Consider the following 72,089-nt stretch of genomic DNA (forward strand, 5'->3'; position numbering starts at 1 on the left):
AGAGCCAGCGAGGTGCTCTGTCTCACATGGACCAGGATTCTGTTCCACAGCACAGGGAATCTCTGGGTGATGAATCTGTCCCTCCAGCACGTCCTATTTATATCCGTGTTGAGGTTTAAGTCTCTTGCTCTTGTGGCTCTGGTGGATTTGGATTTTTTGAGGTGGAGCATGTCCATTAATTCCGGGTTGGACATGGCCTTGTATGTCAGGCACAGGTCACCTCTGAGCAGATGGTATGCGACTGAATAGAGCTGGAGTTTCTTCAGTCGGGCAGCATATGGCATATTCTTGAGCCCCTTTATCCTTTTGGTGAGGAACTTTTGGGGTCTTTCCAATTGCTGCAGGTGTCGGGTAAGATACATTCCGAATGGGGCATTGTACTCAATCATTGGTCTGATAAGTGAAGAGTACAGGGGAACAATGACCTCCCTTGATCTGGATGTGAATCCCTTCATAATCAGGTGGGCAATGTAGAAGGTCCTCCTAACCACTTTGACAATGTGAGTGTCAAAAGAAAGGTTACTGTCAACTTGGGTCCCCAGGTCCCTGATAACCTCTTCTGTGCTTAATGGATTGCCACCTATGTGGTAACTTGGGGTTACCTTGTTTTTACCAAAGGGTATGACTATACATTTTTGGCGTTTAGCTTAAGGCCATGGCTCTGGCACCAGTTATCCATTTCTATGAGACCTCTCTGAAGGATATCTGTGTCTGATGGATTTTCAACTATGGCCCAGTTTGCAGTCATCTGCAAACTTTGTCAGCCACAATCCTCCTATATTTGCCTGCACTTCTGAAAAGTAGATGCCGAACAAGAGGGGGCCCAGGACTGAGCCCTGTGGGACACCGCTTGTGACCGGCTTGGAGTCTGACATGGCACCAGCAACTCTAACCCTGTGGGTTCTGTCCTTGAGCCAGTTTGCAACCCATCTTGTGACATATGGGTTTACATTTAAGCTGGTGAGCTTTTCTATGATACCCGAGTGGGGTATTGTGTTGAAAGCTTTTGCAAGGTCAAGGTAGGCTGTGTGAACTGCCTTACCCTCATCAATGGCCTTGGTGACTGTTTCAAAAAAGTCGACCAAGTTCAAGAGGCATGATCTGCCCTTGACAAAGCTGAATTGGGTAGGATCCAATGTCTGTAGGTCCCCTATGTCTTTATTTATGAGTTCCATTATGATCCTCTCAATAGCTTTGCAGACCAGGCTTGTTAAGCTTATGGGGCGGTAATTACCAGGGTCCATAGAAGCACCGCCTTTGTGGAGTGGGACCACAGTTGCCGTCGCCACTCTTTGGCACGTATCCTGTGGTAAGGCTAAGATTAAACAGCAGCCTTATGTGTGGGTTTAGTTCCTCATTGAGTTTGTGTAGCACACAGCCGGGGACACCATCCGGTCCCATTGATGCTGTGTTTTTAGCTTTAGAGAGAGCAGCTCTCACCTGGGCATTTGAGATGATTGGGAGGCTACACTCTGCTGGGATAGATATTTCTCCTTTTGGGGGGGGGGAGAGAAATTTTCACTGAACCTGTCTGCCAGTATGTTTGCAATGTCTGTGGGTTCAGTGATTTTTGTATCATTTTGGACTAATTCTGAGCATATCTGGGAGTTTCCACCCAGATTTCTAACATAGCTAAAGAAGGCCTTATGATTGTCTTTTGAGTCCTTGGCGATTTTTCTCTCAAAGTTGGCCTTGGATGATTTTATGAGTGATCGTAGTTTTTACTAGTATTGATCAGAGATGTCTTCCCTTTTAGGGATTTTGCTCTATCTTGTAGTAGCTTTCTCCTCTTGTTGTAAAGTTTGTTTATGGCTGGGGTCCACCAGATCGGGCTTGCCTTTGGTGGAAAGGGTCTTGATTTTATTTGGGATTGCTTGATCCATGCAATCCTGGAGGTGCTCGCAGAAAGCATTTGTAAGGGATTCAGCAGCATGGATTGTGGTTTCCAATGGCTCAGGGGCCTTGAAGGATACCACACCAGTCTTAAGAAGTGTGAAGTTGGCTTTTGAGAAGTTCTTCACTGTGGTCTTTTTTTGGGGGTGGGGCGGGATGTGGATTTCCAGTGAGATTAATTTATGGTCTGATCTCACCAATGAGGGATATACTTCCGGTGTGGAGCATTTTGTCCCCATGTTTGTGATGATCAGGTCTAGTATATTTTCACCTCTTGTGGGAATGGTGACAAGTTGTTCCATAGCATTTGAGTTTATGAACTCCAGGAACCTTTGGGCTAGGGTATTGGGGCTTGAGTAATCTTCCCAGTCTATGTTTGGGTAGTTGAAGTCACCCAATATGATGGTGTTTGGAGAGACATTTATACTCTCCAGTGTCTTCAGGAAGGCTGTGTGGGGTTCCTGAGTTTGAGAGGGTGGCCTGTAACATGCTACAAACTGTAGAGCAGTTTTGCCTATGGTTAATTGCACCTGAATGGTCTCTGATGCTTCATGAGTTGCCACCAGCCTGGAGGTGTGGGTATCCTTGATGAATATGGATACACCCCCTCCTTTTGTGGTACGGTCAGGGTTTTGGGGCCGGAACGCATGATATGAGGTAAAACCTGATAGTGCCGGGGTGCTCTCAGGAGCCTTGAACCAGGTTTCAGTCACAGCACAGACATCGATGTTCTTCATACTGGGGAGGGCTTCGAGGGCATGCATCTTGAGATTTAGACTTCTGGCATTGAGCAGCATTACCCTTAGTTTTTTTCCATTATTGTTTTCTAGGGCGGTGGGTTTAGAATTTGAGCCTTGTCTAAAAAAGGAAATATGGGGGTGGCAAGAGCCTTTGCCAATATCCGGAAACCCAGGGGTGACAGGTGCAAGCCATCCCTTGCGAAGCAGCGTGGCTTGTCAAGCATGTCATTCCAGGCAGACAGACATTGGATCCCCTTAGAATGACACCAGAAATTAAGCCAATTATTAAAACTGATAATTTTGTCTCTGTATTGTGGCATCATTCTTGGTGAAGGTAGGATACTGCTCAGGGTCAGGGTCATACCAGCCTGGGCTACATAATCTGAGCGCTCCTTTATTTCTCTTTTCATGTAGTCCATGGAGGCACGTCTCAGGTCATTCACACCGGTATGGACAATGACTGAGTCATACTTGTACTTGCTGTGGAGTGACCTGAGTGCTTGTGTTATGTGGCGGATTCTAGCGCCCGACAGGCAGCTTACTGTGACCCTCTCCTTGTTCAGTCTGGTGAGTGGGACGTCAGTGTGTCTGACTATGGAGTCACCTATGACAAGTGTGTCTGGCATTGTGTTTGGCCTTAAGGGCTGTGACTGATTTGCACACTGACTTTGTGATCTATGTGTTGCTTGTGTTATGTCATGAGGTGGCAGTTGTTTGGGTGTCTGCTTTGGAGGCCTCTGCTGTTTTGGTAGATTTTTGATCAGTGCCTCCGAGTATGTCTTTGTGTGTTTATGTGTTTGATTTGTAGTTGTGATAGTTCTATGTGAGACTGGGTTTATGGTGTGTGTGGTTACCTTCTCCTCCTGTCTGGTTTTGCCAGTCCTGAGTTGAGAGAGCTCAGCCTCCAGTTTGGCTATATAGTTGCATCTCTCGCATGTATTTGTGTTTTGTGGGAGGAGGAGAGGGTTGTCTGTGTACATGAGGCAATTGTAACATTGCCTCAATATTCCCAGATTCACAAGCTGAGCAGGGGAGGACGCTAGCAACTGACCCTTTGACATGCTAGAAGAAATGAAAAAGTTTGCTGTGTAACTGTCCATAGGTGATGATTAGTATGGGTGGACCACCTGTTTTCTCATTCTTTTCTTTGTAGAGGAGGTTATCCCGCTCCATGTTGTCCACTACATGTTTGGTATGTATGACCTGACCCATTTTGTAACCTCTGTCCCTGAATCTAATAACCAAATCATCTCTAAAGTGTTTGTAAGTATTATTATCAGACCAAATGTGTTTCATTCGCATAAATTGAGATATTCTTACAAATATGGGGTGGATGGAAACTGGTGGCATGGAGAAGCAAATTATTTTCAGGAAATTTCCGATATACTTCAGTAGTCAACGTATGATCAGATGCATGGGAAACCAAAACATCCCAAAAATTATTTTATTTTTGTCATAGTTGACAGTAAATTCAATTCCCTATTTGTTTTCATTTAAATATGTAATGAATTCCAAAAGGTATTCCGTATCCGATCTCCATTCCAACCAGCAATCATCCAAATATCCATTTCGTCTATGCATATGTTATGGGAGTTATCATAAATAATCTGTTCTTCAATGTATGCCATAAATAAATTTGCGTATATTGGTGCAAAAGATGCTCCCATAGCTGTACCCTTTATTTGTAAGAAGCATTTGTCCCGATAAAAAAAAGATGTTCTTTGTGAGACACTGATGAAGGCTTTGCACTGATTTAGCCGAAACCGGTTTGTCTTCAAAGAATACTTTTATTAAAGTATTATTTGGTGCCATTGTATGCTCGTCTCTTCATCTGTATACTGCAACATTATTGTTACTTTTTTGGAGCTTTTTTCAATGCGCCTACTGAAAAGTGGTTTCCAGCCCAGATGAACTTTTCTGTATGCAAATGTGAGCAAATAAATATTAGAAACATGAAGTCCTGAATATACTCCTAGGAAAAATTAATGGGAGGGCAATGACAATCTAACACACTTGAAATTACACAGTCCTGCTAAAGAAAAAAAAGATTGCTCTAGAAACTTCAAAATGAACTAAACTCTGGCTTCATCTGGAGTGCATGGAAGAACATATATGTTTCCAGAAATCTTAGTTGTTCAGGTAATCAAAAAAGTCCTTATAGTAGCTGAAAGGGGAAACCCCCTACCATGTGATAAAAAGAAACTTAGTCAAATGATTCCCACTACTAATGTAATGAAGGATGCATTTGTGGAGACAAAAAGGAAAAACACAGTAAGAAACTCACTAACAGGAGAAAGGTAACCTGAGCAGTTTCCTAGGTTTCCCTCTGCATTATATATTAAGAAGGACCTAAGAAAATATGCTAAAAGTAAAACAAGAAAACAAAATAGCTAAGTAGAGTCTACCCAAATTCTGAGTTGGAGAATAATTTACTATACCAGGTGAATGAAGACGATGTACCTGGTGGTTCTAAAACTTTTTATAACACTTTGATGAAATTGTCCTTATGTTATATTTTGAGAGGACATTTAGGGATAAACAAAACCAAAGAAATAATTTTACCTATATTTTTTAGCCTGATAATAATGAAAGACATTGAAAATTTCTGTCTAACATGTCCAGAACCTCAAAGAATAGCACTGCATCCTTGCTTCAGAATTTGTCAATAGCTATGCCAAATATTAACATCCATTTTGAGTTGCTAGCAATAGATCTTGTAGGTTTATTAGAAAATCTAGATGGCACTAGTTTGGCTTACATTATGAAGTTCCCTGAAGATGTACCACTGTAAAAATCCAATGCTAAGTTAGTAGCAAAATTACTAATGTCACTTGTTAAGATCCCCGAGAATATATTAATAGATTGAGAAAACGCATTTACCTCCAGAGAAATTCAGCAGCTTTGCCAGCGTTTAAAACAGTTAAGAACTTTACTGTAACAACCTCAAACTGATAGTTTAGTGTAGCAATTCTTTATAACTATGCTAATGAAAAGCCACAAAACATGATGTTAAAAACTGGAATCAGTTACTTCCTTACCTCCTTTTTTCCACAAGCTTCTACAAGATTCAACATCCATTTCAGATGCTGTGAGACATCTCTTAGATTTGCTGGATATAGCAAACCTAAACTGGGAGAAAGAGAAACCACCATTTAAAAGTATAACAACACATTTCACAAATTTGAAGACAAGTTAAAAATAGTTATACTAATATCAAAGAAACATACACAACGTACACAGGAAATGCAACAGAGGCATGTATAACCAGGATGCCAGACTTGGGCAGTTTCTCCCCTGCTGAAAATAAATTCCTAGTAAGATGACAAGGATATGTATACATAATGGAAAAAAATAAGCAAAGGGAAATGCAAGTTAAGACGATCTGTAAATAGGGGACCAAAGCAAATATATTATATAAATTAGTTAAAACCATGAAGGGAAGCTGAAGCTTCAGAAATCTGGCCCCTGGTGTCAGCTTGTTTATAGATAGCAGGAACAATACTCCACCACAGCAATTAAGGAAGAAATTACATCAAACGTGAAGCAAAATCCTTTTATTCCAGCAAAAATTCCAGACTAAGCGCTTTCACCAGTAAACTGGTATCATCAGAGTCTGCTGAAACAGTCTTCCATCCATACTTAAATAGCAACCAAACATTCCCAATCATTCAATTAATTAAACAATTAACCATTTAAACCTTTCCTATCTGATGTTAAAGGAAAAGAAACCTTTTGAAAATAAAAACAGCAATCTAAAAACCATTTGAAAATTATATACATAAAATAATTCTGTGATCTTACCCAATGAACATGTATAAAAATATAAATTTATATAACCAAATAATTCTTTGTTACAAGTACATAACTTATGTATTAAATACTTTATACAAAATTTATGTATAACTCGATAATATAATCCATTAAATTATTTGTGCAATATACATCTTAAATATACAATATAAAAATTAAATTATACATGTCAATTTGTTCAAAAAAATGTGTAAACAATAAACTATATTATGTAGTTAAAATCCTATTAATTATTTATATCAATTACAACGTTGTTCGAAACATTGATATGTCTGTAATAACAGAATGTTATATCTAAATGTAATAACTCAATTTCAATGTTAACACTTACGTAGGCCACAATAAAGGCATTTTGCATAAGAATAATCCATTCCTCTTTACAAAAGAACTACCATGTCAACAATAGACAATAATTCATATCTACTGTATATTCATCATATTATACTGGCTTTCCATTTAAGGTGAGGCTTTAAGGAAATATGGTCATTCAGACCAGGGAATCTGGTGGCATTTAATCTCATCTGCCACTCAGATTCCAATACCGCTACTCTATTATTAATGTCTCCAGGGGAAAGGGGCATTACCCTGTCAATGATAAAAAACAAGAATTTCGTGAAATTAATACACACCCTACTGTGCAAGTATAAAGCATTGTGTACATCCTTATTCTTTATACTTCTAGTGTGTTCACAAATTCTTTCTCGTAGCTTTCGTGTGGTCATGCCAATATAATAAGCATCGCATGACACACATGATGCTACATAAACGCAACTCCTGGTGTTACAATTGCACAAGCCTGGGCATGCCAATGTTCGTGCGAAACCCGCCACACATACATAACTCCCTTCAGCAATAAATCTGCAAGCATTACAATTCCCACATTTACTCATCCTAGATCTGTTGTAACCCTTTTTCTCTCTTTCCATAATATTTTTGATATTGCTCCCTCTACTAAAAACAATTTTTGGGAAACCACCCAACACTTGTCTAGTTTGTTCATTAATACAGTGGTTCCAATTAACCCTTACACTTTCACAGAACTCTTTGGCCATATCATTGAATTTTAACACAAATGTGAGGCTGTCTCCTTCACTATCCACCAATCCCTTGTTTACTTCCTGCATTGTTACCGATGTACCCCCACCATTTAATATAGGGGTATATGTCGTCCTTCTTTTCCTATATATTTCTTTCTTTGTTTTTAACAATAATTTCAAGGGATATCCCCTTTCAAGAAATAACCCAATCAAGGCATACATCTCTTTCTTAAACATGTCGTCATTACTAACCAACCTGGAAAGTCTCACCATTTGCCCTTTAATCACACCCTTTCTTTGGTGAAAGGGATGGCAACTGGTGAAATGTAGCATGGAATTGGAAAAACTAGGTTTTCTGTAGATGTTACTTACTAATTTACCTTCGTACTTGAAGATACAAACATCCAAGTAATTTATTGATGTCACATGCCAAGTGTGTGTAAATCTGAAAAACTCAGTCACTTGGTTAATGTGAGCCATAAATTCAATAACTTCTTCTTCTGTACCCTTCCAAAGAATTAGGATGTCATCCAAGAACCTGCTGTATAACACAATGTGTTTGTTAAATACTGATGATAGGATAAACCTCCTTTCCCATGCCAATAATACCAGGTTGGCAAAAGCGGGGGCACAACGGGCCCCCATTGCCACACCTTTAGTCTGTTGATAGGTTTCCCCTTCAAACATCAAATAATTACTGGTCAAAATGAATCTCATACAATCCAAAACAATATTAAGCCTCCCTAAGTCAAAACTTTTACTATTCACCAAACTTTCTTGAAATAGTTCAATACCCTCATTATGAGGAATAGTTGAGAAGAGGTTGACTACGTCAATGGTTAAAAAACCATACGTCTCCACGTCAACTTCACTGACTGCTCTAATCCTCTCGAGACAGTGCCAGGAATCTTTAATGATATGTGGTGTTTCCACCACTACCTTCTTACATAGCTGATCTACAAGGGCTGCCATAGGTTCTGTCTTGGAACCCCTAGCTGACACAATGGGTCTAAATGCAAGCTGTTCAAGACCCTTGTGTGTCTTGGGGATTCCAAATAGAACAGGTATTTTAGGAAATTTGACACTCAAAAAGTCAAATTCATCCTCATTAATGACACCTTGATACATTGCATCAAGTAAGAATAAATCAATCTTACTATATGCCCTATTGATCTCGTGTCTTGATACTCTGGTGTATGTCTCTACATCACCTAACATTTTCATCATGATTCCATTATAGTCCATCTTACCCATGATGACCATTCCTCCCCCCTTATCCGGGCGCATACACCTATATTCATTGGTCTCCGTGAGGTCATTAATAACCTTCCTAATGGAAAAAAATAAGCAAAGGGAAATGCAAGTTAAGACGATCTGTAAATAGGGGACCAAAGCAAATATATTATATAAATTAGTTAAAACCATGAAGGGAAGCTGAAGCTTCAGAAATCTAGCCCCTGGTGTCAGCTTGTTTATAGATAGGCCTTACTCTGAAGTAAGTCACTTCCACTGAGAGTAAGTCTTTTGGAATTGGGGCAGACTTATACTCAAAGCAACTTTTTTGGAATTAGTCCCAAAATTTCCACCATCAGCTTGAAAACTATGAATCCTGCCTCTCCAGTGTTTCCTCTCAAATTATTCTATCAGAAAGCCTTCACATTCCCTCATGTAGCCTCATTGCTTCCTTGCTTGCTTACTTCTAGAACGAAAATATTTAACTGCTTTGCATCTCCTGTATGGTGGATTCTCCAGTTCTTATTATATGTGCACCTTTATCTGTACTCTGTCATCTAATGTGATGTCATTTGTGAAAAACTGCAGAACTGTACACAATTAGCATGATGCTGATATGTTGTCCTTTTATTAAAAAAGAAAGAAGCAAAAGGCAGTAGAATGATTATAGACCATAAAGTTCAGCCTCCATTATTAAGAAAATTATTCAAGAATTTTTCTATGAAGTTAAAGCAAAAGGCAGTTAGTATTAATCAGACAAATATAATATCAGAGCTATACCAAAGAGCTTGTTAAGCAATTAGATATTCTGTGGCAAACTGAGCTTAGCAAGAGAAAAGGATCACTTACCAATATTGCATTTTTTTGTAAAATTGATAACATTTCACAGATTTATAAAGAAATTGTATATGACAAACTTTGATTTACGATTAGTGTCATGGATCTGAACATATGGTATAAGAGGGAAAAGAAGTTTATTGGTTTTGTTGGCAAGCGACGATTGGGTTACTCATTTTTTTTTTTTTTTACAAGAGAGAACAAGGAAAATTCTTTAATGAATTGCTCAGAATCACATGGTAGACAGAAGGTATTAAGTGCTGTATGTAATATGCAGTTGTTTTCCATATATGACTCTGTAGACTTAGAGAAAGCATATGACAGGGTGCCTAGAGAGGAGATGTGGTATTGTATGAGGAAGTCAGGAGTGTCAGAGAAGTATGTAAGAGAGGGACAGGATATGTACAAGGGTAGTGTGACAGCAGTGAGGTCTGCAGTGGGAGTGACGGATGCTTTTGAGGTGGAGGTGGGGTTACATCAAGGATCAGCTCTGAGCCCTTTCTTATTTGCAATGGTGATGGACAGGTTGACAGACGAGATCAGACAGGAGTCGCCGTGAGCTATGATGTTTGCAGATGACATTGTGATCTGTAGTGAGAGTAGGGAACAGGTGGAGGAGACCCTAAAGAGATGGAGATATACTCTAGAGAGAAGAGGAATGAAGGTCAGCAGGACTAAGACAGAATATATGTGTGTGAATTTGAGGGAGGATAGAGGAATGGTGAGGATGCAAGGAGTATAGGTGGTGAAGGTGGGTGAGTTTAAATACTTAGGGTCAGTAGTTCAGAGTAACGGTGAGTGTGGAAGAGAGGTGAAGAAGAGAGTACAGGCAGGATGGAGTGGGTGGAGAAGAGTGTCAGGAGGGATTTGTGATAGACGAGTACCTGTAAGAGTGAAAGGGAAGGTCTACAAGAGGGTAGTGAGACCAGCTATGTTATATGGGTTGGAGACAGTGGCATTGAGAAAAAGGCAGGAGTTTGAGCTGGATGTGGCAGAGTTAAAGATGTTAAGATTTGCACTGGGTGTAACGAGGGTGGACAGAATTAGGAATAAGTATATTAGAGGGTCAGCCCAGGTTGGAAGGTTTGGAGACAAAGCCAGAGAGGCAAGATTATGTTGGTTTGGACATGTGCTGAGGAGGGATGCTGAGTATATTGGGAAAAAGATGCTAAGGATGAAGCTACCAGGCAACAGGAAAAGAAGAAGGCCTAAGATAAGGTTTATGGATGTGGTGAGAGAGGACATGCAAGTGGTTGATGTGATAGATGCAGAGGACAGGAAGAAATGGAAACAGGTGATCCACTGTGGCGACCCCTAATGGGAACAGCCGAATGAAGATGATGAATCCTGGACAATCCTGGTAGGGTCATTTCCATATCTGTAAGTTTCAAAAAGGTTTGGAGTAAGTGGAGAAAAGTGATGCTGATCTTATTACAGATGAATATTACTTATTTTTTGTAATGATCTGTACCTCACTGTGGATTTCAGTTGTATTTAAAGTTTGATTATGACCTGCTGGATATTGCTGATTTAAAATATTTAGAATTTAGAAGGACAAGTGAGAAAAGTTAAGTAATGTTTGATTTATAGAAACCGTTGCAGGGATATTTTTTTCATTAATAAGAGGTTTCTAATTACTCTGTAGGTGGCAGACATGCAACCTGAGCAGGCAAAGCAGATTGAGTATAACCTTTCAAGTTAAAAACACAATGATGTAATCCCTCAAGACAGGGAGGAGTTAGCCCATGTGTTGTTCACAGTAAACATCAGTTTGTGAGCTATAAATTAACTATGCAATCATACAGGGAGTACTGTGTTTGGTGTCCTATTAAGGCCTAAGTCGGAAGTACCAAACAGAATAACAGATTGATGCAGCAGTTGCAGATACAATGTTCTGCAGTAAATGAGTGACTTAAAATATAGCTGGTATTACAGTAATACTGCCATATTAGAGCATTTTTTTTATTTTCAAAGAGCCTTAAACAGGATCTAGTGAAAGTTCAAGTTACTTAAAATAAAATGCTCTCTCCAAATGATTTTTTCTTTTTGATTTTTTTATCCCACATCTTTGCTGACCATCTACCCTGTACACTCATTTGTTCCCCAGGGTGAAATTCCTAAAGCCAGTTCATTTCTTATGCGGTGGAGAGAACTATCAGGTGATGTGAATTTTGAATACACTACTGTGGATTGTGGACTGGCTGGATTTTGTCACATGGCAGTCATTTAAGGATTAGCCCCTGGGGTACAGAAAGGGCTTACTCTGTTGTAGAAACATTTATTCCAAAGGTAATCCCAAGCAGTTCAGAGACCACTCTCCTAATGTAGCTTAATATGGTCAGTGGTCTCTGTGGTGAAGCTGAATGCAAATGTGGCAGTCCAGGAGTATGGCTAGTGTTAACTAGCCATGTGCTGTTCCACAGAGATAGCAGTAGGACTAGAACAATTTGGCATAGAAATTGAGATTCACTCTACTGCGTTATTTTTCTCAAGTGGAGGAAAAGAAGCATATGCCATCTTTTCATGGTGTGTAACCATATGGACTGTTCATAACTTGTAGCACCATTACAGGCAGCCACCAATGAGCCATCCATTTGTGTGCCTTTATGTATCTACATACAGCTGTGTGGGTGTCTACATGTCTGGATGTGTATGAGTGTCTGTATATGTGCCTTTATGTTCTGGCAGGTGTCTCTGCAATTGTGATGTGTAGGCTGGTAGGAATAACATTAGAATGGTCATGTCCGCCATACAGTATTCAGAGACATAATTAACTGTGAATTATTTCTTTATTGGTTCAGCTTTCCTTTGTGATTTTTGATATTGTGTTAATTGGCAATCTTGCTTTGGTCAATTAGAAATGACAGTGATAAGCTTTCTGAATCCCATGGAGCATTTGTTTGTGAGTTTTGTAGCAAGAGAGCTTGTGTATTCATTAAGTTGCTAATTTTTGTTATATTTAATAAAGTTTTTTTCTGGTTCCTGAGATGGGTTTTTGATTTTAGGGAGAGTCAGATCAACCAGGAGCGGGAGCCTAAATCCACTTTGTGGGAGAACAGATTTTCTGTTAAACCCAAATCTCTTTTTTGTGCATGCATGTAGAGATAGGATGGGCAGTGTGCTAATGTCACATACATTCATGCCTTCAGTGTTTGAGTGACAGAATCCAAGACCCCTACCCACTTATGGGCAGCACTTCCCTGCCTTTTATGGTACTTACCAGAGATTCAGCCACAGACAATATGTCCAGATATGTATTCCTCCCCTCTCCTATATGAAAGGTGAACAGGCTAAACTATTGGTGCAAAAATTTTCATTTCCAACGTACTAGTTTTATATAAATTCTGTCTTGACTTCACTCATTGAAAATTCCAGAGCCATTTCTTACTGCACTGGACACTGCTCATAATGTTGAGGAAGTTTCTGATGGTATCCACTTGTCTGTTTTTAACTTAATCTGTTGAATAGGTAATCTGTTGAACTAGACTGCTTAATTAAACCTTTAGGTCACATGTTTACATCAACAGTGTGTGTTTGGGGTAGGCTGCTTCATCTATCTTTATATATCTTCCCATATTTTGTAATCTGAGCATTTTACCTTGAACGTGATGCTCTTTATCATCCTTGAACTATCCTGTATATTTCCAGCAATGCAGGGAGTATTTCTTTTGTCTAAAAAGGTCCTCAAACTACCTTGACATAATCTGTACCAGAAACCTTCTCATCCTTAAGTTTGAATGAGTGATGAAGATCTCCTTGCTGAGATGTGATATCAAAATTACTTATTTCCCTTTAGAACTTTTATTTTTTCTAAAAATATTTTCCATCCTGTCCTAATGTTTTGCAGATATATGCCTAGTGATCTGTACTTGGTGAATCAAATTAACTAACTAAAAATAAGCTTTACATTACTACCCTCAAACATCATAAAGCACTAAAACATTTCTGCGCACGAGCTCCACAGTCTCTTCTGAATGGTATTAGATGTGTTTCACAGTAATATAGTTTTCATTCTGCATCTGATAAGTCAGGGAAAACAGACTTTAGAGAAGTCGCAGAAAAGCAACAGGGTCTACTCCTAATGGCATGTTGGTGTAGAATAGGTAAACTTAATATAAAATCTGAAGAAGGGAAATGGTGGAAAATAAATGCTGCTGACAAAGTAGAAAAAACCCCCCAGAAATTTGAAATTAAATAAATTATAGGGCTGGGATGTTCAAGACAGCAACAAAATGACTGGCAGCATATGAAGATTGTGTTTCAAATTGGGTACATGTATGAATAGTGATTAAATAAGGTTATAATTAACTGGAATTGGTAGAATATAAAATTGAAGAGAACTGTAATTATTTTACAAAAAATAATATACAAGGAATACTTGCTCATTAAAAATCATTATAGATATGCCTGGTGGTGATTTTTGGTCTTTTATTCACTGTTCAGGATTATAAACATGTAACTAGCAGAAAACATATTTTATTAACAAAAGATGCAGGTTCCATATAGAAGGATCCGGAAATGCTTCATTTTTTTTGAGAATGCATATTCTATCCCAGTGTTCTACTGTTGACTCTAAATCAAGGGAATAGCATGTACTGTAGAGTAAAGAATGAAGAGGTATGCATAAAGATGGTCTTGTTACGCAGACCAGTTTTATTTATCTAGAGAGTATATAAAGCCATAACGTTAACAAAGCTGCTTAGATGCTTTTTATATTTTTATGAATATGGAAGAACAATGTAATAGCTTTATTGCATACTCCAGAGAAAACCTTTACCACTTTAGTGCATATTACTGCTTCTGTGCAGCTGACCAAGTTTGTATTAGCCAGTCATTAACTAGTATTCATTATTTTTGATCTCCCCCTTCCTGTCTCTCATTTTCTGTTATGCAGAGCACTGCATCAGCAGTTTGCCTTTTTCTTCATTTCCCCGAGCATACCATTTTAAAATGATTTTATTTCAATGAATAAAATAAAACCATACTACCACCTCTTACTAAAATAGACATATTTTGAAGATATCTTATTTGTAATTGCAATATACTGGTACAAATGACTTTGGGCATTGAAGTCTGGCATTAATCTTGACTTAATGTTACGAAGAATGGCAGTCAATATTTTATAAAGCCTTTCAGCACAAAACCAATAGTCACATTTGCTCTAAAGCAGAAACATGTTAACACTAGCCCTCCATCTGTGTTGAAGTAGTTGGATTTGTAATACACAGTACTGTGTATTATGACATAAGATAATCAACTTGCAGCCTTCGGCCAATGTAATATAATCAGGTACAGCTTGCGGTATTCATTCTGGTGCAGCAACAAGGGATTTTACAGTGGTAAAGATCTTGAATGCAAATCACATGGTCTGTTTTGAAATCTTATTTTTTTAGATTTCCTTATGCTGCAAATATGAAGAAAAAAACTATTTTATCTTTCATCTCAACTTGACAGAATGAGAAAGAAAATTTTAGGATTTCAAAACTAAATGAACGATAACATGTTTCCTAGCAGATTGTAAATTATTCTATGCATGTAAAAAAGGTTCTTGTTAAGGTTAGAACATATCTGTCAGTATGATATTGCAGCTTGCTATTGTCCATAACATGAGAATTATTTATACATAAATAAGAATCTTACTTTTTAAATGGAATAAACTGAATTTCTAGCTATACTGCATTCATTTGTTTGCTCCCTTTAATAAGTGAGATAGATTACTCTGGAGACAGTTTTTTTTTTTTTTTTAGGCCAAGGCCCAAACATAAACAATAAAGCAAAAAGACAAATGAGTGACTGAAATATCCAGCTATAATGCATTTATTTGTTAACTGTTTTAATAAGGGAGATAAGTCTGGAGACATTTTTCAGACCGAAGCCCAATCATTAAAAAATAAAGGCAAACAACATATCACAATATTTTCTCATCTTAGACATGGTAAATAAGCCCTAGGGAATATTACAAAGAGTGCTTAAGACCTATGGGAGGCATCTGCCAGGTAATTAATGCTGTCATTGTATAACCTGGAATATGATGTAGAAGTTATGTTAATTAGCTATGAATGACTGAGATGCTGCTGTTATTCCTTTGCCATCCATATCTTACTGGAGTATGCTAACAGTATAGCTTATTGGAGGTAGTTACTCTCCACAGAGCTCTAAATCCTATAACTGCACTGCAAAAGAGGGGTATGCATATCGTGTCTTTCTAATTAAAAAAGAAACATAATCATTCAGCTGAGAAGCAAGCTACAATAATTTTAATAGTGATTACTGTAAAAAAGTGTTACTAGGTAAACAATGAATTATAAAGCTGAACCACCCCATTCAGCATTATGTAGTTATGTCCTTATGTTCTACTCACTGTTTCATCATTTAAGCCTTCATTACCTTACTCTAGATATCTACTGAACATGAGTGTTACCGCTCTACTACACAAAGATTATGCAAAACACATTTTCCTGGAGTGACTAAAATAAGTAGCATCACCATTATATAATGAGCATGGCCTTGACACCTTAAACAGTAAAATGGAAACCGATAAAGGTCCACTTTATACTGCTGCTGTAATTCCGTGCACAGCTCCCTAATGGTTGTCGCTGTCAATGTCTGTGCACAGTATCAGCATCATATTAGTCATTGTGTCAGCTAGCAGTGGGAAGGGGCATTAGATATTGGTTCAACATTTTGCACTCCTACGTGTGCAGATTTTTAAAATGGTTAAATTTCATAAAACTTCTGACCACTTTTCACTTTCTAAACCACTAAGATTCAATCCCATTTGGCAATGCTGTCTTTCGAAGGACAGCAGTCTGCCCAAAGGAGGAAATTGCACGGTTGCATGTCGGTTAGCTAGGGCTAAATTATTCCCGGCTCCACCAAGTCTCCTCTTCAGTTTTTCCTGTCTAACTCTCAACGTAAGCACTTAAAAAGCATCCTACAGTTCAGCACTTGCTCAGACCTAATAACAAGCACTAATATACCCCGACACTTGATTGCCCAGCAGGGGAAGGCTCATTATTCACCCCTCACCAACCAAGCGACTAAGCAGCTCACCCTACTATTCAGGCATGACCAAAGGGCAATTTCAGGTATACTCTCCAGTCCAGCTGGTGAACCTGGGTATCACGAGGCAATGTTACAACTGCCTCATGTACACAGACAACCCTTTCCTCCTACCACAAAACATTAACATATGCGAGAGATGCAATTATATAGCTAAACTGGAGGCTAAGCGCTCTCCACCCAAGACTGGAACAGACAGTTATGAGGAGAAGATTAACACTTGCACCACACCTCCAGCCTCACATAGACATACTAAACCAGCACTGTCAAACAATACACATAAATACACTATCATACTTGGAGGCTCTAAATAAAAACCTGCAAAAGCATCAGAGACCTCCAAAGCAGACACCCAAGAAACCTGCACCTCCCGTCACTAACCAGACAACACACAAAACACAAAATCAGTGTGCCACACAATCACAGCCCTTAAGGCGAAATAACATACCTAACACACTATTAATAGGCGACTCTATAGTCAGGCACACTGACGTCCCACTCACTAGGCTGGACAAGGAGAAGGTTACTGTTAGCTGCCTGTTGGGAGACAGAATTCGCCACATAAAACAACCACTCAGGTCACTCCAGAACAAGTACAAATATGACTCTGTCATTGTTCATGTTGGTGTGAATGACCTGAGATGTACTTCCCTGGACTACATGAAAAGAGACATGGAAGAGCTCTCTGATCATGTAGCCCAGGCGGGTACGACCCTGACCCTGAGTAGCATCCTGCCCTCACCAAGAATGATGACGCAGTATAAAGAAAACATGATCAATTTCACCAATTGTCTAAGCTTCTGGTATCATTCAAACGGGATCCAGTGTCTGTCAGCCTGGGATGACATGCTCAACAGGCCTCGTTGCTTCACAAGAGACTGCTTGCACCTGTCACCCCTAGGCTTTTGAATACTGGCCAAGGCTCTTGCTGCCACCATAGTGCCTTTTTTAGGCAAGGCTCAAAAGTCAAACCCACCTCTGTAAACAGCACAAATAAAAAAAATTGGGATTATGCTACTCAACGCCAGGAGTCTCAAAATGCATGTGCTCGAATCCCTCCTCAGTATGGAGAATGTCGACATCTGTGCAGTAACTGAAACATGGTTCAAGGCTCCACAGAGCACCCCAGCACTACTGGGCTACAACTCATAAAACACATTTTGGCCACAAAACATGGACTGAAACACAAAAGGGGGGTGTATCCATATTCATCAAGGATACCTGCACCTCCAGGTTAGTGGCGCAGTATGATACCTCTAAGATCATCCATGTGCAACTAACATTGGGCAAATCAGCAGTGCAAATTGTGGCCTGCTACAGATCACCCTCCATGACCCAGGACCACCACTCCGCCTTTCTGGAGACACTGGAAAACATGAAGGTCCTACCGAACACCCTGATAATGGGCAATTTCAATTACCCTACTGTTAACTGGGAAAACTACTCAAGTACAAACTCCCAGGTCCAGCGCTTCGTGGAATTTATAGACTCAAATGCCCTGGATCAGTTGGTAAACTCCTACCAGAGGTGAAAACATATTGGACCTGGTCATCACCAACATGGGCGACAGATGTTCCGCACCTGAGGTCAACACGTCACTGGTTAGATCAGACCATAAACTCTGGATGTCCACACCACCCAACCACTCCCAACCAAGGAAAGCACAGTAAAAAACTTTTCTATAGCAAACTTCACCTTACTTAAGACAGAGATGGTACGTTTCACAGCCCCCACTGTAAAGGATAACAGTGTCCAAGATGCAGGAACCTTTACAAATGCACTCTATGAGCACCTACAAGGATGCATGGATCATGCCATCCCTAGCAAAACCAAGACACACTCCCCTAAGAGAAGGAAATCAGTCTGGTGGAACCCTGCCATAAACAGGCTATACAATAGAAGGAGGAAACTAGTTCATAAAAAAGCAAATCCTGAGAAGGAAAGACATCCCTGATCAGTATCAGTAAGAAACTAAGGTCCCTCATAAAATCATCCAAGGCAAACTTCGAAAGAAAAATAGCCAAAGATTTGAAAGATAACCACAAAACCTTCTTTAGCTATGTCAAGAATCTAAGTGGCAACTCACAGATATGCTCTGAGCTAATGCAAAATAGCACAAAATATACTGAACCTACTAATATTGCCAACATCTTGGCAGATAGATTCAGTGCAAGCTTCACCCCCCTCTCATCCCCAAAAGGGCCCACAACAATACCAGAAAAGTGTAGCGTCCCAGAAATCATGGATGCACATGTGAAAACAGCCCTTTCAAAAGCCAAAAGCACAGTGTCAATGGGGCCAGATGGTGTCCCAGGCTGCATCTTGCACAAACTACAGAACGAACTAACCCCCCACCTAAACACACTCTTCAACCTCAGCCTCTCTGCAGGCTACATGCCCATAGAATGGCACACAACAACGGTTATTCCGCTCCACAAAGGAGGGGCCACAACTGATCCTGGTAACTGTCGCCCCGTAAGCCTGACTAGCCTGGTCTGCAAGGCTGTGGAGCACATCATCATGGAACTCCTTAACAAAGACATTGGGAACCTCCAAACACTTGACCCGACCTGGTTCGGCTTTGGTAAGGGCAGATCATGCCTACTAAACATGGTTGAGTTCTTCGAGACAGTCACCAAGGCCATAGATGAGGGGAAGGTGGTTCACACAGCCTACCTTGACCTCGCCAAGGCTTTTGACACCATTCCCCACTCAGGAGTTATAGAAAAACTCACCATCCTGAACATAAACCCCTACATCACGAGAATGGTTGCCAACTGGCTTACAGACAACTCACACGGTAAGAATGGCGGGCTCCAGGTCCAACTCTAAATCAGTCACAAGTGGTGTCCCACAAGGCTCGGTCCTGGGACCCTTACTGTTTGGCATATACTTCTCAGGAATACAGGCAAACACAGGAGGACTGTGGCTAACCAAGTTCGCTGATGACTGCAAACTGGGAGCCATAATTGACTCTCTGGCTGACACAGACATTCTCCAAAACGGCCTTACTGAGATGGACACCTGGTGTCAAAGTCATGGTCTCAAGCTAAATGCCAAAAAAAATGCATAGTCATTCCGTTTGGGAAAAACAAAACACCCATGAATTACCACATAGGTGGCAGCCCCCTTAATACAGAGGAGGTAATAAGAGATCTGGGGACCCAGGTAGATAGTAATCTCTCCTTTGACAAGCATATTGCCATAGTAGTTAGGAAATCCTTCTATGTAGTCCATCTAATTACTAAAGGGTTCGCATCTACAAATAAAGAGGTTATAGTGCCCCTCTACTCATCAGACCCATCATAGAGTGCAATGCCCCATTTGGGATGTACCTCACAAGACACTTCCAACAGCTGGAAAGACCACAAAAGTACCTCACCAAGAGGATTACTGTCCTCAAACATGTATCCTATGCAGCCCAACTGGAAAAACTCTGGCTGTACTCAGTGGCATATTGCTTACTCAGAGGTGATCTTTGCCTGACTTACAAAGTCATGTCCAACTCAGAATTGATGGACATGCTCTACCTAAAGAAATCCAAGTCACTACGAGCCACTCGCTCTAGTGAGCTAAATCTCGCCACAACAATAAATAGAACATGCTGGAGGGATAGATTCCTGTCACAGAGACTCTCCATGCTTTGGAACAAAATTCCTAACTACATTAGGCAGATCCCCTCACTAACACTCTTCAAGAGAAACCTTGACGAGTGGATGGGTAACAGAAAATACACCCCTGGGATCGCTTCATTGGCTCTTCTTGACAGAGGCTCAGTGAATTAATAAATGGGGTGGCGAAAGCTGACACACTCTGGCTAGGCTTATAAATGCCTTCGGGTAAATAGCGTAGTACCTACCTATGAACTTAAATTAAGCATATCAGGCTGCCATCTTCAGATAGGTCGGGGCTGCATTGCTTTTCTTTGGCTCCTTAACAAAAGACGAATGCCTTCCCCCATGTGGAATATTTCTCTTAAAATTTCTAGTTTACCAGAAATGTGGATGGGATGTGTAGAAGTTAAGAAGAAATTAAATGGGTTCATAGCTTAGCAGTGCCTTTGTGGGACACTTTAAGACTAGCAAATTATCCCATTTGGTGCTTAAAATTAGGCTATCCTGTTGGAGTTTAGGTTCATTTAACCCTTAGAAGATTTCTACGTACATATTATAGAGTTTTGAGGCATTCTATTTAGGACATATTGTTTAGGCCTGGTATACTTTTTTGTACGATATTTCTGTGGGTGTTTCAGTTGCAGCATATGCCTGGGCAGATAAATGCCAGATGGGAATTTATACTCTATGATTGGCCTAATGAGGACAGTGTAGAGAGAGACAATGACACATGGATCTAGAAGCAATCCCCTCATTTATGAGCTGCATAATATACAAGGACATCTTTACCACAGTGTACACATGTTGGCAAAAGGTAGGTCACTATCCTCATAAGTTCCAAAGCTCCAAACTACTGGGTCAGCTCTTAGAAGTATGTTGTCAGAGAAGATGATGATGCAATTTTTTGCTGCTAGCATTTGTCCATGCGTTTTGCACTCGATACTTGTTTGGGACAAGCCTTCCTGTAGGATGACTGAGTCTTTTATGGGATGTAATCACTGCATTTAGCTTGCAGTCATCTGCAAATTTAGCTAGAGCCCTTTGGTTTGGGGTTTTATTTCTAAAAAGCAGATGCTGAACTGAACAAAACAGATCCCAGCACTGAACCTAGGGGGATTCTGCTGGTCGTTCTGTGAAAGTAGCTACCCTATTTTAATCTCCTGCATTGCATCTGTCAGCCAGTTGGCAATCCAGTGGGTAATGAAGGGAGTTATTTATAATTTAAGCGTTTTATGATGCTTGAATGAGGGACTGTGTTAGAAGCCTTGACCAGGTCAAGGTAAACGGTGTCTGCCATTCTACTTTCATCTCCTGCTTTGGTGATTTGTTTTTAAAATCTACCAAGTTGAGTAAGCGTTACTTGCCTTTGATAAATCCAAACTGAGATGGGTGCAGTGTTTGGAGGTTCCCCATGTTGTTGATTTAATTCCATAATATTTCATTCTTTGGTCTTGCATATGAGGTGCCCCCCACCACCACCTTATGCAGAGGAATCAAAGTCAATAGGAACAACGTTGCGTAGGACAAAACTCTCTCCACGAAAAACAAAAATCACAGTAAAAAATCAGGAGACACTACACATGTCCAGGAGTAATGGAAAACTAAAGATTTATTGTAAGCACTTTCACGTTGTCTCACGCAGTGCTTCTTCAGAGAATCTATCACGTACATTCACAAATTTCAATTAAGAAATTTCCAGTTGAGATAAAATCAAAACACGTCACAAATGGCATGACACAATGCTCAAATGCATCACTAAAACAGTACAGTTGAAAGAACTCTCTATTTATAATAGAAAACAAAAAAAAATTGATATTAAATATAAAAGCAGCTTCAGTGCTATTTATGCCTGTTTAATGGTACAGTATATTACATACTCTAACATCAAAGTCAATGCTTTCATATACTTTATTGTACACTCCATCCTAGCCCTGCAGGATTCCCAGCAGTTAATGTCAAGAAACATTTTTAATGAATTTCCTACATTTGGAATGAAAGGACACTAAACCTCAATGTGTTATCAGATAGCAAACATGTAAAGCTGCTGTCAAATCTTAATATAAACAAAATAAAGAAAATGCCTCTTGAAAAGGTGACCGCTGTAATTCTATAGTAGATCATACAAAAAATGCCATAACAGCAAGTTTCTCAATACCAGCATAGCTAGTCTCAGTGCATAGTGAAGTCATATGATGAAAGCATAGTCAGAAATACTGATAGAAACTACAGAAATTTAAAGCACCCTAATACAATCAAACATACTTAGTGTAAATTAGACATCCAACCAAAACATCTGAAATTCATCAGAAGCAGTAGAAATTAGAAGTGTATATTCCATACATAAAGCGAATAAACATGAAAGTTAGTGTATTCTATAAAACAAATACAAACAACATAATTAAATGCTGTTCAGTCAAGAGCTCTGTTTCATAACCAAGCAAATATATATATATATATATATATATATATATATATATATATATATATATATATATATATATATATATATATATATATATATATATATATATGTGTATACATACACACACACATTATTATTCTAGTCAATTTTGAGAAAATATGAAAAATATAAAAATGAAGCCACTAATCTCCAAGTTAACCTATGCTAAAATAACAAGTCTCAACATGACAGTGATGTCACTAGTTTAAAATGCACAGCACAAGGGTATATATTGGCATATAATTTGGAACATAGGACAAATTAATGAAAGCGTGGTGTGCCAGTCAAAACAGGTTTTAAACAGACACTTTTCATTTAGGCCATGCTATCTATATCAGCCTGTAGTCTGATAATCCATTTCTGTTCAGCTTGTTTAGTTCTATTCCTAATATTGGCTAGTATATTGTTCATATTCATTTCTAAAACTATAAATCTAAAAGAATCCAAAAAAATATCTCTTGTTTTCCCGCCTTACTAAGCTAGAATAGTCCAGTTTCAGAGCTTGCTGATCCCTGGGCTTTGTTTGCAGTTCCTGTTACTGAATCTTTACCTAATTTGGAACAGAGGAGGTTCCCTTGCTTACCAGTGGGAGTGGGAAGCATTGAGCTGCCTGTTGGTCCAGTTTTGTGAGGTTTCAGCCAGTAACTTGTAGTTTATTGGTCGTTTCGGCCAGTTCCTAGCTTCTTTCAGCCCCTGATATAAAACGCTAAACGCTTTTGGCTTGTACCTACTCAGAACAGATCCTCGTGGTCGCCAGCAGAGTAGTCCAAGCTTCAGACACCTAAGCAAGCGACTTTACCTGATTTAAGTATAATTTTGTGGCTTTCCACTTCTATTTATCTAGCAACTGTATTTCGCCTGCTTGCTGATACATTGTTACTGTTTTTCTGCATTTATTCTGTTTTTGCACTTGTTTCTCAATTTGTTACTTTTAAAATCTGTAACTGTTGCAAATTGTTTGTGTAGGCTGTGATAGCCGATTTATAGCATTTATAAGTGTTTACTGTATCTGTTTCTGCTTGTTTTCTGAAAAAAACATCTCTTGTTTTCCCGCCTTACTAAGCTAGAATAGTCCAGTTTCAGAGCTTGCTGATCCCTGGGCTTTGTTTGCAGTTCCTGTTACTGAATCTTTACCTAATTTGGAACAGAGGAAGTTCCCTTGCTTACCAGTGGGAGTGGGAAGCATTGAGCTGCCTGTTGGTCCAGTTTTGTGAGGTTTCAGCCAGCAACTTGTAGTTTATTGGTCGTTTGGGCCAGTTCCTAGCTTCTTTCAGCCCCCTGATATAAAAAACGCTAAAGGCGCGTTTTTTGGCTTGTACCTACTCAGCACAGATCCTCGTGGTGGCCAGCAGAGTAATCCAAGCTTCAGAGAGCTAAAAAAAGCAACTTTACCTGATTTAAGTATAATTTTTGTGGCTTTCCACTTCTATTTATCTAGCAACTGTATTTCGCCTGCTTCCTGATACATTGTTACTGTTTTTCTGCATTTATTCTGTTTTTGCACTTGTTTCTCAATTTGTTACTTTTAAAATCTGTAACTGTTGCAAATTGTTTGTGTAGGCTGTGATAGCCGATTTATAGCATTTATAAGTGTTTACTGTATCTGTTTCTGCTTGTTTTCTGAAAAAAAAAAAACCCAAAATATCTCTTGTTTTCCCGCCTTACTAAGCTAGAATAGTCCAGTTTCAGAGCTTGCTGATCCCTGGGCTTTGTTTGCAGTTCCTGTTACTGAATCTTTACCTAATTTGGAACAGAGGAGGTTCCCTTGCTTACCAGTGTGAGTGGGAAGCATTGAGCTGCCTGTTGGTCCAGTTTTGTGAGGTTTCAGCCAGTAACTTGTAGTTTATTGGTCGTTTTGGGCCAGTTCCTAGCTTCTTTCAGCCCCCTGATATAAAAATACTGTTGCACACTAGGGCAGCGTTAAGCAGATTTAAACTATTAGGGCTACCTAAATTACACTCTTCAAATTTTCCTTAAAACTACCTTTCTCGAACTATACTACTGATCTAATCAGCGTATCCTATAACTTAAAAGATCATCTCTACTTGACTCCAAGTAGACTATTCTCTATCTGTTAAACCTAGCACTTGCTCCTACAGTACTTATTACCTTGATACGGCACTCTTGTCATAGATAGTACCCCAAAAAGGCAACCCCCCCATTTCTCGGTCACCCACATCCCCGGAATCTTTTTTAAAGTTTTTTGTCTATCCTTCTAGCATGTCGAGGGATCAGTTGCTAGTGTCCTCTCCTGCTCAGCTGGTGAACCTGGGAATATTGAGGCAATGTTACAATTGCCTCATGTACACAGACAACCCTCTCCTCCTCCCACAAAACACAAATACATGCGAGAGATGCAACTATATGGCCAAACTGGAGGCTGAGCTCTCTCAACATTGGACTGGCAAGACCAGTCAGGAGGAGAAGGTTACCACACGCACTATAGACCCAGTCTCACATAGTACCATTACAACCTCAAATCATACACATAAACACACAAAGACATACTCGGAGGCTCTGATCAAAAATCTACCAAAACAGCAGAGGCCACCAAAGCAGACACCCAAACAACCATCACCTCAGAACACAACACCTGCAACACATAGACCTCACAGTCAGAGTGTCAAACAGTCACAGCCCTTAAGGCCAAACACAATGCCAGACACACTAGTCATTGGTGACTCCATAGTCAGACACACTGACGTCCCGCTCACCAGACTGAGTAAGGAGAAGGTCACAGTAAGCTGTCTGTCGGGCGCTAGAATCCGCCACATAACGCAAGCACTCAGGTCTCTCAACAGCAGGTACAAATATGACTCAGTCATTGTCCACGCTGGTGTAAACGACCTGAGACGTACCTCCTTGGACTACATGAAAAGAGACATTGAGGAGCTCTCTGATTATGTAGCCCAGGCAGGTATGACCCTGACCTTGAGCAGTATCCTACCTTCACCAAGAATGATGCCACAATACAGAGATAAGATGATCAGCTTTAACAATTGGCTTAAACACTGGTGTCATTCAAAGGGGATCCAGTATCTGTCTGCCTGGGATGACATGCTGGACAAGCCACTCTGCTGCAAGGGACGGCTTGCACCTGTCAACCCTGGGATTCCGGATATTGGCAAAGGCTCTTGCCACCCCATAGTGCCTTTTTAGGCAAGGCTCAAATTCTAAACCTACCACCCTAGAACACAAAAAGGAAAAACTAAGGGTAATGCTGCTCAATGCCAGAAGTCTAAATCTCAAAATGCAGGCCCTTCTCAGTATGGAGAACATCGATGTCTGTGCTGTGACAGAAACCTGGTTCAAGGCTCCTGAGAGCACCCCAGCGCTATCAGGTTTTACCTCATATCATGCTCCGCCCCAAAATCCGGACAATACCAAGAAAGGAGGAGGGTATCCATATTCATCAAGGACACCCACACCTCAAGACTGGTGGCAACGCATGATGCATCGGAGACCATCCAGGTGCAATTAACCGTAGGCAAGACTGCTCTGCAAATTGTAGCATGTTACAGGCCACCCTCACAAACTCAGGAACCTCACATGGCCTTCCTGTAAACACTAGAGGGGATAAATGTATCACCAAACACCATCATACTAGGTGACTTCAATTACCCTAATATAGACTGGGAACACTACTCAAGCCCAAACACCCTAGCCCAAAAGTTCCTGGAATTCATAAACTCAAATGCCATGGAACAACTAGTCACCATCCCCACAAGAGGAGATAACATACTTGATCTCATCATCACGAACATGGGAGCACAATGTTCAACACCGGAAGTATACCCCTCACTGGTGAGATCAGATCACAAACTAATCTCGCTGGAGGTCCTCATCCCACCCCACCTGAAATAAAAAGACCACAGTAAAGAACTTCTCAAAGCCGACTTCACACTTCTAAAGACTAGTGTGGTCTCCTTTAAGGCCCCGAACCGGCGGAAAACAGTACTCAAGCCGCTGAATCACTTACAAATGCCTTCTACCAGCACCTGCAGGACTGCATGGATAAGGCAATCCCAAGCAAAACAAAGACTCTTTGTACCAAAGGCAAGCGTCCAGTCTGGTGGACCCCAGCCATAAACAAACTCTACAACAAAAGGAGGAAGCTACTACAAGATAGAGCAAAATCCTTAAAAGGTAAGACACCCTTGATCACTATAAGTAAAAACTAAGAGCTCTCATAAAATCATCCAAAGCAAATTTCGAGAGAAAAATAGCTAAAGACTCAAAAGACAATCATAAGGCCTTCTTTAGCTATGTTAGAAACCTAGGAGGAAACTCCCAGATATGCTCAGAACTAGTTCAAAATGATGTGAAGATTACTGATCCTACAGACATTGCCAACATACTGGCTGACAGGTTCAGTGCAAACTTCTCCCCTCCCCAAAAGGAGAGATATCTATACCAAACGATTGCAGCCCCCAAACATCTCCAGCGCCAAGTGAGAACTGCTCTCTCCAAAGCAAAAACACAGCATCCATGGGACCTGATGGTGTCCCCGGCTGTGTGCTCCACGAACTCAATGAGGAATTAAACCCACAGCTAGGACAGCTGTTTAATCAAAGTCTTACCTCTGGATCCAGGAGTGGCCTGCAACTGTGGTCCCACTTCACAAAGGCGGTGCCTCCACCGACCCTGGAAATTACCGCCCATTAGCTTGACAAGCCTTATCTGCAAAGCCATGGAGAGGATCATAATGGACCTCATAAATAAAGACATAGGAATTTGCAGACTTTGGATCCAACCCAGTTTGGCTTTGTCAAAGGCAGATCATGCCTTTTAAACTTGGTTGACTTTTTCAAACAGTCACCAAAGCCATTGATGAGGGAAAGGCAGTCCATACAGCCTACCTTGATCTGGCTAAGGCCTTCGATACAATACCCCACTGGTATCATTGAAAAACTCATCAGCTTAAATGTTAACCCATACATCACAAGATGGGTTGCAAACTGGCTGAGTGACAGAACCCACAGGGTCAGAGTTGCTGGCGCCATGTCAGACTCAAAGCCTGTCACAAGTGGTGTCCCACAGGGCTCAGTCCTGGGCCCACTCTTGTTTGGCATCTACTTTTCAGTACAAGCAAACACAGGAGGGTTATGGCTGACAAAGTTTGCAGATGACTGCAAACTGGGCCATAGTAGAAAACACATCTGACACAGATATCCTTCAGAAGCGTCTCACAGGAATGGATAACTGGTGCCAGAGCGACGGCCTAAAGTTAAATGCCAAAAATGCATAGTCATACCCTTTGGGAAAAACAAGGTTACCCCTAGCTACCAAATAGGTGGCAATCCACTGAGCACAGAAGAAGTTATCAGGGACCTGGGGACCCAGGTTGATAGTAGTCTGTCATTCGACACCCATGTAGCTAAAGTAGTCAGGAAGACCTTCTACATTGCCCACCTTATCATGAAGGGATTCTCATCTAGATCAAGGGAGGTCATAGTCTCCCTTTACTCATCACTCATCAGACCAATGATTGAGTACAATGCCCCATTCGGAATGCATCTGACCCGACACTTGCAGCAGCTGGAGAGGCCACAAAAGTTCCTCACCAAAAGGATAAAGGGTCTCAAAATCTGTCCTATGCTGCCCGACTGAAAGAACTCCAGCTCTATTCAGTCGCTGCTCAGAGGTGACCTTTGCCTAACATACAAGGCCATGTCAAACCCAGATTTGATGAATATGCTTCACCTCAAAAATCTAGATCCATCAGAGCCACAAGGGCGGAGACTTAAACCTTATTAATAGGACGTGCTGGAGGGATAGATTCATCACCCAAAGACTCCCTATGCTGTGGAACAAAATCCCGGTACATGTGAGGCAGAGCACCTCGCTGGCCTTGTTCAAGAGAAATCTTGACCAATGGATGGGAGATCGCAGATATACCCCAGGGATTACCTCAGTGTCACTGCTCGACAGAGGCACAGCAAAATAATTGGTATAGTTCCCCATACTAAAGGGGTGGCGTTGGGCTAGGCTTGTAAATGCCCTCGGGCAGATAGCCTAGTATGAACCTATGAACCTATTAGTCTCAGTAACATGCTTAGCAGTTGCTACTGTAGTATCCTTCTTATTAATCTTATGTATGTGTTCTCTCACTCTTTCCCTTTACATTCTATTTGTTTTCCCAACATAAAACTTTAAACATGCTGTACATAAGGCCAAATATACAAGATCATGTGTAGAACAGTCAGTATAAAATGACAATGTGAATTTTTTATTGGTATTAGGGTGTATGAAGAAACAATTATTAGCCATATAAGGACACATGTTAGCGTCTACAGCTAAAGGTTCCATATCTCTCAGAACTGATGGACCGGGTCACAATTCATTGCATTAACCTAGTCTGTGTTTCAAAGATCTACAATTTTTATAAGCTAAGTGCAGATGGTTGCCCCACATTTTTGTGTAAATCATCATTGGCTGTCAATATTTGACAATTTTTGTTTATAATGTTCATAATACTCCTATTATCAGAAGTGTAAGTAAACAACATCCTACATATCTTATTATCACTATTAATATCTTTTTGTTGTTCTAGTTGTGATCTATTAAAGGAAAAGGGCTTAGCTTTTCCTTTTCTGTTCTTGGTAACCATAAGTAAAGTGGGGAGCTTTTCTCCTCAGGCTTCCGCTGAAAATGGACATATATCCAGTCGGACTATCCCGGTCAACAAATGTAAAATAAAATAAATAAAGTAAATGTTTCTGACATAAATCATTAGAATATCCTCTATTTCTAGATTATTAATTAAGGTTGTGACTGAATTATCTAAGACAACATCATCACTCGTCAAGTGTGAATTATGTAAAAGTTGAGCTTTTACTATATTGTCAAATATGTGGTTAGGGCGCATGCTCGTTCTATCTAATAAGCTATTTTTCCAACAACTCTTCCTATAAATCTTAGTTTGAATGGTCCCCTCATGATAGTATAGGGAAACATCTAAAAAATTAATTATGTGACAAGATGCCTGCATGGTAAATTTTAAAAAGGTGGTGGTTGTTTAGATGTAATGCAGAAATTCATCTAAACTAGACCCATCTCCTTCCCAGATGATGAATATGTCATCCACAAAATGCTTGTAATAATAAATATGTTGATAAAATCTCTTGTTATTTAGAATGTAGGTGGTCTCCCAATGTGCCATTACGATGTTAGCATAATTACTGGCACACAAGGTGCCCATAGCCATACCTGTCCTCTGTAAGAAATACTCATTGTTAAATACAAAGACATTATTTTCTAAAATTAACTCCAAAAACACACACAAAGTATCAATAGTGTTAATATGTATCTTAGAGACACCTTCAATCGTGGGTATCAAATGGGTCTCTACTATAATTATCTATTAGTAGAGACCCCTTTGATACCTATGATTAAAGGTGTCCCTAAGATACATAAATCTTTAACCCCCCCCCCCCCTTGAGACCTGTTGTCTCTGGTAGGGGATGGTTAACAGAGCCCATGTTTTTATATGTAGAGAAGAACCACAACTAACATAAGTGGAAGAATGAACACTGTTACCACTGCTGAAGCTGCCGATGGAAGTAAAACAAACTGCAAGAAAAAAACCTTAGGCAGACTACCACAGCACAGCTAATAAAACTCTAATTTAATAAAGTAATTAAAATAAAAAGCAGGAGTAAAAACAAATCCGATAAGCACTTTCTGCTAATATAGCCTTCTTCAGGTCATAAGTAAATCCTGCTGCAAATTCCATTTAAAATCCAGTTAGCCAATCACAAAAAAGGGGTGCACCACTGTTTCAAATGAGGGTTTCCAAGCATAACACTGACTGGAGACATGACAGCCATTTACAATTCTAAAAACTAGCCAAGAGCTAATATTAGAGCATTCAGTCATGGTATCCTTAATAGGACAGGCTTCTGCATTTGAACCAATTATTTACTTGTTTGTGCACACTTATGCTAACAAGCTAATGTACTATTGTAATTGCCACTAAGTTCATACATCCTCAAAAAGAGGAAACATTGTTCAACTCATAAGAATAGAACTACTTACATAAAATTCATTGCAATAATGGCTAAAAAAAACATATGTAACTAGTCCATATTACAAGGGACAGAAGCAACGGATAAAACTGCATCAGTTTCTAAAATAGCAGGAGATAAACATCACCATCAATAGCCTTACACTTCCTTTCCTGCTACAAAGCTGAACATCCAGTCTAAGATGGAAAGTCTTTAGTTATATCCAATCACATCAGGCACTTCGCCATTAGAACCAAGCAGTGGTTTTCGCACTAAACAGTGCATAGCCATAAAAATGTAGCCCTTAGACTCAGCAGATTTTTAGCCTAGAGAACTAACTAAATGTAGTTGCCAATTTTCACAAAAACTCCTTGTTCTCATAAAGTTAAAGTATATCCATGTAGCAATGTTCATATAGTAAAGGCAGAAACTTCGCTAAAGTCTGCAATCACAGATTCTCACTGGAGATATAAATGGCAAAATAAATGCAATAGCTTATTATAATTTCTTGTAAAACTGAGTAAATACTTGGGCCCCCTTGGTCATGAGATAAATACAGAGAAATCTTTGAGTCATCAAACCAAATAAGCAACCCAAGTCATATTATGTGGGCAGCCTATTTCTTTGCCCAGTCATAACAAGCACCTCATAATTTAGGCCAGTCAATGACTTTGATGTTTACAATGAGTAACAGTAAAATTGCAGCCTTTATCCATGGAAGTGTAGAATCTCATCATGGTCAACAGTACAGCATAAAGCTCCTTGTGATGGAAAAAGAATATATATAAAACTATGTGCAAAGTGTTGGAATGAAAACCAAATATGTTGGTACGATCAGTGCACAAAACTACATAGTGGACATATGTCCGGCATATAGGTAATCAGTTAATCTCATCCAGCTAGATCAAGTCTATCAGTTTTTGCTTATTAGAACTAATGCTACAGCAAAAAATAGGAAGATGTATGCACTTGTAATCCATGATAGAACTGGAATAAACTCCTCCTATTCATCCAACAAGGTACACTGCAGGCAAACCAGTCAACTGGAGCTCAGGAACCAAAAGCAGACATGGTACAGAGAGATGTCTCCAGCAACCAATAGTCGAAGATCCAGTCATACTTGTCCAACAAGACAAGCTGCCTGATTCAACCCAATCCTTAGCTTCCTTGCTTTCAGGATGGGTTTTAATGGGACCACGTAGTTTAAGCCTGGAGGACAGTGCGCTGTTAGATTAATATTCAAATTGATCTCTCTAATTTCTGTTCGATTTCTTGTGTCTCCTTCTCTTAGGTTAGATTTAATACATTCCAAGCATGGCCGGCCTTAGGCATAGGCGAACTAGGCAGCCGCCTAGGGCGCCGTACAGCCCGATCACATAAAGGGTGCAATTTTAGTTATTTAAATGATTTTTTTTTAAAAAAAACATTTTTGAGGACGTTCTTCTTTAAGAACGCCCTCCTTTTATGGCTGCAGATGATGAAAACAGGTCGCAAACACCTGATATGCCTGTGCGACAGATTATATGTGTGTTTTTGTTTTGGGGGCGCGGAATTTGAATTGCAGAAGACGTTGCGTACTGGAGCAAGAATGGACAAGTGAGAGGTAAGGTGCCTGCCAGGAAATGGTATTGAGTGGTGGTCAGCATTGTTTTCATCTGTTGTGATTAGATGAAATGTCTGAATTATATTATTGTCTCATGGGTGGTTTGCTGCTCTACTTCTAAGACAGTTTGGTACTTTTGGTGTCTTTACTACTGCAGTGAGGTGACTGCTTTTTAGCTTTGCAGTTTAAGTTTTTTTTAGGTAGTTTAGAAGTATTTAGTGTAGTCTGACACTTTCAGAACTGATTTGCTGGTATTGCTATTTTCTGATTGACAAGTTTTCGTTTATTTTAGAATGTTCACTTCAATTATGTTAATTTGCATTTTTAGGGATTGATTTATGTAAATGGTGTTTTGGTGTGTGTGTGTGTGTGTGTGCGTTTGTATGCATTGTAAGTTGTGTTTATTAATTTATTTTTTTAAGTTTTACTGTGAATGGAATTGAGTTTTCTTAAGCTATGGCATAGAACAGACAAGGTGATAAATAAAAATATCTGCACTTATGCTGATCTTTTAAATTTTTTATTATAGATATTTAAGTGTATAGAACAATTATTAGTTATATTTTACCTTATGCACACATTAAAATGTTTGCTAATTTGTAATAAAGAAATAGTTTAAACTTTAATTTGCTAAGAAAAATGTATGAGCATTTCATAATAGAGGATATCAGCTAGGAAGAAGTCATTATCAAGGCTGAAATGGTAGAAATGTTTAAAACTTATAGTGACTGTCAATAGCGAAAATCTCATAGGTTCTCACAAACAATAGAATAACTACAGTTATCTTTTGAGACACTTTTAGACAGTTTAGAATAACTATGCTAGCAATGCTTCAATGATTGTGAATTATAAAGTTATATCATATGCACATATACTTTTGAGAATTCCTTAGGTCATTTGTGAGTCAACAGTAAGAGCTTATGGTGTATTGTTTGGCTATGAATTATACATTCATGGAAATGCTTTAAATGATAATGCAAATTACAACTGATTTCAAGAACAAAAACTGAGTCCATTTGTTGGCATTCAAAGTGGATGAAGAGAACTTCAGTTTCCAAGATAAACACCATATACTGTCATTTTACATTACAGCAGAATGGCTTTTTTGACAATGTTAAGGGTCATGGGGGTCAGACTGCTTTATCTAGGGTGTCAAAACTGCTCTGATTATTTCATTAAGCAGCTCTTAACAGCACTGTTTCATTTAAACAGTGGCAAAACTTTCCTTCTTAATAATCTGGAGCTGTTTTGATCTATCTGTTAAAAGCATGACATTTACTTTTATGCAGACATGCCATGCAACACTTCTGATGTAAATTAATCATGAAATGGGTAAACATGGAGCATAAGTACCTTGTTGTTGTCTTGTAGTCAAACCCTTTCCAGAATACCTAGAAAATGAAGTTTGACTTATGGATTTATTTCATTTATCTGAGTTGTTCTGAAAGCTTTATGGGAATATGGAACTAAGCTATATCAATGTAAACCTTTAGTAGGCAAGGGATCTTTGTGTTTGCAAAGGTCCCTATGTTCTAGTGCCAGTCTCTTGTACCTAAAACATACAGGAAAAGACTATACACATACTTATGAGGCTGTCCTCATTTTAGGTCAGTGATGACCTATTACAGAGGACATAAATGTCTGTCAGAGTAGTAACACCTTGAAGCCAAGATACACTGGGAACATCAGCAAGCAAGTCTAGATTCCTGCATTGTTTTGCTCTGCACAGGAGGAACATAGTTCTAACTTAGTGGACATAAAAATTATTTCCATTATATAAATGCAGTGAGGCAGTTAAGGGTAGAAGTTTTACAACATAACTGGTAGTTGTAACACATTGGTCTTTCTAGCTTGTACCTTACAATCTCCCTGGGTGTGCAGTAATTTAGGCACAATACCTCTAATGTATTATTGTTTAGTTATCACCATTCTGCAACCATCCAAGGCTTTAAAGTGTTACAAATAAGATGGGGAGTCATTATTTGAATGGTTAAATGCCACATTGTCCCACCCACCAGTTTGTTTATTGCCACTCTCAGTTCTGATCGTGCACTTCAGCCTGCCCATGCTGTAACTGATGTTTAAGAGGCAAGCAGTCCATCGAAGACTCTTATGCATCCCAGTTCATGGAGATGTTCTATTTAAATGGCAAACTGGTACATATTGCTAGTTAAATTCCAGTCTTGTGCTTTGGCCTTCTTACAAGTATGAGTGATACAGGAAGATGGTCCATCAAGCTGAATGACACCAAAGTTTTTTTTTTTTTTACTAGTTTTTCAACTTGGCTTCTCACTTCTCTTTTTTTTTTATTTGAGAAAGAAGAGAAGGTTAAAGTTTATGTTTTATTAGTTGAAATTGTAGTTATCCTGTTAGTGTTTAATAACCAGGTACAGTATGATATCCCCCAGTGAGGAGTGAGTGGATGCTTTTATTTCTGTGTTGTACGGTTGATTTCTGAATATAACAGAGAAGGCAGTGTACTTTATACATTGCAGTTGAAATGACTACAGAGACCTTGTACTTTATACATTGCAGTTGAAATGACTACAGAGACCTTGAACTTTACTGGATAATTATTATCTCTATCTCATGATATTAAAATAAGTGCATCTGTTATCTAGAAACATTAATATGCTTTACATTTTGAGTATTGTAGCCATTTGGAAGCATTAAACAGCTTGTGCTTCTATGAAAACATGCACTTGAGTTAAAAAAAGTAATAGTAATTAATATTAATTAAAAAATAATCATCACCACCACTAGATATTTTTGTATGGTTAATCCAGTGCATGATAAATAAACACGAGGCAAGCAGGTTACTGTGGGAGGGATTCTGAAAAGTCTTACACTGAGCTACTCTGCAATCTTCAAGTGTAATTTAAGAGGCAATATAAAAAGCAACATCTTTCAGCTTTTCCCAGTTAGGGGTCGCCACAGCAAATCACCAGTCCAGAGATTGATTGGTAGTGGTGTTTTTATGGTGTTGAGTTGTCAGCCCAGCACCCGGCCTTCACAGAAGGCACATGCAAACGCAGACACACCTACCTGCATATCTTTAAAACTCACTCATTCGCAGGGAGGACATGCAGACTCTGCACAGAAGGCACTCCAGCTGAGAATCAAACCAGACAAAGTCTCGTTATGAAGCAACAATGCTAACCACTGCAGCACCGTGCCCACTAATTGAAGAGGCAGTGTACCAAAGGCTATTCGTGTGTGATATGCAAAGGAATAGTACTGCTGAAAAGGAGGATTTGATCCAATGCGCACAATGCAGTGTATGTTGGCTTTCCTTACATTATTGGTTATATGTAAACATTCACAAGTGTTAATTCCAAAAATACTAGCACCTTTGTATTTCAAAGATTTTTGAGTAATTAAAGGGGCAATATAACATGCATGTTCTTAAAGGTATAAATTCTTAGACAGAAAAGTCTGTCATTCGTGTCTGCAATCCTCAAGGATATGTTCAACAATCAGAAATTTCAGATAGAAAAGAATATATCTTTTTATGATGCATAAAGTAGATAAACTGTGAAAATCATAACAGGTGAGAACTGCGTACATGAGAGATGTGGGATATGCCATTAAACTTGTGATGCAACAAGATGCACATACCTAACAGAAATGGAGTGTGAGCCATGCACCCATAATATCCCATAAGGTGAGTAGGGACAGAAGATGTGTTTTTCTCAAAGTGAGTCTATGTAGCATTGCAGTCAACATGCCAACACACTGTAATGTCTGTTGGAGACAATGTACATGTTATAGTGCAAACTTCATAAGAGCATAATCAGAAGCATTTCTCACATGTGCAGGCTGATTGCAATATAACAGAGCAAATAACACTTCAAATGAAGCAAACCCACAAAGTTTTCATGACAGATTTACCATACATAAACTGTAACAGTAGTCATCAGAGTGGCTACTACAGCAGTGATCATTCGAACAGGTACTGTTAAATTAAGTTTACTTAAATAAATGTACTCTGTCCATCATTGGATCACTGCTGTAGTAGCCTTAGCTGTAAGGGTTGTCTACCATAGTATATACTAACTGGGTGGAGGAAGGATGAGGGCGCAGATGCCGCTGGAGAATGGTCTGAGCGAAGTCTGATCTAAACCTGTAGAAGCAGTTGAGTTTGAGTGTCTTGTAAAAGTATGTACTGATGACCAAGTTGCTGATTCTAGAATACTTCTAGAATCCATCCCTTTCTAAAAAGCCACAGATGAGGCCAGTGCCCTGGTAGAGTGAGCATTGTCCCTGCATGGACTTGCTTAATTCTGTTGGATGTAACAAAAGGTAATGGAATGAGACAATCATTTGGAGAAAGTCTGTTTTGACCCAGTATGTCCTTTATTGTTACCTTCATAAAAAATTAATAACTGATCAGAATTTCTTTTTTTTTTTTTTTTTTGAAAATGTTATTACATTTTTATAAAACAAAATCCATGCAAAATTTGTAATCAGAAATGTATATACATATTTAAAAGTAAGAAAAAAAACGAATCTTATAGGGAACATGGGTGAAATTCTTGGCTAGGCTTATAAGGGCCTCCAGGCCAATAGCCCAGTATCATCCTATGATCCTAAGAACCTTAATACAGAAACAATGAAATAACTATTTACAAGAGTGTCCATAAGCCTTCTAGTCATTCCTGTTGTTGCATGCATGTCTGTTCAATTCCAGAATTTTTTTTTTTTTTGTATTTTTGCTCGTCAAGCAGTTCTTTAAATTTTGTCCATACATTGAGGCAAGAGGTAATTCTGTTCATCCTTGATATTTTAAGGGGGTGGGGTGCTGCAGTCCTGAGTATGCACTCCTTTGGATGAGATGCCTAGTAACTATGAACCTGTTTTCAGTTTGCTATCCATTCCCTAGTGCAGTATTACCAGCTTACCATTCTTTTTAATGTAACATAGGCAATTTATACTTCAATGACAGCAGACACTGAATTGGTAGATGAAACACTGAAATATAAAGCTGTTTGCTTGCAGCAACGTTTTCATTAGCTACAGATCTCTTTAATGTGGAATTATTCAGATGACTTTTACTTCTGCAGAGATTGTGCATATTGACTGGTATTGGTGGATTGTAATGACACAAGTTTGAGTGGCCTTTATGGTTGAAATGTTCTGATTTGGACGATTTTGCTACTGGTTAATATAGTTTGTTTCATTGCTTACTGGAAAAAATGTTTGTGTCTCTTCTGTAAAATGTGGCACAGCTGTGTGTAGGGTTAGTATCTATTGGTGGTTCTTTTGGATTTAAACAGCAGTCTAGAATGGTAAGGACAGCAAAAACTGTCCAGTCCTGTGCACTTGTAGTAGTACAAAGGTTGCAGAGAAGATAGCATCTGGAGTGTTTACTTCTCTTGCGTTAAGTGAATGTACCTGTGTCTTGTTCAGCTGTTGTCTGTGAATGTTTCATGTGTCCTCTCACCAGGTTTAGTTATAAATGGGCGATGTGATCATGACAGTGCTGCTTGCAGATCTTTGGTTGCTTACAAATCTGTGGTTGTGGCAGTTTACCTCTTTCTCAACTGTCTTATTTTGACTCCAAATTTTGCTCTGCCCCTCTTAATCCCTCCTAAAACTGGCAACTTTTCAAAAAAAAAAAGGTGAATTACATTTCATAAATTATTAAGACAATACAATCAAGAAGTATAAACAAGTAGATAGAAGCATAAATGTTTTGCTGAAAAACTAGTGATTAATTTAAAGAAATAGCATGCAAAGTGAGTAGAAAAATATAAACAGGTCTCCCTTTGTTTTTTGTCATTCCAGTCCTGACACAGGCAGACCAAAAGTTATGTTCAAGGCAGGGGGACTGTGAAATGTAACCATCAAAACATTTGATTACAATGATGACATCTAATGGTGTCTTTTCTGTCTGAGGGTAATCTATGATCAAAGCCATCTTTATTACATAAAAGACTCTTTATGTTTTGTTTGTTCTTATATGAAAATCTGGGATGATCTCATACGATTTTCTTGATCCTCTCATCAGTGGTTAAAATGGGCCAATATTTTCTAATGGTATCACACACTTGTTTATTATTAGTACTATAGGTTAGGAGACAAATGAGTTGTGGATTGCTATTCACATATTTACTAGAGCATGGTAAAGTCAGTTGTTCACTATAATAGGGATGTCCCTTCTGACTTCTCATATTTATCAAAACCAGTGGTCAGCTTGAGATCAAAACCTCTATAGCCCCTAGCATGCAAGTGGCGATGTAACTTATCACATTCTGTAACAAAATCAGCATCTATAGTACACAGACCAGAGATTCTCGTGGCTTGATTTTCCAGGATATTCTTGAAAATATAGTTAGGGTGCATACTTTGGTGATGTAGGTAGTGATTTCTCCAAGTACTCTTCCTATGGAGACAAGTTTGTACGCCATTTTCTGGATGCAGCACAACCCTTACATCAAGAAAGTCAATTGTTTCTTTAGAATAAATTACCTTAAAAACAAGAAAGTTAGTGGTGCTGTGTAGATAGTCCGTGAAGAGAGTCAGTTGGCTGGTATCTCCTTTCAATAAAATAAAATTGACTCTCTTCACGGACTGAAACTGGCGTACAAGCTTGTCTCTATAGGAAGAGTAGTTGAAGAAATCATTGCCTACATCACCAAAGTATGTACCCTAACTATATTTTCAAGAATATCCTGGAAAATCAATCTCTGGTCTGTGTACTATAGATGCTGATTTTGTTTCAGAATGCGATAAGTTACATCACCACTTACGTGCTAGGGGCTATAGAGGTTCTGATCTCAAGCTGACCACTGGTTTTGATAATATGAGAAGTCAGAAGGGACGTCCCTGTTATAGTGAACAACTGACTTTACCATCCTCTAATAAATATGTGAATAGCAATCCACAACTCACTTGTCTCCTAACCTATAGTACTCATAATAAACAAGTGTGTGATACAATTAGAAAATATTGGCCCATTTTAACCACTGATGAGAAGATCAAGAAAATCATAGGATATTGTCCCAGATTCTCATATAAGAACAAATGAAACATAGTCTTATATGTAATAAAGATGGCTTTGATCATCGACTACCCTCAGACAGAGAAGGCACCTTTAGATATCATTGTTGTAAAGCCTGTGCTCACATTGATAGCAGCAATTCATTTATTCACCCCATCTCTAATAGAATTTATATTTTTGATGTGTTTGCAAACTGCACCACTCAACATCTAGTATACATGGCATCCTGCTGTTCATGCAGAGCTTTCTACATAGGAAAAACTGACCAGCATTTTAAGGACCGGATCCTACGGCACATTAGAGACATAAGGAATGCCGATCAGAATAATGTACATGCTATGCATATTATTCATAATCCAATGCATGGGTTCAAATTTAAAGCCCTGGAATGTATTAAATCTAACCTAAGAGAAATTTATACAAGAAATCGAACAGAAATTAGAGAGATCAATTGGATTATTAATCTAAGAGTGCACTGTCCTCCAGGCTTAAACAACGTGGTCCCATTAAAACCCATTCTGAAAGCGAGGAAGCTAAGGATTGGGTTGAATCATGAGGGCTTGTCCTGTTGGACAAGTATGATTGGAGCTTTGACTCTTGGTTGCTGGAGACTTCTTTCTGTACCTTGTCTGCTATTGGTTCCTGAGCTCCAATTGACTGGTTTGCCTGCTGCAGTGTAACTTGTTGGATGAATGGGGAGGGGTTTATTCCAGTTCTATCATGGATTACAAGTGCATACATCTTCCTATTTTTTGCTGTAGCATTAGTTCTAATGAGCAAAAAATGATAGACTTGATCTAGCTGAATGAGATTAACTGATTACTTGTATGCTGGACATATGTCCACCATGTAATTTTGTACACTGATTATACCAACATATTTGGTTTTCATTCCAACACCTTGCACATAGTTTTATATATATGCTTTTTACATCACAAGGAACTTTATGCTGTACTGTTGACCATGATGAGATTCTACCCTTCTGTGGATAAAGGCTGCAATTTTATTGTTACTCATTGTAAACATCAAAGTCATTGATTGGCCTAAATTATGAGGTGCTTGTTATGACTGGGCAAAGAAATAGGCTGCCCACATAATATGACTTGGGTTGCTTATTTGGTTCCATGACTCAAAGATCTCTTTGTATTTATCTCATGACCAAGGGGGCCCAAGTTTTACTCAGTTTTACAAGAAATTATAATAAGCTATCGCATTTATGTAGCCATTTATATCTCCAGTGAGAATCTGTGATTGCAGTCTTTAGCGAAGTGTCTGCCTTTACTATATGAACATTGCTACATGGATATACTTTAGCTTTATGAGAACGAGGAGTTTTTGTGAAAATTGGCCACTATATTTTATTAGTTGTCTAGGCTAAAAATCTGCTGATTCTAACGGCTACATTTTTACGACTATGCACTGTTTAGTGTGAAAACCACTGATTGGTTCTAACGGCGAAGTTCCTGATGTGACTGGATATAACTAAAGACCCGCCCCCAGACTGGATGTTCAGCTTTGTAGCAGGAAAAGGAAGTGTAAGGCTTCTGATAGTGATGTTTATCTCCTGCTGGCTTAGAAACTGATAAAGTTTTATTTGTTGCTTCTGTCCCTTTGAATATGGACTAGTTACATATGTTTTTTAGTCATTATTGCAATGAATTTTATGTACGTAGTTTCTATTCTTATGATTTGAACAATTGTTCCTCTTTTTGAGGATGTATGGACTTAGTAGCAATTACAATAGCACCTTAGCTTGTTAGCACAAGTGCACACAAACAAGTAAATTGGTTCAAATGTAGAAGCCTGTTCTATAAGGATTCCATGACTGAATGCTGTAATATTGGCTGTTGGCTAGTTTTTAGAATTGCAATTGGCTGTCGCGTCTCTAATCAGCATTATGCTTAGAAACCCTCATTTGTAACAGTGGTCCACCCCTTTTTTGTGATTGGTTAACTGGATTTTAAATGGAATTCGCAGCAGGATTTACTTATGATTTGAAGAAGGCTATATTAGCCGAAAGCGCTTATCGGATTTGTTTTTACTCCTGCTTTTTATTTTAATTACTTTATTAAATTCGAGTTTTATTAGCTGTGCTGTGGTGGTCAGCTGAAGTTTTTTTCTTACAATTTACATATAAGTACACTTTTTATTACAACTTCAGCTTACAAAATGGTACCGCTCATTGGCTAGTCAGTTTTACAAAACAGTACCTGCTGGATTCTGGGCTGCTGAGTGAAAAGTAGAAAATGGTAAGGCTCACCTTATAAATAGGCTCTGTAGCTTCTCTATAATCATACAACTTGTGCACCTTTAACAGTGAAGTGTATACTGTGGCTAGCAGTAATCTTCCATAGTGAGATGTGGCTCTTGGCCACATACAGGGAAGATGTGTGATACTTATGCAAAGGAGAACTCAACTCATAAATGTTACTGAATCACTCTAAGTGTCATGCCTATGGACATAGACTTGCTAAGAGGTACTCTGTGTTGTCCACCTGAATATGAACCTGGAAGCACACTGAACTTGTGCAGGCAGGTAAATGTCTCCAATATGGATGCCATGAAATATGTTTTACAACAGCAATCAAAGGAGGCACAAAAGAGAAATTCTGCTGTCAAACATAAGCCTTATATAGATGGTGCATACACATATTTTATTTTCATATTTTACATCTTTATGCTTGAAAAGCCAACATCCTCTATGATACATTATGGACATGCCTCCACTACTTGTGCAGCTAAGATGTCCTGTGTTGTCCAACTCAAAATAAAAATCACAATGAGCTTGAAAACAAGAGGCTAGCCCTAATTATCTGTAAGGAGATTTATTGTATGGCCATGGCTTCAAGTGGTACTTTGTATAGCAGGGAGCTCTGGTGATGCTGTAAGGAGTCCAAAATATTCATGCATTTGCTGCAGAGGCACCCCCTGGAACACCTGCCTAGGTACTCATATGAGTTCCCAATATATGGTGAATACTTGACACAGTCTCTGATGCAACTGATAGAGCCCACTCTGGTGAGTAGTGCAGGCACCACTACAGTGACTTGTGGAGGTGCCATCTTGACCTTGTAAGCAGATGGGAAGGAGAGGTCAGAGTAATGCCACCTGAGATGTATTGTAACTCTCAAATCTGTAGAGATGCATTAATCTGTTACGTAATACAGAGTAGTTTCTAAACATGTTACTGAATGTTCTATTTTATTCTGCAGCATCTATGAGTCGCACAATACTGAACAGTGCATGGCCATTCAAGAGAATTGTATTCTATACAGAAGGGTAGAAAGGCTTTCTAGGTGCAGGAGTGACTATTACTTAGTTTATTTAAGAGTATCTATCTATCTATCTATCTATCTATCTATCTATCTATCTATCTGTATTTTTAATGAGAATATTGTGTTAGGTATCTGGCAGCAGCATGCATATCAGTCACCACAGAGTGATGCATGTAACTATTTTAAATGGGCAGATATTGCTAGTGAAGTTTGAATGTTATTTTGAGCATTAAGAAACAGTGTAAGTTATTTAGTGCATGAAGAAACAGTTACTCAAGTTGTATGCAAGACCTTTACTGTTTAAGGTCTGTACACATGCAAGTATTAGACTGCAGGATAAGTAGAGAATGCCAAGTGACCAATACCAAACAGTGATGCCCCTTTACTTTCTAGGCAGAGTACCACTCCTGTGCAAGACTGCCAAAAACACAGCTCTCACAATATCAGTATGGTTACCTATCACCACCTTGTTATGATAGAAAAACGTAATACAGCAGCCACCACATATCTTACACCCATTTAAACAGCTTTTTAGGTTTAGGCAGCAGTACTTACAATTTGTATGATTACATTAGCCATGTATTTTAAAGAGTTGGTATATTGATGGTGTGCCAGTTTTTGTCTCTGTCACCTTCCTTCCTTTGTCACTGTCCTTTATTTTAAACTTATTTTGTTACATTTCTTATGTTATTTTTCTCTCTCTCTCTCTCTCTCTATTTTGCCATTATGTATAGCAGCTGTCTGATAGGCCTGAGTCCATGGACATCCATAAGGCTCAGCTATCCCCTGCATCTCCCTAGTCAACATTCTGACCTGCTTCCCTAGTGGCTATGGTGGAAAACTATAAGTAGGTCACCTCTCTTGCCCCTGGTAAGCTTCCTCAGCTGAGAGCAGTATCATTCCCTCTGGTGGCACTGCTAGGTATAGTGAGTTGTCACCTGCAGGGAGATGGCAGAAGTGATGGGGAGTATTTACATTTGTATTCCGGGAAAGTCCAAATGGGACAACCCATTTTCATAGGTTCATAGGTTCATAGATTAGTACTAAGCTAACTGCCCTTGCAAGCCATTTTAAGCTTAGCCAATTATCCCTTGTGAGACTCAAACCCTGCACCTTGTGTTTGTAAGGCAAACACCTTAACCATTAGGCCACCCTCCCAACCCAAGTTTTTGTATAATCTCTATATGTGGAGAAACGGGGGAGAAAAGCTCCACATATAGAGATTATACAAAAACTTATGCAAGAAATTATACAAAACTTATATAAGAAATTATACAAAAAATATACAAGACATACAGAGCACCAGAAGTTACATTCTGTGCTATTATAGCTGACATTTGTATTATAAATCATCTAATAGAAATCCTTATCATAGTGTAGACATTGTAGTTTCTCAAAGTAAGCTGAGGATGCGTTTGTAGGAGGGAAATTGGATAGAAAAAGATGAGGTTGGAGATCATCTAGACATGAGAGAGAGCATAAATTATGAGGTGGTCAGGGAAGAAGAAAATGTATGACCAGAAGCTATTAAAACTAGTTAGCCTGGAGTAGTACAGGAGCAAAGCCAGCAGCCTTAACCCCACATTGGCCACCTAAAAAGGCTCACTTTTGTGACTTATAGTCTTATCACTGCCTTTAAGTCCTCAGGCAGAGCTCGGTGGGAAGGGTGGCAGTGTTGTTGTCTGACCTCTCACTGAGTAATGTACTGGCCGTGCAATATAAAAGACCATATACACTCTATCATTGTGTTCATCTCCCTTGTGTGCCAATTCCCTCCCTTGTTTGCTGTGCAATATTTCTCAACACCATTGTCCTCTCTTTGCACTTCTCTGAAACCAGTATCCTTCCCCTACATCGATGTGTCATCACCACCCTGTTTATTTCACACTGCAAAATACCCTCATCATCTTGCCAAACCTTCACTTTTCACTTAATCCTTTCCTAGCTTTCCTTTCTTCCAAAATTGACACCTATTCCACAAAAAATGGTGCACCCTCCCTCGACTACCTCATTCGTATCTTTCTTCTTTCCTTTCTGTGTTGTTATTGACTTTCTGCCCCTGTTCTTATTGTCTTGTACTTAGTTTTTCACCACTTATATGGCCAAACCTAGATTTAAACAAAACAGTGGCCCCTTTTGAGGTAACAAGCTGCATTTTCTGTATTTTCACATCTCGGTGCATGTGCCGATTACAAACCCCCCTCTAAGATTAACATTTTTTCCCATCTGACTCCCTAGGCACAACTACGGACTTCCTCTCTCACCACAGGTGCAATTCCAGGCATAGGTGGGATTACTAATTAGTTGTGACCAAAGATTCAAGTTTTCACATTGTTGATCGATATGGAGCTTCAGGGATTCATTATTTTGTGAGCAATATCTGTGGAAGGCAATCTGCAATCATGCTAGACATGTTTCTGAAACCCAGGGAATTGTTTCCAAGGTCTCCTTAAGTAAGTACTTAACCTTTGAGAGGTTCCCTAGGTAAATAAAACTCACGAGGTCATGTTTTTTTGCTGTGGGTCTTCACTCATCACTTTATCATTGGAGTACTGTTTTCAAAGTAAATGGTACTCTAATGCACAATGAAACATATAAAAAATATGTTAAGAAAGCAAGTAGAGATGCTTACTTGCTGCAGTGTAGCCTGCATGTGTCTAGTATCTCCAGTCTCAAAAACTGCATCATATATACTGGTTTGTGTGTCATCTGATGTCTTCTGTTGCATTGTCCTAACCACACAGACAGGGGAAGGACAACAATGCAAATTATATAATCAAGACAATGTATTCCTCTTACTGGTTCAGGGACATAACCATGTTTAACTGTGCTCTATTGAAGTAATTATAGTTGGACTTTGAACATAATTTGATTTTGGCTAACAAGTAATTGTAGTTTGTCCATTGTGAGTGATGATGGAAAGCCTAAATGTGTTGACAAATTCAGTTTTTATATATTTGCATGACTTCTAGTTTATGGCCCCATTCATTGTATATTCTTCAATTTGCTATTTAAGCTTTACCAATCATGGGGCCTTCAGACATGGAGTACTTCGAGTCATAACTGCATAATGTATCTCATAGTGTTGTTCCTTTACAAAGAATCAGATATGAGGTATTGTTGCCTCTCAAGGCACAAATAAAAACCATTGGTAGTGGTGATGCTCATACATTAGAGGCTGATGTGAGGCAGGAGATGTTTGGCTTTAGGGCTCTCGCTCTCCACGTCACTGTATATGGCCTGGGTGATTCAGCAAAACGGTTGCCCATGATTATGACAACTCTTTGGGTACCACAGTACTTGCTACCTGCAACAAAATATTTTATTTTTAAAAAGTAAAAGATACTATGCACTTAGGTTGTTTATTGGCACATGAGTACAAATATGTCAATTTCCTTGCTTTCAGCTATATACAGTGAATATAAAAAGTTTACACACCCCTGTTAAAATCCCAGGTTTTTGTGATATAAAAAAATGAGACCGCAATAAATCATTTCAAAACCTTTTCCACCTTTAATGTGACCTATAACCTGTACAATTCAATTGAAAAACAATCAAATCTGTTAGGGTGAAAAATATAAAATAAAAAGCGTGCAATATGCTGGTTGCATAAGTGTGCACACCATTAAACTAATACTTTGTTGAAGTACCTTTTGATTTAATTACAACATTCTGTCTTCTTGGGTACTGGGGGCTTTAGTCAAGGTGGAGGGAATTATGAACAGTTCCAAATACCAGTCACTTTTGGCCCAAAATCTTCAGGCGTCTGCTAAAAAGCTGAAGATGAAGGGGAATTTCACCTTTCAACATGACAATGACCCCAAGCATACATCCACATCAACAAAATAATGGCTTCACCAGAAGAAAATTAAAGTTTTGGAATGACCCAGCCAGAGCCCAGACCTAAATCAATAGAAAATCTGTGGAGTGACCTGAAGAGTGCTGTGCACAAGAGATGCCCTTGCAATCTGACAGATTTGGAGCGCTTTTGCAAGGAAGAGTGGGCAAATATTGCCAAGTCAAGATGTGCCATAGTGATAGATTCCTACCCAAGAAGACTGAATGTTGTAATTAAATCAAAAGGTGCTTCAACATTCAAAAAAGTATTAGTTTAAGGGAGTGCACACTTATGCAACCAGAGTATCGTACGTTTTTATTTTTTCCCCCCAGCAGATTTGTTTGTTTTTCAATTGAATTGTACAGGATATATGTCACATTAAAGGTGGGAAAAGTTTTGAAATGATTTATTGTGGTCTCTCTTTTTTTTTTATATCACAAAAACCTGGCATTTTAACAGGAGTGTGTAAACTTTATATCCACTGTACAAGTCAGTTCACTGTTTTTGCAGTCAGTCAACTTTAAATATTTTCATTTAAATGAAATGCACTCTTATTTATATATATATATATATATATATATATATATATATATATATATATATATATATATATAAATCAAGCTAGAGTTTTTACTGTGTGATACCTTAAACCTCTTGTAATAGAGGCCAATAAAGATATTAAAAAGGATGAAACATGCATGTCCACAGCTAGTAGGGTTTGGTTTTACTGGATTGAAGGTAACCACAAAGACTTAAAAAATGTAAAAAAAAATCATGGACATTCAGAAGCCATGTAGCTGAAACACTTCATGTCTTTAAAAGGTGATATGCATATATCGCATGTGCCTCCATTACAGGAGGTTTAAGGTATCACATATGAAAACTATAGCTTGGCTGGGATTATTTGCAGTTTTTACTGAATGGTTTGTGTATCCTTTTACCCTTGGGTTTGGCATGGTTGGTGTGTGCCTCTATGTATGTGTGTGTGTGTGTGTGTATCTATCTATATATATATATATATATATATATACACATACACACACACACACACATACACACATATAAAAATGTGCATGTATTTTTTGCTTATACATACAGTATTACTTGTACTGTGGATATGTCAGATTGTGTAGCTGGCATTGGTTATATACTTTCAGGGACAGAAGGTGCTCAGGCAACAATGGGTTTGATCCTTTTGAGAACCCAGTGACAATATGGCTAAGAAAGTTCAGTGACCTTAACAAGAAACATTTAAAAAGTGCCAGACTCAGGACTGAATGTTATGTCATCCAAGAATGTAAATTAATTAATTAATTAAGCATTTAAGTGTATATCATACCTAACACCATTGCATAATCCAGCCATCTATTCTGGAATACAGAACTCAGCACTTAAGCAGAAAATTTTGGACATTTTTTTTTTTGTATATGCATTAAAAATGTTTTTGATGTTAGAAATACCCATGCAATTTTCTTTAATTAATGTGAACCATTTTTCCAGTGTCGAAAAGCTGACTGCAGAGCTACCATCAAAATGCAGAAGCTCATTTGTCATAACATAGTCCTAACATTCCAATTATGTTGTATTAAATTAGAACTCTAATCTGCCAATTTTATGTTCTCCTTTAGTATGGAATGTCTAGAGCCAATGTTTGTTTTTAAATTTAATTTATCAAAATTCATGAGTTTAGAAAAAAGACAGAAACTACTCGTATTATTTCCCATGGTATATGTTTAAAATACTTGATATTTAAGGTAAAATGTGCATACTGTAACTAAAATATTGTGTCCCCTGTCTGTATTCAAAGCTAAGGCTCAGAAAGTATACAAGAGCTAGGTTTTTCATTATAAAACACTTTGTCAAAACAAACAACTCAAAGGAAACAATAGCTGAATTATCATATTCATTATGATTAAAACAAAACACCAGCTGCAAAATAAGAAGTCTTTGTACTTCTCACAATGCAGTATGTACATGCTCATTTTCATCTTTTAGATAACTATCAGCATCTGCAAATGAGTCACGCAGTATTGTACAGCACAGTATGTGCTTGAGGGTCCTCTCTTGTTATTTCTGCATTTTCATTGACTCCGTATTTATAATTTCCATTTTATTGTGAAGGTCATGCTTCAGTTGGGATCAGCTTTATTACAAATGATAAGACTTTTGCAAATAACTTAAGATGAACAATTCTGAATTTTAACTGCAGGACCTGCACTAAATGCAACTCAAATGTGAAAAGCAGAAGGCCATACAGATATGTACAAACAATGAATAGCAGATACATTCAGATTTAAAACTGCGGCATTCATATAGAAATTATGAATCAATTTGTACTTCATTCCCTTCTGTGTTTCTTTAAAACCATTAGATGAAAACAGATTACTATTCTGTAAGTATATATTAATCTAATTGCCCAGCTGAGATTCTCAAGTTACAGATGATGCAAATGTTAATGAAATTCTAGCATATTTCTAGGCAGATGCACTGTCACCTTTTCAGAAAACAAACTAAACATTAAGGGAATGAAAAACTGGTGAGTGTGCACATGCAATACACATGTGTGTGCTTAAGTAGAAAGGGGGTAGGGGGTACAGAATCTAGAGACAGTAGTTCATCCTCACATGACAGCCTGACAGAAGTGTCTCATTCTGCAGACAAACTACAACTGTAACATTTACTTCACAATGAACAATTCATTCTTCATATCCATTCCATAATTTTTATCCATCATTGAAAAATAACTGTTAAATATTAATGATAAACGGACTAAGGCAACAACAAACTGTTAAATACAAAAGCAAATCAGGATGAAGGTAACGGCACTTGAACAGCAAAGCAATAGATTTAATGAGTATAAAGCGCTTTTCGTTTGTGTGGCATCCACAAGCTTCTTCAGACAAATAATGACAGATAGCATACACCTTGTAAGCACAAGCAAGAATCAGTTCAATAAAACAATCAATCAATAAAATAGTAATTAACTTTTAAAGAAGTAATAATAACAATACAGAACCACCTATGGTACATACTATTATATATTATACCTCCTACTTAAAAACTAAAAATACAACTAACTATGACCTAATAATAATAAAATTAAGAACGTTAAAGTATTAAAACAACAATACTTAAACAAAATAAAATTGGAAGAGCTTGAACTTATCTGGCAGATTAGATTGAACGCATATAATGTCTCTGGTTTAAATGAAAACTGCTCTATTAGCAGTATTTTGACGATTAAAAGTTTAGTAAGATGAATTTGCCTGAAATTATATTACTTTATTTTATTTTGTTTAAGTATTGTTGTTTTAATACTTTAACTTTCTTAATTTTATTGTTATTAGGTCATAGTTAGTTGTATTTTTAGTTTTTAAGTAGGAGGTATAATATATAATAGTATGTACTGTAGGTGGTTGTGTATTGTTATTATTACTTCTTTAAAAGTTAATTACTTGTTCATAGGTTAATAGATTAGTAATAGGTTAACTGCCCTTGTGAGCCATTTTAAGCCTAGCCAATTATCCCTTGTGAGACTCAAACCTTGTATCTTGTGTTTGTAAGGCAAAGACCTTAACCATTAGGCCACCCTCCCAACCCATAAAAACAGAATCAATTAAACACTATGTAAATCAGTGATGTTCATAGGTTAATTTAGTTAATTACTGTTTTATTGATTGATTGTTTTATTGAGTTGATGCTTGCTTGTGCTTATAAGGTGTATGCTGTCATTATTTGTCTGAAGAAGTTTGTGGATGCCACACAAACGAAAAGCGCTTTATATTCATTAAATCTATTGCTTTGCTGTTCAAGTGCCTTTACCTTCGTCCTAAATATTAATGATGTTTGTCGGTGGAGTGTGGCCTCTCTGGAATTTTCCTGTCCAGTAACACCCAAAGCAGTAGTTCGCACACCTCAAACCAAATGCAGAACTGACACAGGAAGCAGCTACTCTTGGGGTGGTGATGTTTTGTGTGTGTGTCTCTGTGTTTGGGAGGAGCAATTATCTGTTTTTCACTTTAACTGCAGTAATGGTTGCAGACATTTCCAGTGTGTGTACAGTATGACAATTAGAGGTATCAATTGTAATGCAGAAAAGGATGAAAAGGATCCAGTTACAAAGTGAATAACTGGTTTCTATTCGTGTTTGCTTCTGACTTTCTCTGAAGCACAAAGTACACACAACCACCTTTGGATGTTATATGGTCATGCCGTGGTCCTCTCTTACGTTTCCATTTCTCGTACTAAATGGGCACTGATATCTTGTATGTTTACAGTGTGCCAAGTGGTGATATACAGGGGTATGAGATATGTAGGTGACAATGAACACCATATGAGGGAGGTTTGCAGTGTTTTTGTGGTGATATGAATGTGATGTGGGAAATTCACAGTGTTAGTGGTGGTGTATTTGTGTCATGAAAGTTTACAGTGTGTGTAAGGATGTTTGTGTGTATGAGGGGAAGTTTACTGTGTGTGAATAAGGATGTGCAGGAATATGAGAGATGTTTACAGTGTATGAGTGAGAATGTGCATGAGAGAAGTTTACGGTGTGTGACTGGGAATGTGTATGGGTATAAGGGAGGTTTACATTGCAGAAATATAAACGTGTATAGGTATAAAGGATGTTTACAATATGGGAATGGTGTATGGGTATAAGGGGAGGTTTGCAATGCGGAAATGTGAACGTGTATAGGTATAAAGGACATTTACAGTGTGGGAATTGGGGTATAGGTATGAGAGAGGTTTAGAGTGGTGAGTTTGGATGTGCAAAGGTATGAGGGGAGGTTTTCTCTCTCTTAATTTCTCAAAACGGTTTGAGTTTCTAATACTATGATGCAAAATTATGTTGTTCCTAAGTCAGGTTATGATTATAGTTCATGAAATTAGTATTACTTAAGTCTTTGATATTAGTTATAAGTGTTCTTCTCAATACCTGCAATGTACCCAGAATTGCCTCCCTCTGCTGTTCAAATGGGCTTACATGTATTGAGAGAATGTTTAAGTACAATTGTAAATTCTTTTTTTCTTTGTATGGGTTCATACTATTATTGGAACTATCTGGACTACTATATCTGTTTATCTTGCATCTGTTTTTGAAACTGTTGGCAATGAGTGGTCCCATGTGATATAACTTCATCAGTGATGATAATGTTTTGTAGTTCATGTTTCCTGTACTTCTCAGCTACTTCAGTCTTTTGTAGTGTTTGTAAAATCCCCAATGCACCAGCCTTGCCAGATTACTGTGCTTTTCAGTAAACAGACCGTCAGTCATGAGTGTATGATACTGAGCATCATGAAGTGCAACTGGTTTCAGTTCTGTTCTACAGAACCTGCATTTGCCTGTTTTTTTTTCCCAAATTTTGATTGTGCTTTGAAAATCATCTTGCATATAGCCTACTATCTTGGGCCTCAATTATTGACTTTTCAAGTTTTAGTTTCAGTTCACTTTCCCTTATCCATTTCTGTATCAAATCTTGGTTAACCGAAGGTTGTTCTAGAAGGTCTTTATATTTGCCACTGTAAAGGGTGAGGTGTACAGTTGTTGTTGTTGTGTCTTTCGGCTTTTCCCAGTTAGGGGTTGCCACAGCGGAACTCCGGTCCGTTAATAATTGGCAGTAGATTTTTACATGCCGAGTTGCAGGCCCTGACACACAACCTTCAAAGAAGGTACACCCATTCAAGCATGTCTCCACACAGTAGACGCTCTAGCTGAGAATTGAACAGGACAACGTCTTACTGTGAGGCGACAGCGCTACCGCAGCACCACCACCGCAGTACAAAGGGTGAGGTGTACAGTAAAGGAAAAAATTTAGTGAGTGTATTTCATGCTTTCAATAAAAGATGGATTCCTGGGTGTTTTTTCAGGGTGTATCTGATGATTTGCTTCTTGACAAATATGAAAAATGCTTTTATGATAAAAGTGTAGAAAGTTCTGTTCTTTGTCGAAAGTTCTTTTATGGGATTTGGAACTCCTGCCTAATATGGAAAATCATAAACGGTGACATGATATCTTAGCAGAATTCATGCTGTAGTGTTCATCTTTTCCAATTTTTATTTTATAAATAAAGTACAATAAATTATACATATAGAGAAGTAAAAGAAATCTTTATGCATATTTACAAAATCAAATATCAATAAGCATCAAATATGATGAGCAGTTATAAATGTTAATATTTATGCCATTTGGCTAATGAACATAACTTCAAAAAATGATTTATATTTAATAAGTTGTTTAATGCTCTTTTGTTCTTCTTGGGTCTCATTGATATGGCTGAAATTTCTTTATGACACACCTCAGTGGCAATTCTGATGAATTCTTTAAATGTTAAGGCAATTATTTCTTCCAATTTAAAGTGATTACTTTTCTTACAGCTGCAAATACAGTTCATACTATGAGGCCTAGTCTAGGAGAGTATATGACACTTAGTCAAATGCTGGTATAATTGAGCAGGACAAGACTGACAAAAACTGGTCTAATCTGACAAAAATTGAAAAATAGTCTTGCTTGCAGGGGGCAAGTCCCAGTGTGCCCCCCACACCTCCTGCTAATTATACATACCAACTCTGAGATTGCTCTACAGTAGTGAAAGGACAAACTCCCCAATCCTGACTATTCATGGCCTCTCACCAGAATAAGCCCAGCAATGTTTAATTAGCTGGTGCTGGCTTTTTTTTTCAATGTGATGATCACACCATTCGACCACCTAAATGACACCAAATAGGATGAAACTGATTGAAGTGATGGAGCAATTTGCCTTTAATGTTACAAAACCTACGTTTTGGAAGTAATGTGTAGCACCATTGTGAAAGTCATGTAAATAATTTTATAGGTGCCAGGTCTGCCTGCTGATGTGTGAGTCCATGACTTTTTTTTTTTTAATGCCCACAGTAATTTAAGATGTGATTAGTTTAACTGTAGTTTTGCAGTTATTCCAGTATGTGTACTGTTCTGGCTATGTGTGTGGGAAGTTTTGCTGTATGGGGGTGTGAGGGGGGGCATCAATTGGATACAGCAGCAGTAGTATTATATTAGTGCATAAATGTTGGGGACCATATATATTACGGTCGCCTACCAGCAGTATAAGGTTGTGCGTACGAAATGTACTGATTTCTATATCTTCACACAAGTTGTTAAACTCCACAATCAACATTATGCCTGGCACATGAAAGCAAATTCTGTTATGCAAAGAGTGAGATCTTATTGTAGGACCTTCATCTCCATGGCTGGAGGACGTACAGTTCAAGAAAATGGGTAGAGCCCTATTGCAACCATGCCTGTTGGCATGTGATTAATGAGGCCAGTGCTTTCAGCCGCCAGACAGGGTCTACCAGCAGGTCAAGCTCTGGGCTACTGATAACGAAAGAGCATACTTGGGCTACCGATAGCGAAAGAGCATACTGCCTGCCTTTAACAAGTTTTGAGAGTGCTGGGAGGAGATCCAGTGGCCAAACCACAATTAACTGGGATGAAGTTCCTTGCCTCTGTGAGTGGATCAGAATAATTAATATCCCATGCTGGGATGCTGAATATTGAAGTGAAACAGCATATTCTAAGAATCTCCATCAGAGATTCCTCAAAGAGAGTATCTATGCTGTTTTAAGTTACTGCATTCTGGATAAATATGTAATGTATTGCATATCACTAAATGTAGTTTCTGTTGTTATGCAGGAACATCAGGGCTTCGAACAGACGACCAGCTGTACAAAGTTTGGTTGTCTTATTACTTTCTACTACTATAGGCTGCATTTTGTATTAATTAACTGGAATTAAAATACCGGTGATAAATTTTAGGAATTGTGTATATTTTCATTTGGTGTTTATCACCGGCAATGTGCTATCTGGCTCCACCACTATGGACAAACCAGTGGCTGACATTGGAGAGGACTCTGGATCTGACGATAGTAGTGAACATTTGTCATGGTCAGGGAGCACTGTATCTGTGTTGGATGCAGGAAATCTGGAATCCAGATTACCTTCAGTCAGTGAGCATAGCCTCTTTGCCTGTGGAACCCACAGCAGATACTCTGGCAGGCACTGAAGACAGGGTGACACAAACAGGTATGTCTGTGAAGGAATGTCTCCCATTGTAGCACAGTTTCTCTTAGTTGTTACCAGCTCCACTGAGCGCAAGGAAGACAGGGCTGCTCAGCATGCTAGTGGCTACAGATGCAATGGTTACTGGCCCCATCTGATCTACTTGTCTTAATGTCCACAACCCAGTGAATGTGCAGGGCTGTCATAGTGAGGCATGTTACCAATACCTCAGTGTTTGCTGAGAAGGTACATGTTTTACAGGGTGTGAAAGATGACCTAAGAGACTGCATGTCCTATTTGTTTGACATAATGGACACATTCCATATGCAAGTTGCACAATTCTGGCGGTCTGTGCTCACAGGATACATGCCAGACATGTATCACATGGCCATTCCACTTCTGTGTCCAGTGTTAGCAACCACCATGGGTGGAGAAAACTTATGTTAGGCACCCATGACATGCCCACTTCCACCCAACCATCTCATGTGGAGGTGAGCAGAGTCAGACTTGGTTGGCAATGGGGGAGGCATGGAGCTCATGCTACAGACACATCTGATATGGGCCATCATTCTCATTCATAAAAGATGCATATTTAGGCAAGGGCTTGTTGGTGCCTGTGAATCTCTAATGAGAAGGAGCTCTCATGGTTGGGGGCATGTGTAGGATGACCACGCATTTCCTGTGGGTGCCCTGGACCTCTCAATACAAGTTCATCACACTGCTACAACATCTGCTGAGGCTGTGTCTCAGCAGACACACCCAGACACATACACACCAATACCCATGTCCAGACAAGCGCACACAAATGGTAACATTGCACCTCTCAGCACAGTGTAAATTAGCCTTCACAGCTTCTGAGCAACCAACATTGCATAAAGTATATTTCAACTGCAAGTCACACAAAATTTTCCCTGTCGAAGATGCTACACACACTGTTCAACAACCTGCTTGACCACACCACAGAACATCAAAGGCAGATGGAAGAAATACTGCTGCAGTTTCTAATTTAAGTAATCCACACAGAAGCTGTATGGCCCCAGACAGAGACAGCCTACAATGAAAGAAGTCAAAGAAAGCAGCAGGCTCAGATTAGGTTACAGCAGATATGGTGAAGATGTTGGGTGAGATAGGGCAAAAATGGCTCCTGAGGGTACTTGTAGCAGTAAGTAGAGCGAAACATACCTAGATGACTGGAGAATCAGCATACTAGTGCCAGTGTTCAAAAGCAAAGGGGACAGCCACAACTGTGGGCAGTATAGAGGTATTACACTCCTGTCATATGGCATGAAAGCTCTGTAGAGGTTGATTTATAAATGGATATGCGGAGTAGTCTAAAGTAAGTTGGGAGATTTGCAATTCAGATGAGGATGCAGTACAACCTGATGTTTGCAGGAAGGCAGATAGTGAAGAAGTTAGAGATGAGGAAAGGGTCCAACTGGGCATTTCTAGACTTGGAGAAAGCATATGACAAGGTCACAGGAAAGCTGATTTGGGCAGTCCTGTGGTGGTTTGAAGTCCCAAGAACATTAATACAATTACTGCAGGTTATGTATAAGGAGCCAATGATTCAAGTATTAACAGTGTTCATTTTGACAGAAGGGTTAACATTGAGAATGGGTGAGCATCAGGATTCAACTTAGAGACTCACTGCTGTTCTTACTGGTGATGGACTACATTAGCAAACAGGTCATAGTGGACGGCTCAACAAAGTCAGTGTATGCTGACTATGTAGCATTACAGGCATATTCTAAGCGAGAATGTTATCAAAAGATAGTAGAATGGAATGCAAAACTAAATGCATATGGGATGAAACTGGGTACAGATAAGGCAGTTGTGATGGCAGCAAATGGAGAAAATCAGAAGAAGATTAGAACTGAGATGGAATGGAAAACAGTGGACTAGGTTAACATTTTCAAGTATCTGTGAGGGGTGGTTGAGGAGAAGAAGTCTAAATGAGGAGGTCAAATAGAGAGTCAGAGGGGTTACAGCCAAATGGTACAAAGTGACAGGGGTAGTGTATGACAGACGAATGCCAAAGAAGCTGAAAATTTGTGTGTATGAAAGAGTGGTAGAGCCAATACTACTTTATAGTACAGAAACCTGAGCAGTTAAGGCAGAGCAGTTGAGGAAGCTAGCAGTGATGAAGATGAAGTGTGTGATACCTGTGGGAGAATACTTACTGTGGGACAGATGAAATGAGGAAATCTGATCAGAAGCCAAAGTGGCTCCAGTCACAGAGAAGTTTAAAGAGAACAGATGACAGTTCTGGCACATGTACAGAAAAGCTAAAGACAATCTGAGGAAGACCATTTGGGGCAGACAGGGAGAAGGCAAGGATAAATGATGCCATCCAGCAAAGTGGTGGATGCACTGTGTGGGAGAAGACCTGCAACAGTCAGACATAGCTGTCTGACAAGGAAGAAAAGTGGCACCGAATTGAGAGAGATGGCAACAGTTGACTTGACATCATAACCCCTATGTAGACTATCGGAGAAAGGGAGTCTATGATGATGACACATTGTAGAATGGCATTGGGGAACATTTAAGGTATCCTTGAGACAGAAACCTAGGATACCACTACCATTTCTCCTTTTGGCCACTGAAAGGTACTTGTATTCTCAAAGCCACCCATGCACCTTAGTCTCCACACGGATATGTAATCCGTGACTCCCACTGGCCTGCACATGAGGGTGACATATAACTAATTCATATTAAATCTATCCACACAGTAGCAAGCCACAATTTAGTGTTGTGAAGGCCATGAAATGTTACACACAGATGGATGACATGGTGCCTCTCAGGATGCCGATATCCAACGCTATGACTACTAGCAAGGAGTGCAACCTGTCGCATATCCAGGTTTGTCAATGTTATGGATACCTAAAATATCGTTCTGCTATTCCCCTTCTGTGACTCCAAGGTTTTATGGAGGTCAGCTGGACTGGCTGAAGCCCATCCAGTCACAGAATATATACATTTCTGAATCATTTTTCCATATTTCTTACACTCATTTGCATCTGCCAAGTCCCTCATCTTAATACTATTGCTTATTACCATATAATTGAACTGCCATTAGTGAGCAATGTGAGCAACTAAATTACTCATCCTCCACCATGCAGTCTCACTGTGTCGATGTGAATCGTATATACCTTGCAGGTGGCCACTTGTGCTGGTCATGACATGCAGTATGTTTCTCAATCACAGTGATTATCTAATACGCATCATTCCTGTACATATGTGAATTAAATGATGATTTTAATACCACTGCTATCTCAGAGAGGCTTCCACTACCAGTCATTTCCATACAGATAACATCTTAAGGATAATCTACATACTGCTTATGTCTTAGATAAATGAGTATGTGAAGGTGCTATTACCTGGCAAATCTTTTCCCCCTCTTTCAGTTTTGAGCAACTCAACTGAATCCTGCCAGATTTGGAATCTGCGTAGTACTTTATTTCCTAGTTAGTTGATTCTTTACAAGGATTATTTATTTAATTTCTGTTTCACAATCTCTTAATCACTTCTTTGTCATATTATCTTATTTACACTACTATGAACCATGGAGACTATGGTAGTTAAAGCTTTCTAAAATTGGTGATTACCAAGAGACCACTAGTGAATGAAATCTGCTGCAAAGACAGTATAGTGCCATGCATACCATTTTTAGACCTGAAGTTAAAATATGACAATCAGACTGGTTCGCCATCATTCCCTCTATAACAGGTCACGCAGGTATAAACTCTAATGATCGATATCTGCTTCAGGTCTTAGCATTCAGTTTGTTGTATCTGAATGTGGTGCTGTAATCCAAGAAAAATTACATTTACATTGTCATTTTTGTGAAACTGAAGGTAACGACATTCCAAATCACTTACCACCACCAAATGTGCATTTACTAACCACTGGCAAAAGGGAAAAAAACACTACCTTATTTAAATGATGGACTACATTTCTTGTGGGATATTGACTGAATGCCTGTTGAGAGCACTCTGAGTAGACTTTAACAGCACTAGAAATAATAAATATCTGGAAGCTCAAGGAAGACTGTTTGCTCTTGCAAGATTTCAGCACTGTTATTAACATGCATCTCACTAGGGTGCTGTCAGTAGTGCAATCACACACAATTGATGCACCTCAGTTTTAATTATAAAAGTTTGTGTTACTAGTTATGGATTCCACATTTTAATTTTAACTGCTGTATAACATTGAACATCCTGACAGGCCAACTATGTTCCTTGGGGCATTTCACATAAATAACGTAATGCAAACCATTCAGTAGCATTAAACAGATGATATCCCATTAACACCAAAGTTCAGTACTGTAGCAGCTATCTCCAATGATCACATCACAAGAGTTTTTCTTCCAAATAACATCACTAGGAGATAACAAAGCTGCAATTTACTTCTTAAGTGGCACCTGTGCTAATCTTATAACAGTTTTCATGGGTCAAGTTGACATAAATTAATATTTTAAAGCCATCTGTAAATGTTAAGACAGCTGCATCATTTATGGCCGAACTTATGACTGGTTATACAGCAAAACTGCTGCAGTTTTCATTATGATACAGGAAGCAGTAATAAAAAGCAAGTGCAGTAGCCCTAACATTCTCAAATAAAATCACAGTATTTTAATGGCACTACATTCAGAAAATGTTGTTGCATTTTCTCATTGCAGTTCTGTGAGTGTTCAGAATATAGACTGATTAGGCATTCTTTTGACACCTAATAATGTAAATAAAGTATTTTGGTTCTGTAGAAGAATAACAGAAACTCGAATATCATCAAAGCAAGTTGCACAAAATACTACATAGCTGTTAGGACTGTGTCAGCCCATTCTTATTATGTGACATAACATTTTTAGTACAGAGATGCATTTAAAAGTATTTCATAATTAATATAACGTAATCACAGTGCTTGCCATTTTGGCCTCAAATTGGAGAATCTCAGCTTAGCTGCAATATCTTACTGCCTGAGTTGGCAACATTGGTAACTAATGCTAAGAACATTAAAACAGTTTGCAGAGGGTTGCATCCTGTACCCACCAATATAGCAGTTATGCTCCCACACTCCAACTATTTATATATTACATTTCAAGTTCATGTTAAATCAGAGACAATCAATCTCTCTAAAATGGGTTTTTTTTAGAGATTGGGACTGGATGTGACAGACTGGGCTGCACTCCCACACAAAAACATTTGCACTGTAATTTCCACTGCTTATATAAATTTCAAAAATGTACTAGGTAGCAGTAAAGGAATTGTACTACGTACACAATTTTCTTTTTGTATCAGCAGTTCAGACAGCATACGAGAACTATTGAGAATTTCTGTATTTGAAAAGAGTGCAGCTGTCAAAAGTAAGAAAGATAAATGTGATTATTAAGCTTGCCCAAAAACATCCTTCAAAACGTATATACAACTTGAATGTAAACAGAATGGAGCACCACACTGTAAAACAAAACAAACCTCACAACACAAGTTCCAGGCCAGATGAATTCACTCCGTTTAGTACACAGACTGATTGATTTATTTCAGAAAAGCCTTTTCAGAGTACATCTTTCTGTTGGAGAGAGCAAGAGAAGTTTAGCTGCAAGATTAAAAGAGCACATAAGGGACATCAGGAAGCAAAGATTTCACAGTCCTGTAGCTATGCATTTTAATCAACACCACAATGGAGACCCACAGAGGTTTACAGGCAACTGTTTTGGAACAAATAAATATTAGGTTTAGTACTGATGAAAAAAAAAATAAGAAACATTTAAGAAGGAAGGAAGCAGTATTTATTTTAAAATAGCATACAGTGTTTCGAATAGGGAATTCTCTTGGAAGCATTTAATATAAGAAGGTTAAAAAGAATATTAAATGTTAACCTTTTTAGTTGGCTTTTGTAGTGAATTCTTAATTGGGTGATTATTTAATTGATGAAATGCATGTATTTAAGTGTATGCTTATCAGCAGAAAGATGTACTCTGAAAAGGCTTTTCTGAAAGCCGAGGCAGCAGAGAAGTATTACTTGCTCTTAATGGTATAAGAGTTTTTGCTGTTAATTTTTACTGAAAAGGTTATTTTTTTTATTTTAATAAATCAGTCTGTGTACTAAATTGAGTGAATTCATCTGGCCTGGAATTTGTGGTGTGAGGTAAACAGAACTGAGTATTTTTTCTATTGTATTCATTTTTTTGTTTGTTTTTTTAGGGTTTGGAGTTTGGTTTACAAAACTTTGCAGCAGACCTTTCATTTACAAAATAATTAGAGCTCGTCTTTACTGGTCTTTCATATATGAGACAGATAGTAATAGCTGGTAGTAGTTGCTTTAATTTTCCTTTATTCCACATCTTTCAAATAGAAAAGAACATAACAAGTATGAATGGCCCACCTAAATTGTATACCATTATTCATAGTCTGTATTCCTACTAGCCTTATTGTCAAGTGAGGTATATTCTTTGAGTCTTCTCAGATATGTGAAAGCTGTTTTTTTGTATCACATTGCCTTTATTAATGAAGTCAATACCAAGCTTTATTGTCTGGCTTCTTATAAGTTATCACTTAACTAGCCTGCACAGTATGTCTACTTCAAGATAAGATGAATAAGTTGGGATGTAAGAGGAAAATAACATAATACTGCAGTACTGCCATTTGAAGGGAAGCCAGCATTCACACAATGAAAAGCCTTTTTTTTTTTTTTTGGTTCAAGGCTTGTGCAGAATACTGCTGTGATGCAGAGGGATAAAGCCCTGACTAAAGCCCAGGTAACCCAGATTCATTAGTGGCATACTTGCCTGAGACACTTAGAGAAACTTGGGCATGCCCATCGGGGGGGGGGGGGGGATGGCACATGCACAGGGCACATATGCACGTCTTATTTCTCTAGTGGAAACCAAAGAAATAACCTCAAAGATGCTTCTAAAAGTGGGTGGTGAATCCTGCTGACAGCCCCTTGCAGAAGTGAAGAGGTCATTCAGCACATCCCATGCTCAAGAATGTTACTGGATATGTGCACAGAAGTGGGACGCACAGTAAAAAGTACACCAGCAGCAGTATGATGCTGAACCATGGTCCTTGACCTTCTCACTGGCTTCAGACACAGGACAGGAATTGCTTGGGAGAGGCAAAAGCAAGGCTAATAGACCTGATGAATGAGGCGAAGTAACACCACCAGACTGGAATGTATTGTCACAGGGAATCCAAGCAGTAGAGAATTAAAAATAGTTAAAGCATCTAGAAGATTAATACAAATGGCCAGACTTTGCTAACTGTGCAATCCAAAATGGCATAATATATCCCAGACCAAGCAAAAAAAAAAAAAAAAACTAAATTAAAAATCATAAATTGTGCAGTTACAGCAAAATAACTGTAATGGTTACACAATGATTATGTAGTTGACCATTTTTTTCTATCCATCAAGTTGTATTTCTTTTTATCAAAAGCAATAGTATGTTCATATATCAAATATCACAACAAAGTGGCATGGCCAAGATGCCAGTCTGACAGTAGCAGAAATCCATAGCGCTGCTTAGATTTTAATATCCTGACAGGAAATATACTTGAATTTTTAGAAAAATCTAACTAAACATATACTAAAAGTTAGATTAACATAGACTGTATTATTTTCTAAAAATTAATACATAGTCAAGAACATTTTTTAATTATTCCTGTCAAGAAGCTTTCTACTGGAGATCTCAAGATGAGCAACTCAAAGAACCCACACTCGGAGTGTGCAGTGAAGAAAGAACTACACCTTATAACAACAAACATCCAAGAACTGTCACTAAAAATGGACAAATTCGAAAACAAAATGAATATTATCAAACAAGAATGCAGTAAACAACTGGAACTTCTAAATGGAATAGGAAAAAAAATGATCTGAACAGATTCTTGCCTTAGAGGAAACAATAACTGACCTAGATACTAGAGTGATAAAAAATGAACATCACAATGAACTTCTTCTGAAACAAAACACCAGACTGATTCAGAAACTGGAAGACCTTGAAAGTAGATCAAGGAGGAATAATATAAGAATATATGGAATTCCTAAGAAAGAAGAGGGTGCTAACATGATTCAGTTCCTCAATAAGTGGTTTTCATCAGTACTAAACATGCCTGAATCCCTCTCTTTTGGAATTGAGAGGACTCATCAGTCCCTGGCAAAGCCAGCTTAATCTCTGAGTTCATCTAACCCCAGGTCTATAATAGTTAGATTTATTTCCTCGCAAGACAAGGACTTAGTGCTGAAATCAGCTTGGACTAATTTGCCTATCAAGATGGGTGAAAAAGTTATTCGTTTTGATGACTACACCTGTACAGTCATATCCAGAAGAAAGGAGTGTGTTCCTCTAATTAAGTCCTTCAAAAAAGCCAATATTAAAGCTCAAATTCTTTTTCCTGCAAGAATAAAAATCACCTTGCCAGAAGGAGTGAATATCTTTGATTCCCTACAAGAAGGAGTAGAATTTATTCAAAAGAAGAAAATACTGTCAGACATAAAAGAAATGGAATGGTCATCCCAGAGTTTGAAGAGACAGGCAAAAAAATGGATGGCCTGTGAAGGAAGGAGCAAACAAAACTAAGAAACTAAAGGACAAATGAATGAATTCCTTCTAATTTGAAATGCCTTGTTTTATGAATCATAATATATTTGATTCTGGAAAGTCTCTATGCTGTAAGGTAATGTGAATCATTTTTATTAACTTTCTCTTTTCCGCTATATATCTACTTCTAATTACATATAGTACTAAGTATTTAAATAACATTCTCTCTCTCTTCTTTCTTCCTATTCTTTTTTGTTACCAATGTTCCTTTCCTCTCTTTTCCCCATTATAAGTACTTTACATACTTTTCCCTTTTAAATAACTACAAATGATGATGGCTTCTAATTCTTCAGTAATAGCATAATTTGACTTAATACCAAAGTGCATTTTTTCTAGTGGGTCACTGGTGGGGTAAAAAGGTATTTCTGATTAACGTTTCTAACTAGATGTTTTAGACTCTTTGTTTAGCTACATTTAAACATTAATATAGTACATTTATGGTGTTTTATAGGTAGCTAAATATAAGTTTATATATATATATATATATATATATATATATATATATATATATATATATATATCCTTTTTTCCCCTCTCTCTGGCCTGGTTAACTGGTGGGTAAATGACTGAAATGTTATAATATGATTTCTGATTTGAGGCAGGTGGTGTTACTTCTAAATAGCTGTTTTTATATGAAATAGTTAATTTTTTCATGATGATGATTTGTGAGGAAACTGGTGCTGTGTGTGACTGTTCTCATAGGTTCATAGATAGGTACTAGTCTATTGGCCCTAGGGCCTATATAAGCTTAGCCAAAAAGAGGTACCCTGGCTTTCGCCACTCAAGAAAATTATTTTCCTGTGCCCCTGTCAAGCAGAGCCACAGAAGTGATCCCCAAGGTGAATTTCCTATTTCCCATCCAATCATCAAGATTTTTCTTGAAGAGTGCTAATGAGGAGCTTTGTGTGATATAGATAGGTAGTTTGTTCCAGAGTATGGGAAGTCTCTGGGACAGGAATCTTTCCCTCCAGCATGTTCTATTTATTGTGGTGACAAGGTTTAGGTCAGCACGGAGGGAATGGGATTTCTTTAAGTGGAGCATATCCAACTGCTCTGGGTTTGACGTTGCTTTGTATGTTAGGCAGAGATTGCTTCTGAGTAGGTGATATGGAGCAGAGTAAAGCTGGAGTTTTTTTAAATGGTCTGCATAGGGCATCTGTTTGAGGCTGGTAATCCTCTTTGTGAGGTATTTCTGTGGCCTTTCCAGTTGTTGTAGATGTCTTGTGAGGTACATACCAAAAGGGGCATCATACTCTATAATGGGTCTGAGTGATGAGTAGAGGGGAACAATGACCTCTTTTTTTCCTAGATGAGAAACCTTTTGTGATGAGGTGTGCCCTGTAGAATGATTTCCTGACTACTGTGGCGATGTGATTATCAAAAGATAGACTACTGTCCACCTGTGTCCCAAGGTCTCTTATACTTTCGGTGTTAAGTAAACTCTGTACCCATGAACTACCATATAGGTGGTAGTTCATGGGTACAGAGTGTTTAGCAAAGGGGATGACAATGCACTTTTTGGCACTGAGCTTGAGGCCATGGCTTTGACACCAGGCATCTGTCTCAGTGAGCCCCTTTTGTAGGAGTTTCGATTATGGCTCCTAGTTTCCAGTCATCTGCGAACTTCATTAACCAAAGACCTTTTGTGTTAACCTGTACTTCAGAGAAGTAGATACCAAACAGGAGAGGACCCAGGACTGAACCCTGTGGTACTCCACTTGTCACTGGTCTGAAGTCAGATTTGGAGTCCGCTACTTTCACAATGCGGCTTCTTTCAGTGAGCCATTTGGCAACCCATCTTGTGACACAGGGATTTATACCTAGTTTAGTGAGATTATCTATATTTCCAGAGTGGGGGATGGTGTCGAAAGCCTTGGCGAGATTTAGACCACCCATGTAAACCACCTTACCCTCGTCTACGGCTTTTGATGACTGCTTCAAAGAAGTCCATCAGGTTTAGGAGAAATGATCTGCCTTTTACAAACCCAAACTAGGTGGGGTCCAGAGTTTGGAAATTACCAATGTCTTTGTTTATAATTTCCATGATGATACATTCCATGGCCTAATGTTTATACATACTTTGATATGATGTGTATTTCTGGCATTGTGGAGATTCATGACATGCACTGACAAGGTACCTTTAGTGTTTTTTTTTTATTTGGCTTTCTGTAAACTCTAAAAGCTTCAATATCTGAATTTCCTGCCAGAAATGCTTTTTTCTTCTTCACTGGAGACAATTTCTGTTGTGCATGAGCCTATTTAGATACTTATTGACAAAACTGTGAAGCTGCAGCTTGAGGAAACAACATTTGACTAATCTAGCTAATTATCAAAGGACAGCCAAGGAAATAAGTGTGCTGATGATGTTACATTGTTAATGAAAAACGTGGAGAAGTAGTTCAGCGTTTTCAGTAGATTATTGTGCTTTTGGATTGAATAAAGTCTGTTCCTGTGGCTCCTGATGCTTCTGTTTTCTATTGTAGTCAAGTTTTTTCTCGAGGCACTCATTCTTCCAGTGGTTTATATTTCCAAAAACTAAAAGTGGGTTAGGACTACCTGATTTTAAGCTGTACTATAGTAGTATTAGTGCATACAGGCTATTCCATATTTTAAATTATGACTCAAGCACAAACATATGGTCCCCCTTATGGTCCAGAATTTGGTATGAAAAAATTAACTCATATGGGTGCAGTTCTAGATCTCTCCTGTTCCTTAACTTAAATAAAAAATCTGCCTATGTTAAGAATTTACACCCTCTTATTAAACAAATGATCTTTACTATCCAAAAGCTCTTCAAGTCAATACAGTTATTAAATGCCCTTCTTCTCTTGCAACCTCTACAGCTTAACCCTAATTTGCAATTAAATAACCAACTGATAAACTTACAGGAATACCCCTTATTAAAAGATTTTGCAGTTTGGGACATCTTCAAATGGAAGGAATATGATATAACACAATTAGGAATGAATCTAAATCTCCCAAAGAAATATGTAAGCATTCTTAACTCTCTTCGATACCTTATAAACACCAAATTCCTACCTGATAATTTCGATAAACAAGACACCAACTTGTCTCAGTTAATTCTAAAAAAACTAGCAATCAAGGGGAAAACAATTTCTAGAGTCTATAAAATTATAATAGATATAAAATACCATAATCATATTATATTTTCCCCTTACTGGCAAAAGAAAAACCCACAAATTACTGAATAAGAAAAAAAGGATGCCATTGAAAATACAGTCAAATTCATTCCATTCAAAAAGTTGCTTTACACCCAACTTACGATTAATAATGACGCATATTTCACCCCTCAAAAACTCAGTAAATTTAATTCCAAATACTCTCCTAAATGTCCTCACTGCACTAATCAACAAGTAGACATTCTCCATGCTGTGTGGGAATCTAGTAAAGTTTCAAATCTCTGCTGTTCATTAAGGGCAAGATTAGAAAAAATGGGCTACCAAATAAGCACTTTATCATGGGAAATGGCTATACTGCACGTTAATGTTAATACATTTCCAAGAATCATTAAGTATGTTCTCAATACTATATGTGCTCTTGTCAAATTCTATATTACAAAAAACTGGACCCTTGCATCCCCATTTTCGTGGGAAGGTATTAGCAATTTACCAATAAAGTACATCACAGCTCACAAATTACTATATGTAACTACCAAACGTAAATATTACCAACAGTATTGGGAACACCTGTTGAACTTCATTCTTAAGAGGTAAAAATATTAATTTAGAAGTCTATTATTTTTTTCAGAAAGTCAATAATAAAGTGGTATTTAAACTCATATAAACAGTGTCCCTTTTATATCTCTTTATTGGTAAGCTGATCCAAGACAAATATATTCTTAGTAAAGGTCTTAGTATATCTTTCTCCCCCTACTACTAATATCCCCAATAAAGGCTCCATTTTTCTTTCTCTCACTCCAGAATAAGTTGTTAGTACAAAAATTGGGCTCTTGTAGTGACTTATTTTGTATATATTGTATATAGGTTGTTCTTGTATGTTGTTTTTGTCTTATTTTTTTAATGTTTTATTTCATTACAATTGTACATTTTTGAAAAATACAATAAAGAATTTTTGGAAAAAAAAATAAAGGCAGTGAACCCCTCCTGTTCTCACCTACGTATTTTTCTCATCAGATCCCAGAGTTTCTCAAATAGGGATGAGTACCACAGACATGGAGCTTGTCTGTCCTCTGAAAGCTCTGCTTCTGTTATTAACCTTGACAAACATAGAATTCATGCTTATTTTGCAGGCAACATGTTCTGGTGACTGAATGGCCAATCCAAATTTCCTGCCTGTTTGAGTCAGGGAATAAGCTGGTATGGAATTTGGGTAGTAAAAGTTTGCCTTTGATAATCCACATATAAAGCACCAATCCCTCGGGGGGGGGGGGAGTATGAAATGTCATAAAATGTAAATAACTTCTTGAATGACAAATGGTCCCTCTCTTTTGTTACCACCTTTGCAGATATACGTCTAAATAAAATGATAAATCAGCAAACCTTTATCCAAGTTAAGCTGAAGCAGTTTTTTTCTTTACTGTGAATCTAAAGATGTAAGCATCAGCAAACCTTTGATAGTTTAAGTCCCTTGCACGGTGTTTGACTATTTACCCTCTCAATGTCAATTTATCCTACCACTATTTCTCCAAATAAAGCAGAGGTCTACTGACTGTGGAATGATTACATATTTCTAATCCCCCATTCCCCCTGACACAATAACAGGTCTAATGTTCCTTAACTTTTCCTAATTTCAGTACAATTTGCTGTTTTCCCATATTCCTGCAGTTCTTTTCTATACAGTAATAATGGCCTCTGACAAGCTAAGACATTGTTCATCATATCCACACTATACATTAGTCAAAAAATGCAATTCCTTCCCTTGGATCAATCATAGTTATACACAATGAGAGTGGTGTAAAGTTGTAGTGTCTGTTTTTGAATGGCCTTTTACAGTATTACATATATATTTTCTAGAGAAGCACCTAAACTGTCCAAATACTGCTTTCAAGTTGCTATTAACTGCTGGTGAATTCAGCTAATCAGCTAATTTTTTGTAGCATTTTTGACAGTCTTAAGATAATACTGCACTTAAATAAACACGATCTTTGAATTATTGCTGAGTAGGCATTTATAGAAATCCTGTCTCTGAGACCGACTCATGGCCCAGTGGTTATACTTATTGCCTTACCAGGCTTAGAAATGGAGGAGAATTAGCCCAGAGTTGTTTTAACATTTTTACAGCAATATGAATAACATATAGTAAGAATAATATATTTTTATACTCATTAACCCATGCATTACAAAAATGGCATATTAAAATAATTACATTAGGAAGGTTTCATGGAAATGGCACTGCATGTCTAAACCATTATGGAAAATTGCTCATTCCATTAGTGACCTTGATAAGTATTGAGTAAAAATATTAGAGATTCTCTCCTGAATTTTTTACTTTGCATTCTAATACTTTTGTTTCTTCTGTGTATTCTACATACCACAAAATTATCTTGGCTCATATTAGGATGCTTATACAAATTATTTTCATATATCTAACTAGCAAGTATTTGTAATGAATCCATGCACAACTGACTTTTTTATTATGCTTCATTTGTTTAATTAGGATTTAACAAATACTACTTTGAGAGTATTTTTTTCTATATTGCCAATATACACATTGAATTGATATTCATAGTTTATGACCAGAATTTTTCAAAAGAGGATATGCAGATTTTCATGTAGTAAACAACAGTTTCATTGCCATAAACATAGATTCGTATAAGATACTGACTTCTGTATCTGTATCCATATTAAAAGCAGAGCTTCCCCCTTGAATCACAAGTGTTTATAATCAAAATATCCTTTTGTCACTTGTTTTATTCATGCATTTGTACTGCACTCAATAACATTTCAGCTTTTCTTTCATCTTTAAACTCAGCACTATGCAGATTTTGTTAAACAGACTTTATTCCCTTGTATAATTTGCAAATGATTTTGACTCCACAAGCACTACAAATTAAATGATGAGCTTTATATCAACTTTTCTTATCCTTGTAACGATACACTTGGAAACATGGCATTTGGCCTGCCTTTTCCTTTTTTGATTTTTATTATATTTATAGATTTTAGCTCCCTTTTGTCCTTCTTATCATTCAGAGCCTTTATTTGACATTCATCTCATTTCTCATTCAGGCCTTTCAATGGCAATGCATAATTTTGCTGAGTCTCCCACATCTAATATCTTGCCTGATCTTAGAGCTGATTCTTTCAGCGGTCAGGCTTGGTCACTTTTTTAATTGCTCTTGCCCTCATGCTTATCAACCATCAAGCCTCCTTGATCAGGTGCTATACAGTATGAGTGGGTCATCTTCCTGGCACTCATAAGAGTGCTTTGTGCTCTCCTGGACTAGCATCCCATCAGTGACAGTAATGTTTTTTATTTTGACCTAACACTGCCCTTTATGGTGATTTCAGTACTTGTATTAACACATTTACCGGTTGTGCTTCACTACCTGCGGTGGTGGTGCTGCGGTAGTGTTGTCGCCTCACAGTAAGAGACTGTTCGGTTCGATTCTCAGCTATAGCATCATCTGCGTGGAGATATGCATGAATGGGCGTACCTTTGTTGAAGGTTTTGCATCAGGGCTGGTAACTCGGCACATAAAAATCAACTACCAATCAATAGCAGACCGGAGTTCCGCTGTGGCGACCCCTAACCGGGAAAAGCCAAAAGACACAAACAAACAAACTGGTTGTGCCTCACTGTCTCTGTCTTGGGTGGTCATGATTATGTCTTTCCTTGCATTAGATTTCCACATCATGATGGTCTTCTGCTCTCCATCTGAGTACTCGTCATTAAAGCACTAGCTTGAGTCTGGTGGGAGGAACCATCACTCTTAGGATTGACACAGCCATCTTCTCTTTCTACACCATCAAGTTCCTAAGCTGCTAATACTGCTGATCTGGGCTCTAAGCAGTGCTTTTATCCTTCTGTGTCACTTGTGCAGGTAAATTGGTCACTTTTAATAACACAGACCATTCTTTCTTATCAGTAGACACTTCAGGTCTCTAAAACCACATTTTTTGTATCTGTTTTGAATTCTGATCAAAGGAGGTTACTAAGCTAACTGCCCTAGAGCCTTTTTATTCCTAGTCATTCATGCCCCATTTTCCCAGTTAACAGTGCTCATGGGCAAGAATGGGTTTGGTTTATGCTTCTGCCTTATGGCATCTACAAACTGGTCCTGTTCATAAGGACCACAGGTGACACCCCAGGGGTGAACTTGCGACTTTCTATCCATTGGTCCAAATTCCATTTGAATAGGCTTAGGAAAGAGCTATGTTTCACATGAATGAGGATTCTATTCCATAGAAAGAGTAGTCTCTGAAACACATAACGTATTTGTCACAGATTAGGTTTAGATCCTTATATTGGGTAATTCTAGTGCTATTTGTTTTGTGAATGTGTAGCAAATTCTGCAAGTCTGAATCAGAGCATGCTTTATAGGTTAGGCATAGACTCCCCTCAGTAGAGTAAAGGAGACCCAATTACAGGGACAGGGCTGAGGTGGTCCACACAGGACATATTATTTACACCCTGTATTCTTTTTAGTGAGGAACCTCTTTGGCCACTCCAGCTTTTGAAAATGCCTGGTCCAGGTACATGCTGAAGGTTGCATTGTACTCAGTTAGTGGTCTAATGAGGGCTGAGTATAGTGGAACTATGATCTCCTTATATCTGGATGTCATACCATTACATGTAAGTTGCACCAGGTAGAAGGGTTTTGTCACCGCCATGGACACACAGTGATCAAAGTTAAGGTTATTGCCAGCCTGAGTTCCCAGGTCCCTTACCACTGGGTCTACTGTTCGGGAAGCGTTATCAGTGTTGTAATTTGCTGGGGTAGTTGCCTTCCCAAAGAGTATAATTATGCATCTTTTCACTGAGTTGTAGAACATTGTATTGGTGGCGGTTATTTGCCTGTGTCAGACCCTCTGGAGGACATCTGCAACTATGGGGGATTCAAGTACTGCACCCAGCTTGCAATCATCATCAAATTTCTTCAGCCAAAGGCTCTTTGTAATTGTCTTGATTTCAGAGAAGTATATTCCAAACAGAAGAGATCACAATACTAGGCCCTGTGGGACACCCCTAGTATAAGAGCTCACGCTACCTTCATGTGTTATATCTGTGAACCATTTGGCTATCCATCAGATGACATACAGATTTATGCCTAAATTTGAAAGTATGTCTACAATTACCAAATCAGGTATTGTACTAAATGCCTTTGCCAGATCAAGGTGGGTTGCATGTACCATTTTGACCTTGTCCATGGTTCTAGTGACCTTCTTGAAGAAGTCCACCAAGTTTCATAAGTATGAACGTCCCTTGATGAAACTGAACTGGGATGAGTCCAGTGTTTGACAATATCTTATGTCTTTATCAGGTCCATGATAATTCTTTCCATGGCACTGCATACAAGACTAGCCAAATGTATGGGTCTGTAGTTCCTTTGGTTTGTTGATGGTCCACCTTTGTGTAGAGGGATGACGGTTGCAGTCCTTCATTCCCTAGGAATGAAGACTATCTGGAAGCTGTTATTTAATAGAGATTATAATGGGTCTCACCAGTTACATTTCAAGCTTTTTAGGAGGCATCCTGAGATATTATAAAGACCCATTAATGCAATGTTTTTAGCTCTGGAGAGTGCAATAAGGACTTGTTCTTTAGTAATAGTTAGTGGAGAAATGATGGAGGATATTTCCTGGATGGTGGGACTGGGGGTGGATAGCAGGATGAGAGTTGGAGCTAAATTTATCAGCCAGCAGATTTGCTCTGTCCTCTAGTTTGATACACAAAGTCCCATAATGTTAGCTCAGCACACTACTGGGTATTCCCTTTAAGGTTGTGTACACAACTGGAAAATGTCTTACAGTTCTCCTTAGCCCCCATGGATATTTTTGCCTGGAAATTGGCTTTGGTGGACTTGATTAGTCCCCTATTCATACCAGGGGGTGCACCAAGGGGCTTGTTTTTG

The sequence above is a fragment of the Protopterus annectens genome, chromosome 15.part0, assembly GCF_019279795.1.
Source record: "Protopterus annectens isolate FY-2018-M chromosome 15.part0, PAN1.0, whole genome shotgun sequence".
Classification (NCBI taxonomy): domain Eukaryota; kingdom Metazoa; phylum Chordata; order Ceratodontiformes; family Protopteridae; genus Protopterus; species Protopterus annectens.